Below are 70,524 nucleotides of genomic sequence, written 5' to 3' on the forward strand. Positions count from 1 at the left end.
AAAATCCCCATTTAAGTTTTGTTTTCTAAAAGAAAAACTAAAAAGGATTAACTGAAACCAAAAGAAAACTATTTTACAGCACTTATTTTGTTAATTTAAAAACCAACATGCTGTAAAATAATTACACCATACACACACACATACACACATGAAATCATCCAGAACATAACCCCCAACCTCCAAAAAAAAAAAGTCAAATCAACAAATCAAAGTTTTTATTTGCATGGCCAATTATCATCTGTACTCTTTGCAACTTTAATATCCCTTTAACATGTTCTAAGCTTTTGTTGTACAGGGAATAAAGCTGCAACACTGCAAACTTCCTTCCACAGCCACTCCCACAACACCTAAACATGAAACATGTAACAAATGACAACAGCACAAACAAATACTAAGTTCCACCATTCAACACAGTTCATGACAGTGTCTTTAGGGTTCAGTTGAAAGGGAGTAAACTTCTAAAAAGAGGGTCATTCTCCTTTCCCCCTGATTTTATAACGTTGGTGGTTTTAATCCGTATTTCTTTGCAACTTCTGTCTGGGCATGGGCAGCATCACAGAGTGAGTACAGATGAGCCATCTCCATTTCTGATTTGGCCAGGTTAATAGCTTTGTTGAACATATCAATGGCTTTCTCCATGTTTCCTCTAAAAGAACAATTTTAAATGTTTCACATCCAACAAGCATTTCACAGAATACAATGAAGTGTCTGACCACCCAGTTTCATGATTTAAAAAAAATGGTTCTGTGTAAGAAACAAAATAGTGCCTAGCACACAGGAAGCAATGAGTATCAGCTACTATTACAAATACTATGTACTTACATTATACCTTTTGTAGTATTTATTTACAGGTAAGGACAGTGAGACTAGAGAAATTAAATGACTTATTTGAAATTATAATCTTGTCTGGTTCCTAAATTCTGTGTATTTCTATACTACATAGGCTCCTTTAGAAAGCAGTGACGTAACTTCAGAGAACATTAATGGTATTCAGGGGCCTTCACTCTGTGAACTCCTCTTCTTTCCCCTCAACTTTTACCACCATACTCCCACCTGTGCACCTCCACTCCAGTTACACAGGATCCCCCAGGCCCCTGGCTCTCCTACCTACACATTATACTAAGATGATTTATGGCATCTCTGCCTGACTCTAATTAAATCCTCACTGTTCTAAGGCCCAGTTCAAATACAATATCCTTATGAAAAATATCTTCCCCTTCTGTCCCCAGTCTTCCCATAGACATATTATCATTCTGTGCAAGTCAGATGAATATATATTCATATTCTTAACTACATCCTTAATAGGCACTTCTCAATTTCCAGAACCTAGTACAAAGCCTGGTAATTAGTACCTGTTTTTGAGTAAATGGATGAATATGCTTGGTCAAAAAAAATGTAATTTACCTCTTACAGTCTAGATGTGGTTAGGCTTTACATACTTGCCAAGAACCAAGAACTGTTTTAATTTGTCTTACCCATGTATACATGAATATATGCTTGTAATCTTACAATAAATAAACTCTTAAGAAATATAACAGACCTCTGGGGTGACTGTAGTTAACCTCCTATCACAACATCTGGCTATATTAAAGACTTGTTTTTTAAAAAATAACTAAGAGGTCATGTTTGCTTATTAGGTAGACAATAGACTGGCTAAATCCTAGGATAATGAGCAATCTGATTCATTTATTTACATTCATTTACTTATTTGTAAGGTAGGATTTAGAATGGATTCCTTACAGTATAATTAATATACCAAGAAAACCCATCAAAATGTGTATCAGGGGGTCTTAACCCAGGCTCTACAAATAACTTTATAGCCTTCCTCAAAAAAGATTAAGAACCAGTATCCCATCCTATCCTAGTGCAAGAATATTCACATTAACAAACGGGCAAATAAATAATATTTACATGTAATTTTCACAAATTTCATCAGCCTATATCTATTCTGCCCACTAAAAAGAGAGGACCCAGGAGGGGCTGAATGACAGGGAGTTAAGATAATCCCTGTCGATTCCTGTAAGATCAGTTAATTTGGTATTAGTGAAATACAGGAGCTATTATCCTATCCAGACTACTAGATCATCATGTAACCCTGCTAACCAGTTTGGGCATCAGTTTCTACACTCTTTAAGTTAAAATGAAGATCATATACTCCCTACATTTATAAGGACTGGGATAAAGATCATCTGAAATAAAATTTGGAAAAACACCCAAGCAAGCTTCAGTACCTGACCTAGAGTAGATACTCAAATGGACAGCAATGCCACTATTAAGTGTATATGACACTAAATTCTATGGCATAAACAGCTGTCACCTGTTAATGGTGGTCCCCAAATGCAACGCTGGAAAGATATTTTCACAAAACAAGAAGTTATGAGCAGTAAGAGTTGCAAGAAGTCTTATCTAGCTCCCTGATTTTTAAGAAAACTTATGGGCTCAGGGATCATGTGTCAACATGTCCAGTTACTTGGCTGGTTGCTTATTTGAGGCAGGATCTAGATCTTCCCGTATTCTGGGAGGAACCCTTATGCTGCACTGCACTGTACTGCCTAAGCACACTCAGGTATTTTTTCCTCCAACAGAAATACTATAGGTGAAAAGAGGGAAGAACACATAAGAGATACTAGAGAAAGATCAAATTTTCCTTTCTAATGCATATGCTTGACTTAAAACTTTTTAAGTGTAACTTTTACAGGAAAAAATGAAAGAAGGCAAATCAAAGTTATATAGCTTTGAGGGAAGCTTCCTTCAAAAGGCATATTAAGAATTTAATGGATATTGACAATAACCTATTTGTAATGAGAAGAATGAAAAGATAACTATCTATGGAGCTGACTTAAATTTCCTTACAACAAGCTATAGAAGTTACCTTTGCACTTCAATAGTTCCCATGGTTTCATATGCAAAATCACATTTATTGTCAATTTCAATAGCCTTGCTGATGAGCTCCAAACCTCTATCCAGATCTTGCTTCCACTGAAGCTGAAGTAAACTGCAAATGCAACAAGGCAGTCAGATGTAACTATGGCATAGTATCCACAGGAATATAAGCATGCGACTCCATTTCTGCCCTCAATGAATTTACAAGGAAAAACAATCTAAAACAGTATATAATCAGCATTAATTTTTCCCCCTCAATTATATAATTGTTTTATAGTCCAAATTCCTTATTATAAAAAAAGTGTCCAAAGCTCTAGACTCTTATTACTAACTTACCTTGCAAAGCTGCTTTACTTTTTCTACAGTTTTTTTTGAAAATGATAAGTACATAAGGACTGGAAAAACTTATTTTGATATAGGTAACATCTGAAAGGATGTTCAGAACTGAAATCTTTATAGAGTGAAAACAGTATATTTACCAACTGCTGTGTAAGAATGAAACATAAAATTTTAAAAATTAACAATGAAGCATCTACAGCATTAAGAAATTTGTCAGTTAACTCACTGATACTATCAGTTCCCCCACTTCCTTTCTTAATGACCAGAAGATATCCATATTACATGCAAGATACACAGTTTCTTACAGAAACAAAGAGGTATACAAAAACATACATACCCTTTATGAACATATGTTGTGGCATTATCTGGTTCCAAATCAATACATTTATCATACATATCATCAGCTTTACCAAACTGTTGTTGATCTGTTAATGCCTATGTGAGGAGATAACTTCAGTTATATTAAGGTAACTGTCAGCCTAAGCAATTAAAAGTATATTGTTCACTAATTAAAATTTACTTAACTTATCCATTCATTACCAACTTAAATGTTACATCTTTATTTAACAAAGCACTGTTGTAAATATGAACTCTTACCTGTTCTTTCTTTTTGTCAAGTGGTTACATACAACAGCAGATGATCTCATACAATGGATACCAGAGAAAGTCCCACTTTTAGTGCCAATTCCAGTTCTACTATCAGTTTCCCACAGGTACACTCAAGTCACTTATTCATAATTTATGATAATATCATAAGGGACTTATTTTTAAAGACAGTACTCATTTGGAAGAATAAATTCAGTTATGTGGTAACTATTATGAGTCATTCCTTAAAAATGTTAATAAAAAGAGGTGCATGGGTGACTCAGTCATGAAGTGCCTGCCTTTGGCTCAGGTCATGATTCCAGTGTTGTGGGAGACAGCCCCATTTCCGGGCCCCTGGTTCAGCGGGGAGCCTGCCTCTCCCTCTTCAGCTTCCCTGTGCTTGTGTTCCCTTTCTTGCTATCTCTATCATAAATAAATAAAATCTTTAAAAAAACAAAAAGTTGCTGAAAGAAAAAAAAAAAAAGGCAGCTACTGTCAACTATTTTAGGGCAAATCCCATGGCAGAAATGAAATGCTTGCTTTTATGGATACCAGTTCACACTGAACCTAACTTTGAGACTTGGCCTGCATCTAAGCTCAAACTTGAGAGTTAAAAAAAGTTACATTATATCTAACTATTTATATATAATGTAACATATATATGTTATTTCATGAAGTAAAAATCACAAGGGTGAAAGGACAGAAATTTTACACTAGTAACATTAGTGCTGATAAGAAGATAGCTCAGTAAGCCATAGCTATTCTGAAGGCAGCATAGTGACAGGGAAAAACGCAATTAGAAAAGCTCCCAGGGCGCTTGGGTGGCTCAGTCATTAAGTGTCTGCCTTCGGCTCAGGTCATGATCCCAGGGTCCTGGGATCCAGCCCTGCATCAAGCTCCCTGCTCAGCAGGAAGCCAGCCTGCTTCTCCCTCTCACTGCCCTTGCTTGTGTTCCCTGTCAAAAAAATAAAATCTTAAAAAAAAAAAAATGCATGGAAGAAATTAAAAACAACTTTCAGAAAGGTTTGGAGGTAGGAATCTATCAGAGACGGTCATTTTTATTTTTATTTTTAATTAAAAAAATTTTTTTGAAGATTTTGTCAGAAAGAGAGAGAGAGTAGGAGTGGCAGGCAGAAGGAGAAGCAGGCTCCCCACAGAGCAAGAAGCCCAATGCAGGACTTGATCCCAGCTGAGCCACCCAGGTGTCTCATGGTCATTTTTTTTTAAATTTTTTTAAAGATTTTATTTATTTCTTTGACAGAGATCACAAGTAGGCAGAGAGGTAGGCAGAGGGGGAGGGGAAAGCAGGCTCCCCACTGAGCAGAGAGCCCGATGTGGGGCTCGATCCCAGGACCCTGAGATCATGACCTGAGCTAAAGGCAGAGGCTTAACCCACTGAGCCACCCAGGAGCCCCCCATGGTCATTTTTAAATGTCTCCTACTTCTGTTATGTTTGGGGTAGCAGAAAAACACTTCTTTGGAATAAAAAAGAATAAGGGAAGATATTACACAGCATACTGAGATATCTGGTTTATGAATATCTCAAAAGCAACTTTCAACGTAAAGACTAAGAGAAAACATTCTGAGATCATTTACCTACAGAACAAAGTCTAACTGTGGCTGTAAGAAGCTAACCATTTTCATTCAAATGGGTGACTTAAAATTAGTAAAGTTTTCAAAGACTTCAGACTACAATTAAAAAGTGAAAATAATTTAAGTGTACATTCTCCTTTCCATACCTTCAATCCTAAAGCAAGGAAAGGTTTCAGATTTGGCAAACCACAGAGGAATTAAAATGAGCTGTTCAGCCTATCTAACCATTTAAAAGGATAGTGATCTAAATAGGAAGAAAAGCCTTTCCATCACATTCTTCCTACCAACTGCACAGAGTAAATTTTCCTCAGGTAATTAACTTTTGCTAATCCAATCCAAATGAACACTTGAGGGAAATACTCAACTTAAGCTTCCCCATGTTGAGTTTAGGGCTAGGGTTCTCAAACTGTATTAATACAGGAGTCACTCCTAAGATGATTCAAGACCGTTTTGGAGCCAGGAGAATCAAAACAGGAACAAAGCCATTCATGTTCACAGAAGCTGCAACCAGGGAAGAACTGTTCTCTAATTTCCAAACTGAAATTCAGCATATAAATGCAGTTCCTTAAAAAGACTGGAAACTGGGAGCCCTGCTGCCTCATTCAGTGAAGCACACAACTCTTGAATTTGGGGTTTTGAGTTCGAGCCCCATGTTGGGTACAGAGATTACCTCAAAATGAAATCCTTAAGGGGCACCTGCATGGCTCAGATGGCTAAGCTTCACTCTTGACTTTAGCTCAGGGCTGTGAGATCAAGCCCTGAATCAGGCTCTTCAGGGCATACAGCCTGCTTGAGATGCTCTCCCTCCACCTTCTCCCTCTGCTCCTCCCCCACCTCTAAAAAATAAAATTTTGGAAGAAAAAAAAAGCCAACTGAAAAAATATGAAAAATCACATTTACCTGAGCATACAGTGCATAGCCTTCAGCACACCTTGGAAATTTCTTTATGACCTCTTCAAAACCTTTCATAGCTGCTTGGATTTGTGAAGAATTGTTTCCCGTATATGCCTGGCGATACTGTTTAAAACAATCAAAACAGGTCTGTCAAATCAAGAACTCAAAAACTTACGGAATTTAACATATTACAAAAGTCACACAAGATCACATAAATATTTCCAGAAAAGCAGGTGATTTGCTAACCTAATTTGCTGCATCTAAAAGGGTTCCAAGGAAATATCTCCGGAGCGGGGATCCATAGGCTATGAACAACTATGACTTCATTGCCATTATACAATTTCAAGATGTTCATTAATCTAGAAGAAGGCATACTAACTTGTAAGAAGTTAACTTTGCATATAAATGGGGGAGTTTTAAATCTAATATAATTTATTACACTTTACCAAAGCTACTATTAAGCTTCATCTAATAACATTTTTCATCCACAATTTAAATGTGCTTGTGACCAATTTCTTTCTTTAAAAAGTCATTTAGGATTCAGGCTACAGGGTTAACCGGAATACCTCATTTCACTAAAAATGAACTTATTTTAGTTGATTTTCAGCTTTGTGTTTCTAAATATTAACAATGTGAGATTAGAGAACAGTTATTTGGTATGATTTAAGAGTATTTCCTCAAATGCTTTTGTTTTTTTTTGTGCTAGCTTATGGTAAAAAAAAAAAAACAAAACAAAACAGGGAGAACAGTGCTGTTTAGGGGAGCATGAAATCAGGGAGAAACATCTATCAAGATGAACTCAAATAAAACATCCAGAGGAATACAGGAGCAATACCTCAATAAGCAAATACACTTCTATTTCCCAAAACACATTTTTCCCTTGTAGTCATCCTCTGGGGGAAAAAGAGATGATGGTTTTGTAGACAGTGAGATACTTTTTTTGTTAACAATGGGAAATAAAAATGATGTTTCGGAAAACACAATATAAAGTAGAACCTACCAATGCAAAACATTTCTGAGCTTGTGCCAGAGCTGACTCAGGTCTTAATCTAATACATTCATCAAAATCTGCGACTGCTTCTTCAACTTGATCAAGCAGTATTTTCAGCTAAGAAAACAAAACAAAACAAAACACACACACACAATATACACAATGCAAAATAACAGGCACACCAGTTGAGTACAGTGTCTCTTATCATGGTTTAGCATCATGCTATGCATGTAGTAGTTATTCAGTATAGAATTACTTTCTAGAAACAGTGAACTAGAAAATCCTATCATTTATTTATTTTTTTTAAAGATTTTACTTATTTATCTGACAGAGAGAGAGAGATGGTGAGGGAGAGAATACAAGCAGGGGGAGTGGGAGAGGGAGAAGCAGGCTTCCTGCCAAGCAGGAAACCCGATGTGCGGCTTGATCCCAGGACCCTGGGATCACGACCTGAGCCGAAGGCAGACGCTTTTTCTGTTATTATATGGAGAGCCTATACATTCCACCCTAATGCATTTCAAGAAACCATCCATGTTAAACAGATAATAAAGCCATGTGTTCCCCAGGTGAGGCTGAAACTGGGAATGGTTTTCATCACTACATATCCTTACTAAAAATCAAACATGCATATTATAAAACTCCATTCAGAAGAGATTTTTTGGTACTATTTGGATAGTCCAGGACAAAATCTCCTTACAGCAAGAAGCCCACAGAAATTACCCTGTTGATTCTAGCATTAACTCAAAATGTTCAATAAATTTTTCAGTGTCACTGAAAACCTAAGAGCCAGAAATACCTGAAACCAAACTTGAACTGGCAGGCCAACATCTGTAGGCTTCTCTCTCTCTCTCTTTTTTTTTAAATAAGCAAATACCAAAATTCAAAGGACAAATATTTAAGATGGGACTAAATAAATGCCAACCCAAACTATAACACTATACTTTGTTCACAGCGATCAGAAATGATACAAGGAAACTTATGATAACATTCTCAAAAATGGTATCATGTTCCTCAATCCAAAGGTCAGAACTCCTGATAAGAAAATTAATTTACCTGTCCTCGGTGGTGATAAACATCTGCATTTTGAGGATCAATGTCAGCAGCCATGTTAAAATCCTGAGTAGACAGCAAAGGCTGCTGCTGTTGCATGTACATGCTGCCTCTTTTGATAAGAGCATTTGCTCGAAGCTACATAACCAAAATGAGAAAAGGTTTGTCATTACTAGAATTTAGTCTTTTAAAAACAGTCTTTTTTGAAGTCTAATTCACACATCAAAAGCTCATCATTTAAAAGCGTACAAGTCAGTCATTTTTAATATATTCACAGAGCTGTGTAGCCATCAGCACTAATTCCAAACATTTCCATCACCCCCAAATGAAACCTCATACACATTAGCAGTCATTCCCCATTTCCTTCCTAATCTTCAGCCTCTGGAAACCAATCTACTTTCTATTTCTACAGATCTGTATGTTCTGAACATTCACATAAATGGAATTGTACATTATGTGGCCTTTCTGTGTCTAGCTTCCTTCATTTAACATAAGGTTTTCAAGGTTCATCTATGTTATAGCGTGTGTCAATATGTTATTCTTCTCTATGGCTGAATAATATTCCACTGTGAAGACAGACCACAATTTATCTGTTTATCGGCTGATGAACATCTGAGTTGCTTCCACTTTTTGGCTATTATGAATAATACTGCTATGAACATTCATGTACAAGTTTTTGTGTTGATATATATATTCATTTCTCTTGGGTATATACTTTAGAGGGGAACTGCTGGGTCATATGGTAACTCAATATATTTAAATTTCTGAGGCACTCCCAAACTGATTTCCAGAGGGACTTTACCATTTTACATTTCTACCAGCAATGTGTAAGAGTTCCAATTTCTCCATATCCTCACTAATACTTTTAACTGTCCATCTTTATGATTACAGCCATCTTGGTGGGTATAAAGTGAAACCTCATTGTAATTTTGGTTTTCATTTCCCTGTGGCAAGTGATCCTGAACATCTTTTCATATTCTTATTGACCATTTATATATTCTTCAGAGAAAGTCTGTTCAGATCTTTGACCTATTTTTAAATTGGGTTCTACTGTTGAGTTCTGTATATATCCTGGATAAAAGCACCTTATTGGATATATGATTTGTGAATATCTTCTCCCATTCTGTGGAGTGTGTTTTCTCTTTCTTCATGGTATCTTTTGAATTACAATGTTTTTAGTTTTGATGATTTTTGTATTGTTGCTATATCTAAGGAATCATTGCCTAATCCAAGGTAAGGAAGATTTCCTTCTAAGTTTTCTTCCAAGAGTTTTATAGTTTAACTCTTTCATTTAGGTCTCTCATCCATTTTGAGTTAATTTTTGTACAGGGCATATGATAGTTATCTTTACTACTTGCCATTAAAACAATTAAGTCATGGTCATGAAAGCAAAAAATACGTTTCTTCTCCAAAAAAAAATTTTGAGACAACAGTACATGTAAATTTTCTTTCAATGAAACAAATAAGAATACCCCCATAATTATAACAAAACCAGAAGATATTTGTAATCACTAGGAAATAAAATGCAAAGTCATATTACTAGGGTATCTTCAACTTGAAAACCTCATTTTGAAAGGAACTTCTAACAAATACTTAGTTGTAATGCCTTTTGTTTATAAGAGGTTAAGATAGTTTATTAAATACTTAGGCCTTGAAAACAACTTTTAAAATCCACAGAATACATGAATGATTCATTTGGAGGTAAAAAAAAGTCAGAATTTAGTGAGGAAACAAACAACAGAGATGTTAACAAACTAATAAATGAATTTAGTTAATTGGTAGCTAAGCTCTGTCTTATTAAAACACTGAGTAGAAGGCTCATATAATTCAACATATCCCCTTAAATCTTAATTATGAAAATAATTATATACACATAAAAAAGCTGTTATATACACATTATATACACATAAATTATATACACATAAAAAGCTGTTCCAACCACACAACTATAGAAATTTTTGATCTACTTCAGTATATCTCTATACCGTATTTTTAGAACCCATTTTTAAATTCATGTAACATAAAATCTTTCAGATTAAATGTGCTTTGTTAAATGCATTTTACAATCCTGTACGACCTATAGCATTAATATATCACCCTTACTCCTATCTAAATATAGTCTAATACAGTAGGCAGTGGCTATAAAAGGAAGCTGAGTTACCAGATGCCATAGAAAAAAGAAAGAAATTCCTTTTCTGGTTAAAGATAACTATCACTGATATTTATATTTCAGTTTCACTGTATCAAATCATCATTAGGTGTAGTTGCTTCCAAAATAAAAACAGCCTTTTGGAGAATGGCAACATCAATGTGAAAAATTTAGCAAAACATGCGAAAGCCGCACTTTTTAGTTAATTCTTTTCACACACACACATTTTAAGAGGTACCTTCACATTAGCTTCTTTCAAACTGATGACTTTATCTAAATCTGGTTTGGCCGCATTGGCATTGCCAATAAGCAGGTAGAAGGTAGCTCGTAGTAATAATGCTTCTGCCATGTATTTGCCTTGAGCATCTATTTCTTTTGAGCATTCACTTATTATTTTATCATAGTTTTCTTCTTCCATATACTGTTTGGCCCTTAAATATCCAGAACTGGAAAAAAAAATGAACATAGGAAATTATTTACTAAGAAAGGATCAAATGCTGAAACTTGCCACACTTAGCATTACTAGAGTTAAGCAACTGCCCACTTCCCCTTAACGTTCCAGTGTAGGACTGGAATGGGGCAGTGGGGAGAGGGATAACAGATCAGGCTCCCTGATGTGGACTGGGATTTTTCTTGATGTCTTGGGAAGTTTAAAAAAAGGGTTAACAGCAGAATCAACAGCAGAAACCTAGGGTTACTGCCTAGGCTTCAGCATTTATGTATGTTAAAAGATGAACTAATGACTGACTGATCGGCAACTTGGACAAGGATCTGGTCTTATTCACCTTCAAACATATGGCACACTGATGTCACTCAGCAGTTATTTTATGACCAACAGAAAGAAAAGAGAAATAAGAGATAATTAAGTTTAGGTCACAAGCGAAGAGACATGACCCAATCTGTGCTTGGTAAAGAACACTCTGTTGCGGAAAATGCACTGTAAAAGAGCAAGACGGGAGGCAGAGAATTATCAAGGGCTCTCATCCAGAAGCTGTGTTGTTTCACCTAAATAAACAGACCCAGAATGAACAGGTGGAAATATCAAAGAAGGAAATTTAAAGGAAGAGTCTTCTATTAAGTACGACATTTAAAAAACCACACTTTCTTTTCAAAATACATGATTATTCTTCTAACATCATTATTCTTCTAAGATGATAACTTTTACTGAGGATGCTTGTAGAAGGGATTTTTTTTTATGTGAAAAGGAAATTTATACTAACTAACCTCTATGGGGTCTTACAAATATAAGGTTCCATAAGTTAGAGTACATTTTCTCATTTCATTTGTTATACGTCCTAAGTAGAGAAAACTGGCAAGCAATTTAAACTATATCAGTCAAAATCTTATAAACTCTCTTAATTTATATTAATTAATAATTACATTCTAATATTCCCCGCATTTTAACTTCATTGTAGTTTTTCTAGCAAGGACTATTCCCTAACCTGAAGAAGAAATTACTGGCATTGCCTTAAACATTTACTTCTCAACTACAATTTTCTGAAAAGACTGTGTATCAACTAACTAAAGTTTGAATATCTGGATACAATAATGCATAGTATCTTTCCTTAAAAGGTGGCCAACAATGGTTGAAAAATTAGACAAAAATCAAAAGCAATGTTTCCTCAAACTTTCCAATATGCTATAGATGCAAAACTGTGTTTTGCTACAGAAACAATATTCCCATTTTTCTAGAACTCATGAAAAAATGCCATGTTGGTAGTAATGTTGTACCTTCTCTTAGAAAGGAGAGCCAGCTTTACCACCAAAACACAATACTGATAAATATAAATGGACAAGCAGACTATGTGACTTACATACCACATCACATGACTTGACCTCCAGTTGTAAACATAGCATCTTGTACTTTGGTTTCTATTCTCTATAGAAGCAAACACAAGAAGCCCAAAGAATGGCTAGGCAAACAGAAAACAAAAAACTCTGAAGGAAGTCACTCTTCAGGGCACTCCTAAGCTCCTCATAGTTTACAATATTCCCTGCACTAAAACATCTGGATGTTGAGCTACATGACAATTTTCAAGTTAGTGCCCTTGTTCCAATAGAGTCAACCACTTGACTCACTGGGAATCCTCTTGAGAATATCAGGTAGGAATATACAGATACAATGCTTGATATACTTACTTTTCTTTAACTTCTGAGGCCTCTCCTTCTTTGTCTTTATCTTCATCAGACTTCTCTCCTTTAAGCATGGGCTGAGAAATAATATCATCTGTGAAGGAACTGAAGTAAGATTTGATAAACTGTGGAGATGGCATCAGAGGCTCACGATTCTGAAATATAATCATGTTTAAATACATCAAAATGAGAAAACACTGACCACAGAAGCAGGTACATTTGTATAACACTGAGAATGACTGCTGTAAAAACTGGAATCTCATTCTCAGGTAACTGAAGAATATTAGGGTCCAAACCACAGGACAAGAGACAGTGGAATAGGTAAAGTTACCCGTCCCAAGCAGATTTTAAACGACACCCCTCTGGGACTCTTGGGTGGTGCAGCTGGCTAGGCATTCAACTTTTGTTTTTGGCTCAGGTTATAATCTCAGGGTCATGAGATCGAGCCCCATGTTAGGCTCTGAGCTGAGCATGGAGTCTGCTTAAGACTCTCTCTCCTTCTCCCTCTGCCCTACACACACACACACACACACACACACACACACTCACGCTCTCTCAAATAAATAAATATTAAATGACACTTCCTCTCTTGAAAGATGTAAAGTATCAAGAACCCCTAGGACTACTCACTATAAGTTAAAAAGGTGAAATGTGTAACACAGGAGGCAAATAACTGTTGAGTTAAAAATTACCTCCTTCTAGTGCACCTGGTTGGCTCAGTCAGTAGAGTGTGCAACTCTTGGTCTTGGGTTATAAGTTTGAGTCCCACAGTGGGTGCAGAGATTGCTTAAAAATGAAATCTTAAAAATAAAAATGATCTCCCTCTGGTCTGTCCTAGAAGATCAGCATCTTAATTAACCATTCAAGACCACATCTTACACAGGTGCTGTAATGTTAAGTCTATTTACCACAGGCTTTCATCTGTCCTCCAGTTGTACTGCGTCTCTATTACAGTAAATGCCATCGAAAGTCTGAATGAAATCTTTTTTTTTTTTTTTTAATTTCTCTTAAAGTCGATGGCTCACTTTAAAAAATTAACATATATTATTTGTTTCAGGGGTACAAGTCTGTGAATCATCAGTCTTATGCAATTCACAGCACTCACCATAGCACATACCCTCCCCAATGTCCATCACCCAGCCACCCTGTCCCTTCCCCGCAACCCCCTCTAGCAACCCTCAGTTTGTTTCATGAGATTAAGAGTTTCTTATGGTTTGTCTCCCTCCCCAGTCCCATCTTGTTTAATTTTTTCCTCGCTTCCCCCCAATGACCCTCTGCCCTGCCTCTCAAATTCCTCATATCAGAGATCATATGATAATTGTCTTTCTCTGACTGACTTATTTTGCTTAGCATAATACCCTCCAGTTTCATCCAGGTTGTTGCAAATGGCAAGTTTTTTTTATGGCTGCATCGTATTCCATTGTGTGTGTGTGTGTATACACACACACACACCACATCATCTTTATCCATTCATCTGTTGATGGACATCTACGCTCTTTTCATAGTTTGGCTACTGTGGACATTGCTGTTATAAATATTTGGGTGCACGTGCCCCTTTGGATCCCTACATTTTATCTTTAGGGAAATTTCATTTCTTACTTAAATTACCACTTTTTGGCATGGCAACCTGATTCATAATTATGGAAGTATTTTACTTCTCCTTTTAGTCTGATTAGGATAAAGTTTTAAAGAGGGTAGAGAATAACATGGACATAAGACTCTTATCACATATTTTGGATCTTTTAGCTTAAGAATTCAACTCAAAGATTTTTAAATTGAAATATGACATTTTAGATCATATGCATAACAAATACCATTTCTGTTATTTTGGTAGATTTAATACTTTTATATTTGAAAGAGGAAAAAAAAAAGGAATTTGGCTTTGTAAGTAAATGACCTAATCTAGGATAGATGAGATTGGGAGGGAAGAAAACAGAGGAAATCTAAGGGAAAACCCGTATTTTGGGGGAAGAGATTCAATTTCTTACTCTAGGATTATACAAGTTAATATTTTAAATCAAATGGTCACCCATCAAGTGAAAAGTATGCTTAACTTCAGTATTCACTAAAGACTGTGCATAGGAATATACACTGGCAATCATTTGCCACTTTATAAAGCAGTACCAAAGACTGAGTAAATCATTAACGTCTTTAGTTTACTATTTCCTCCCTGCCTTCCGCAGAGAATTACAAATTTAAAATGAAAACAATGTAAGCAATGGACTTAATAAGTAAATAAGTATCAAAGGAACCAGATACAAATTCTAGCTCTGCCACTTATTAGCCATGTGACCTGGTACATGTCATTTTCAGTTTTCTCATCTCCAGATGGCAATAAAAATACTTGCCTTATTTATCTTACAGGGTTGTTGTAAAAATAAAAACAATAATGTAAAAAGTATTTTGTGGGGTGCTTGGGTGGCTCAGTGGGCTGGGCCTCTCCTTTTGGCTCAGGTCGTGATCCCAGGGTTCTGGGATCAAGGCTCACGTTGGGCTCTCTGCTCAGCAGGGAGCCTGTGTCCCCCTCTCTCTGCCTGCCTCTTTGCCTGCTTGTGATCTCTCTGTTAAATAAATAAATAAATAAAATCTTAAAAAAAAAAAAAGTATTTGTGATTTTGTGTCACAAAGGTGGCATACAAACAAATTAGAAAATCTAAGTGGAGGGGCACCTGGTTGGCTCAAGTTGGAAAAGTGTGTGACTCTTGATCTTGGCGTTGTGAATCTGAGCCTTATGTTGGGTGCAGAGATTACTTAACAAATAAAAACTAAAAAAAAAAAAAAAAAATTAAGTGGAAACTGATTTGGAACCTGTGTAAATGTGGGTTATCTTATCTTATTATTTTCTTACCACCCTGAAGTCCAACCAGTACAATCACTCAACAATAGCATTATATAAATACACACAAGGAAACTAGGCTCCTTCGAGGTTGGGAGTCTATTACATGGTACTTACACAGTGTTTTGAGGAACCTGTTCTAAGAAATGATCAAGGGAAAAAAGGGTTCTAGAGGTTAAAGAGACTGAGAACAACTACACCACTACAGCTACATTTCTTCTGAAGATTCACAATATATCCTAGCACATGAAAGTCTTGCAGTGAAGAAACCTGTTTTAACTGTTTAACTCAGTGAATATTCAGGAGTGCAAAATTAAAAAAAACAAACATACAGCTTACTGAAGTCAATTTAAAAGTTTCCTTCAAGAAAAAAGGAACAACTGCCTTAATATTACTGAAGTTTAGCAGAATACCTCCAGTGATATTTAGTGATGCTTGTGGTAGTCCCATGGCACTCTACTTATAGCCCTCCATGACACTTCATTGTATCATGCCTTTCACACTCATTAATGGTCTCTCTAACTAAACTGTAATTCTGTAAGGGCAAGGACAACAGCTACCCACCCTCCTAAAATTGTTTTGTTCAATAAATGTTTCATGAATTAAGTCATCTGTTACAGACTGCCTAAAACCAGTGCCAATTTACATATTATATCTTTAAAAACCTTAATGATATAGGCAGGAATTGGCAAATTTTTCCTGTAAAAGATGAGATAATAAGTATTTTAGGCTTTGCAGGCCATACAGTCTCTGTCACAACCACTCTACTCTGCTGTTAAAGCTTAAAAGCAGCCAAAAACAATGTCTAGTGCTGTTTCCTAGTTAAAACATTACTTATACAAACAGGGGGCAGACTGGATGTGGCCCATAGGCCTTATTTGGTGACCCCTAATATAGATGAATTCTTTCAGTATCCTCCAGATACCATATTGGATATAGCCTACATTTAACATTCTTATTTTGAAAAGATAAGCCACAAAAGCCTGAGATTACAGGAAAAAAATACAATCCAGATCTAATTTCAGTTGTTACCATTACTATCACATCCAAGTTTAAGCAGTGGAAATTAAAAATGACCCTTCATAATGTATGTTCCCTCTATTGACCAACTCAGACTTACCTTGTATTTTTCTTTGGCTTTCTCTTTTCCAAGAAGTTTAAGAACTTTATCAGCTAACAGCATGCTTTGTTGATTTTGGAACCCTTCTAGTATACATACAGCAGTGACATCTAGAAATGATGGAAAAAATAAAAGTATAAAATTATTGCAAAGATGATCAGCAGCATGAAATGGGCACCATGTTACCACAGAAAGCTAAACCAAATTGATAGCCTGATGTAGCTATCAATTTCATTTCCAATAAATTGATTCTGTTCAATACTTTAGTGTTATATATTCTATAACCAAACTCAAAGCTCATAAATTCATTCCACTTCTCTGGTTATTTGCTTTCCTCACCTGTGAAATCCAAGGGACTATACTGCATGGTTTGTGATGTTTCTCACCACTCTCACATTCTACATAGTAAATAAACAAGGAATCCAGGAAGATTCTCTTCTGGCCAGTACCTAAAGGCCAAATCAATGAAATGTGGCTCTCTCATGTCTGATTCTTTTTATAGGCCTCAGAGTTATTCCTTGTGTCCAAAGCCATCTGGCCAAGAGTTCTCAATTAAATCTGCTGCAAAATAACCATTTTCATCTGGTTATGCCACAGCTCAAGATAAAGTGGTTTCAAAGTTAAAAAATCAGTGGTTCCTAAAACTCTCAACCTTTCAGAATACTCAAACACTGGCTGTTCCCACTCTTTCTGAATTCAGTTTCTCAAACTTCCAAATCCTCCAAACAAGTCAATCTTCTGTATGTTCCCCTGATAACCTGGCTAATCCCAATGCCAATGTCTTTTTCCCATCCCCTTCCTTCTATCTAAAACCCACTTAACCTCCTTCCTACCAATTATTAACTGTTAGTAACTTCAAGGGCTGGCTGAAAACTCAGAATTCTCTTTTCCAAAGCAACTGTCCTTCCACCCATCACCAAAGTACATGACACCACAAAACCTAACTTTTCTAAACATTCTTTAAACCACCCTCACTTGGTAATCCAGACTTTATAAATAAAATGGCTTTTTCCTTTTAAATAATGTTATTAAAAATAGTTTTGGCAAAATCTGATTACTGATGCTTTTAAAGTAATTTAAACTTGCAGAAATCACTTTGGTTAAGCTCCATGTCACCTACAAAAATGTACTTTAAAAGCCAGTGGCCTATATATTGTAATTGAAGTTTTGGAAGCAAATATGGCCAATTAGAGCCCGCAGAATATTTACAGCATTTACTGAGAATGGAAATTCACTTGATCCTTTGTACCAACTACATACTTTCCAATCGGGTATAAAAATCATGTTTGAAAATACCAAGAGCAAAAACCAAATGTTTTCTTTAATGATTCATCTCAAAAGTATTTCACATTTATATAGGATAATCACCGAAAATATGCAGAATCTTAGCAACACTATCACTTACTAAAACCTATTTTCTTATTTCTTATTCATGGAATTGCACTGAGGCTCATTATTTGCCCAGTTAAAAATGTATGGGATGTAAACTTCAAATCTGAATACTAATTTAATTCCATAATTGAGAACAAATACTCAAGTACCAGCAATCTCAATTTAAACTAGAAAACAAATTCTCAGTTAGGGAAGAATCTAACTTTTAAATCCAAGTGATTTCTCTACTCACAAGCAGAGTTTCATATAAATTTATCAATGACTACAAAGCCTTTAGTAATTTTCATATGTAAACACAAAAATACCCTCACCTTCTAAACATTCCTTCTTATTGTCTAGCTTCTCGTGGGCTTTTGCACGTCTAAAGAGAGCTTTCACATATTTGGGATTAAGTTCAACAGCCTTTGTACAATCCTGTGCCACCTCTTTCCATTTTTGCTGTAATTGAAAGTATTAAAAAAAGTCACACTAAAGGAAGCACTGTTCAAGAGAAATCAGTTTTGGAAACTTAACAGGCTGAGTATTAAGAGTCCTAGAACACACAAAATATTCCTAATACATAAAAGGAGCTAATATCCACAATATATTATAACAGCTCATATAAATACCTGTAATAAAGAAAAGCAATCTGGTTTTCAAAAACAGGCATAGGACCTACTTAGGCCATCTTTCTACCACCAAATCTACAAACCTACCTGCATCTCTGTGCTCATATCATCTCCTTCCCTGCTGTTAAAAGTGAGGAAGTGCCCCTCTTCATCAAAGGCCACCTCTCCACCTGTGATCCATATTGTCCCCACTCAAGGACTTCGCCCTGTTCACTGCTTCTCCTTTGCATCTATCTACATCTCTACTAAAGCATTCCCATGAGCATAAAAACACTCACTCCAGTATTTTCCATCTTTAAAAAATCCTCCTTTGATTCTGTAATTCCCTACAGCTACTACCCCACTTCTCAGCTCCTCTTTATTGCCAAACCTCCAAAGAACAGCCTCTCTACTTGATTTCTGTCTACCTCAATGGGTGCTCCTTCTCAATGTCCTTTGCTAAATTCTCCCCCTCCCCCGAGTTCTACACGTGGAACATTCACGGCCTCATCTCTACTCTCTCTCCCTAGGTGATTATATCTATTGTCCTGGCATTATATAAAATCTAAATTTAGATGGTTCTCTTTAGACCAAACCACTCTCCTTAAAATAGACATTTCTTAATTCAACTTCTACTTAGCTGTTTAACTCCTTCCCCATTCTACCATTATTAACATTCCTGCTTTTCATTATCCTTCACGTCCAATACAACAATAGCAAGTCGTTGGTCTCAGCTTTCTTTTATGTTTTACCTAGGCTACTACAACAGCATCCTTATTTGGTCTCCCTGTCCCCACTCTTGCCTCCCTATAATATATTCTTGACAGAACACTGAAAACAATTTTAGAGGATGTTCCTGCCCTACTTAATATCCTTAAGTATTTCCCTTTACACTCAGAATCAAATCCAATCTCCTTACCTTTGCATGGCTTTTTCTCATCTGCCCTCTGCTACCTCTCCAACTGGATCTCTCTATACTCCAGGATCCCTTACAATTCTTTAATCACACCAAACTCCTTCCTGCCTCAGAGCAATTACACATATGGTTTCCTCTATTTCTAACACTGTCTTCTCTACTGTTTTATGTTCCAACCCCATCTCCAGTCATTCCTCTATTAAAGATCAGGTTAATTCTTAAAAGCATTTATGAAAATGTTATTTAGTAGTTTGCTGTTTAGCAAAACTTGAGCTCCATGCATAACTGTTTGCTCTTACAAACCCAGCTCGTACCGCAGTAACCTTCTGTATAGGAAATGGTCCATAAAATTTGGTTGAACAAATAAATGTGCAGAATACAACTGCCCAATAACCACAGAAAAGGACAGTCAACTTTAGCAACATCTTAAGAACTGTAAATTAAAACAATGAGAGACAGTATTTTTCTCCTACGAGAATGGCAAATATTATCAAGACTGAGAATATAAGTTGGTGAGAATGACAGAAAACAAGTATGTTCATATATTATTGTTGGGAGTAGGTACTGATGCTATTTCTTTATATTTCCATTTCTAGAATTTTATTCTTGAATTTTATCCTCCCAAAAGTATACAAAAAATACTTATATGAGAATATTTATTCAAACACTGAATGCAATAGGTAAAATAGGAAACAATCCAAATGTTCATCAATAGGAAGATGTTCTCAGTACACAACTATACAACAGCTACTATATACAGCATTTCAGAAAGAATGACAAATCTGCATGTGCTAAGAAAAACTGCATAAGATATAGTGGCAACTGAAAGAATATGTTACAATAATACATGGTTTCCCTCAACCCCACGTATCGAGACAAAAAGTTGAAATAATAGCCTCAAATTATTGAGAAGGTTGGGGTCACCAGAAACTGTAGCTTTCTGTATCATCTAATTTTATAAAATCTGATATATATAACTTTGGGTTATATTTGTAACCAGCAAAACTAAAATCTATTCTTAAAAAAGTTATGTAATTAAAGGATATGAAAACAAAAAGCCTGTAATTTCAAAACAACTGAAATTGTTCAGAAAATTGATTAGATCTGGCTGGTATTAAATGAAACACTATGCAAATAAAGCAAGCAAAAAGAAGAAAAAAACCCCTAAGATACATACCAACTGTTCAAAGGCAGCAGCTCTGTTTTGATAAAATGTGGAAAGGTCAGCGTTCTTCTCTATAGGGCACAAGCTGATCGCCTCAGTATAGCACTGAATAGCTTGTTCATATTTTCCTGCTTTAAAATATTTGTTGCCTTTGTTCTTGGCTGCTTGGGCTCTATCAAGAGAGTTCTAAAATGAGAGGAAATAACACTTACCAATACACAGGAATAGATTCAGATCAGTGATTAAAACAGTGATAAACTGACAGAAGAAAAATGGGGAGGTAGAGTGGTTGTTTACAGTGTACACTGCTTCATGTAAGTATCTTCATGGGATAAAGTCTCAGTACTAGGATTGCTAAACCAACGGTTTATGTACTTTTTTTCATATTACAAGTTTTTATTTAGTTAACATACAGTGCAATTGGTTTTTGGAGTAGAATTCAGTGATTCAACACTTACATACAACACTCAGTGCTCATCACAAGTGCCCTCCTTAATACCCATCACGCATTTAGTCCATCACCCCACCCCGCCAAGGTTCCTCAATCAACCCTCCGTTTGTTCTCTATCGTTAAGAGTCTCTTATGGCTTGTTTCCCTCTCTTCTTTCTTTTTCCCTTCCCCATTTGTTCATCTGTGTTCTTTCTTACATCCCACAAGGTTTATGTATTTTTAATTTCAAAAAAATTGCTATAATACTTTAAATGTAAAGATCCACTTTCCTGCCATTCCCGTCAAGCAAGAGTTGGGATAGCTAATTTTTACCAGTCTAATGGATTCTCAGTAAGGGGTGATTTTACTGGTTAGGACACATTTCACAATGTCTGGAGACATTTTCAATTGTCACAACTGCAGGAGGCAGGGGTGAATAGCTGCTATTATTAGCCTGGTGGGTAGACACCAGGGATGCTGCTAAACATTCTGTGATGCACAGGACAGCCCCCCAACACAAAGAATTTTCAGATCCAAATGTTATTAGTGCCAAGTTCATTGAAAAACTATGATATAAAGTAATATTCCAATATTTTGATTTGCATTTCCTCATTATTAATGAATCTGAAATTCATGTTTATTGACCATGTTTATGACCATATTGACATGACGTTTCTTATTCTGAAAACCATTTATTCGTGTGCATTGCTATTTTTCTTTTAGGCTTATTGTCAACTGTGTAGAACAGATAATAGAAACACTTTGCCATCTTCATTACAATTCTTATCCCAAATCTTTGTACATCAGCAAATTTTTTGTACTCCCATCTTTGCCTCAGAATTTTTCTGGGGGACCCAAATCACATACTTCATTCATATACAATATGGAAGAGTTGGCAGTTAGCACTGAGGACAGCTGTGAATACCTCAGTCAACATTTGGGAAGCATTCTGGAGACAATTCCAGTTATCTAGTTTCTAGCTACTAAGTCTAAGAGCTTTGTGGCACGTCTTTCCCCAAAACTTTATTGTTTGCCAGCATCATCCAACTTTAACAAATATGTGATTATGGAAGAACCTATAGGTCTTCAACAGGTAAGAACTGACAAAAAAAAGAGCAAAAGTAGCTGCTCTTATAAATAACTTACTAGGAATTGTGCTCTTTTTCTCCTTACTCTTGCTTCATTTTTCTTTGTGGCTTTCCCCTTGTTTACCTTTTGTTCCCCCTTTTCCTTTAGTCTGAGTACAACTATAGTTACTTTTTAGTAGCATCCAAAGATTTCTTAGAAACTGCATTCATCTAAGTTCAGATATATTAATACATTTTTTAAAAGTAGGCTCCACACCCAACATGGGGCTTAAATTCATGACCCCTTAGATCAAGAGCTACATGCTCTACTGACTGAGCCAGTCAGGCACCTCCTAAGCTCAGAATATTAAACAGTTAGTTTAAGCTGGCTAGTGTCAATAAGGAACATATTTTAAAACTAGGATGTAGGAGGATGAAAAGAACCAAATAAGCCACAAATTAATTAAAAGATGAATATAAAATCTTCCATTTGTCAAAAGCCTTAATCATTCTTCAAAAACTCTGACAGTAAAAATCCTTAGCACAAAATATCCATAGTAGACAACCAGGAAAATCTCTTATGTGACTGTGGACTACAGGAGGACAACTATCACGTTGATTGCTAGAAAACTGCATTTGAAGCAACCTCAACAGTCTTCCCACTCCACTGAGAGATGCAGAAGTCAGACTGGAGTAGGGCTCAGTCATCTGGAAGGAGCAAGGATCGACTACATTCAAGAGACAAGTGACAAGAATACCTGCTGTCTTCCAAGAGACCACACTGAGTACTGCTAACATGAGAGAGAGGCTCCCAACTCAAATAGAAACTAGTATTTGAGAAAAGCAGGATAAACCAAGCAAACAAAATTTAGTATCAGAGGAATAAGAGGCTATCACAGTCATTTTAAAAAAGAGGCTGCTTTTGGGGTGCCTAGGTGGCTCAGTCAGTTATGTGTCTGACTCTTGACTTTGGCTTAGGTCATGATCTCAGGGTAGTGAGATCAAGCCCCGTGTTGGGCTCTGTGCTGGGTATGGAGCCTGCTTAAGATTTTCTTTCTCCCATGCCCTCTAAAAATTGGAAAAACAGAGGCGGCCTTTCCAGAGCACTAATTAGATATCCTAAAAATTAAAAAAGGATTATTGTAATCACCTCAATAGATGGTCTGGGACTGCATATTAGAATGGGCTTAACTGAGGAGCAAATTAACAAGTAAAAGGTAGAGCAAAGGTATCTGCCAGAATGCAGTGAAAACAGAGGACAGGGAGGTGAAAAGTTTGGAGGAAAAGTTAAATGACATGGAGTATAAATTCAGATGTTCCAACATCTATCTATCTGGAGTTTAGAAAGGGAGGCACAGAACAGTGTGTTTAAGGAAATACTAGAAAAATTCCTGGAGCTGAAATGACACATTTTCAGACACATCACAGTGAAATCTCCCAATGAAAGTCCTGAAAGTTTTTAGATTGAAAAAACAGACTATCCACAAAGGAAAAAGAACCAAACTGGTATTAGAATGTCATAAACATGAGGTACTAAAAAACACAAGAAGTAACAACTTAAAGTTCTGAAGAAAGATTATTCTCAATTTACAATCTTATACCTAGCCAAACTAGCTTTTAAGGTTGAACACAAGAACAGAAATAGAGGTGGTACAATTTCCTTACCACTAAAAATGAACCCCAAAGTGGGACAAATGACCAATACAAATAGGAAGGTGGGGATAAAAAGGCAGCTTACATATAGCAGGATCATTAAATATGTTAATAACAATAATGTGAAAAGGTTAAATCTCCTTATTAGAAAACTATGCTGCCTATTCATGACCTAAAACAAAGTGACAGGTCAAAACGAATGTAAAAAAGGTTACGAAGGCAAACACTAAGAAATAGAAGGGAGTATCAGACAAATAACTATTAAAAAGTCTTAGATGGAACACAGGACAGTTATATTGATAAAAGGCACAATCTGCCAAGAACACATCATAATTACAAATCTTTCTGTGCCTAATAAAACTTCAAAATAATGAAACTCAGTTACTTTTGATATTATGTATCAAGAAAAACATTCTTCCAATTCCTGGCAAAAAGTTTACAATGTTTCTAAGTCATTTAGAACATGGCTAATACATATCCTTAAACACTAGGGACTGTTTATATAGAAAATAATGTAGCATTTTAAAAGCATGTAAGAAGTATATTTGACTACAGTCCTACTGAAGATTTATTTAGTATTTTAAAGAAAGATTTGCAGATGAGATAAAAAACATTTTCTGGACAGAGTAATGACCTTGTTTCATTAGCAGAAATAGCAATAAACTCTTTTCTGTCTACTAGAAGTTTAAGGCTAAATACTACCATACAGAATACCAGAAAAAGCAGTCATAGCAAGGACTGACAAGTTAAGACAGAGAAATGAGTACACAAGGCTTCCTTCTTCTACTTAGGATAGACACTTCTTACTTTTATTCAGCATAGTCTAAATCAACTTAAAACCAATAAAGTGAATCTTTCACTTAGCTATTTTCCTCCACTTAGTCAAATTTTATAATAGCTCCTTTTAAAATTACTAAAAATTCTTCTACTCCAGGGTGCTTGGATGGCTCCGTCATTAGAGCATGCGACTCCTGATCTTGGGGTTCTGAGTTCAAGCCCCACAGTGGGTGTAGAGAGTACTTTAAAAAAAAAAAAAAAAAAGATTCTTTAAATCTTAAGGCCAAGATCAGACTGATTAATTTCCCTTCCTTATTATACTGTTAAAAACAAAACAAAACAAAAACCCCATCGACAACGCTCCCCAAAACAACAAAACCCCACAAAAACAGAAACAAAACCCAATCCCCACAATGATCTGGATGACACTGTGGAAAAGGATCAAATTACATAGGCAAATCACTAAGTTGCAAATTATACTCCACTGCTCCTCCACTGCCACCCCGGAAAGCAGCCAAACTACATTTTTGGAAAGATAATCTTGGTTAACATCCATATTACCCTAAGTTCACTGCCTGCCCCATTACTTTCTGTCCTACTACTTCCCTTCGTGGATAAAAATGCAGAGAAAGAATGGAATTACAACAGGGACAGTACAGAAAAACTAATTATTTCAGCCTGCTGATAAAATTTAGGACAAAAAGCTGGTTAACATAATGTCAACCTTCTCCTATGTCAGGAACTAGACCCTATTTTCATAAGCTCTGAGGTGAAAACCAGGCAGAAATGAAAATATATGCACCAGACAAAAAGTTTATATTAGGAAACACACAACTAACAATTCTTTTTGAGGTATTTTAATTATATCCTACAGGAATCCTTTGTACTACTTTTCAGTCACTTCCCACCCTCTGCCACCAGTCTACATTCTCGAGTTACAATAGTTAACTTTCAGAATTAAAGACTGAAGTGAAGAAATAAGCCCAAAGACAATTAATTTTGAAAGCATATTTTTATAAATGAGAAATGAAGATATGCAGATCTAAAACATAATGGGAATATCCAGAAATGCTAGTATCTTTCATATGGTCCATTTGCATATGTAAAAGCTACTAGGGAGATTTAAAAGACGATAAAGCCATTTACCTTATTGGAAATCACTTTTGCTTTGGATAGTCTTTTTATTTTTTTTTTTTTTTTTTTATTTTTTTTTTTTTTATTTTTTTTTTTTTATTTTTTTTTTAAATATTTTATTTATTTATTTGACAGACAGAGATCACAAGTAGGCAGAGAGGCAGGCAGAGAGAGAGGGAGAAGCAGGCTCCCCACTGAGCAGAGAGCCCGATGCGGGACTCGATCCCAGGACCCTGGGATCATGACCTGAGCCGAAAGCAGAGGCTTTAACCCACTGAGCCACCCAGGTTCCCCCTTTTTATTTTTTTTAAGGACAGTATTCTTTTTTTTTTTTTTTAAGATTTTATTTATTTATTTGTCAGAGAGAGAGCGAGAGAGCGAGTGAGTGTGAACTGGCGGACAGAGTGGCAGAGGGAGAAGCAGGCTCCCTGCGGAGCAAGGAGCCCGATGTGGGACTAGATCCCAGGACGCTGGGATCATGACCTGAGCCGAAGGCAGCCGCTTAACCAACTGAGCCACCCAGGCGTCCCTGGATAGTCTTTTTAAGGCGCTAACATTCCATAATATTTACTCTAAAACTCTGTGAAAATGTACCTCTCTGCATTTATTACAAATTATTTTCTAATTGATCTGAAAGAAATTTATTTATTTACTTGTCAAAGAGAGTATAAGGAGGGGGAGCAATGGGGAGAGGGAGAAGCAGATTTCCTGCTGAGCAAGGAGCCCTATGCAGGACTCGATCCCAGACCCTGGGATCATGACCTGAGCCGAAGACAGGTGCTTCACCGACTGAGCCACACAGGTGCCCTGAAAATTCTTTTAACAAGTAAATTGTATCATGTCATTCCTTGCTCAAAACCCTCCAATAACTTTCCGCTACTATTACCTACATAAGGACTCTTAAACCTTACTTCAGCCATATACTCAATTTCCATAAATGGGCATAAATTCAAACTCTGTGAATACTGGTAAGAATACAGATGGATTATGAAAAAGATATTTACATCTGCCCAGTATGTCACATAAAGTATAATTTCCAATAGGCTACTAGAAAACTTTGTTTTTTTCCATCCACACTTTGAGTAAGTTTCATCTCTTCGTATTAACTGCCCAGCAGAGTCAACTCTGTGACTTGATGTGATTCTGCTAAATGAATTCAACAAAAATTTGGCACCAAATCTTATAAGGAATCCTGAAGTCAATGCATTAAGCCAAAATTACTTTTGAAGAATCTTTAACAAAGTACTCCACTGGGGATGCCAGGTAGGTGCTATTACTTTCCTCATTTTACATATAAAGCAACTGAAGGCTGGAAAGACTAATTTGCCTAAGGGAGGATTCAAATTCAAGCAATCTGACTCCAGGTCGCCTAAACTTTACTTCTGTACTACATGGATCATCATCCATGTTTTATCAAGAATATCATTAGAATCACACCCAGATTTGCCTTCTGGAACTAAATCAAAGAAAACAGATTCAGATATCCTATCTTGCTCAGTACTGACTCTAGGGCAAAAGGTCTTTATATGAAAAGACAAAGAGAATCATCACCACAATTAGACCTTTTTCTTTAATCCAAGCTATTATAACTGAATTCATTTTAGTTAAAAGCACATTTGATGTAACTCCACTGTACAACAACCAACAGGATAGTCTTTATTCTGAAGAAATACCAGGGGCAGTGTAAGAAACAAACAAGGAGACTGGCAGCTTCTCTACAGAATTACTACTGATTAAAAAAACTGAAATCCCCCCCCCAAAACAAACAAACAAACAAAAACAAAAAAACCCCCCTGAAATCCCATCAGGGGGATTCACATCAGGAAAATGTACATTAGGTGATTAGTGTACTGTGTAATAACCAGAAAATTATTAGGACCAAAGAGCAATTGCATATATATGTATAAACACATACATCTAAACTATGTGGGTAAAACACAAGAATTAAAAACAAATAACTCAGGTAATAAATCTAAAAGGAAACAATGAGAAAAGTAGTATGTATGTCTCCTCTCTTCTACAAACACTGCTAGAACTTGTCAAATGAGAGGCAAAACCTAGGAATCTGCCTCACACCTTTTGTAGAGACATATCTGTTCTGGAAAACAATTAACATTTAAGACAAAAGTGACAGATATTTAATAACAGTAAATGTAGTGGAATACAAAGTTAGAAAAAAAAATCAAGGTTTGACAGTCAGTGAAGGTTACTTTACACACACAAGAAATTCAGGAGACCTGAAAGAGTCCTTTAAAACAAGTCCTGCAATGGTAACATTGACTACATTACAGAAAGCTTTCAATGATATACATTTGGCAATAAGAACTCACTATAAATTTTTAGCAAGTATTTATAAAATATTATTCTGATGATCACATATAGTCACTGTGAAAGGAAATGAACTGGAATCTGTGTATAAGAAAATAAAATGGGTATCCTCATAATTACACACTTATATCCAGTTAAAATATACTTTTGACACTTTAGTTTGATAGTGTTTCTTTTCAATGGTTTCATTTCCTTAAATTTACCAAATTCCAAAAGCATATTTTAAAATTTGAGTTTCAGCTTAAAAGAAATAGCAATCAACGGTTGAAAACTTACAGCATGAGCAACGGTCTTTTAAAATACTCTAACAACCAACTGTTACTTTTATATGAATAAAAGCTAGGAGAACAAGAAAATACCTGAAATAATAATAAAGTTCTTTCCCATATTATATTTTAAAAATCTACAACCAACCCCACCTACTAAATCACAGTACAGAGCACTTTACCTAAGAACCCACTTGTAAGAACACAGCTTCTGCAGGATTATGGCTGTAGTTGATCCAAAATCAAGTGATTTATAAAAAGAATGCCTAGGGGCACCTGGGTGCCTGAGTGGGTTAAGCCTCTGCCTTCGGCTCAGGTCATGATCTCAGGGTCCTGGGATGAGTTCTGATTCGGGCTCTCTGCTCGGCAGGGAGCCTGCTTCCTCCTCTCTTTCTCTCTCCCTGCCTCTCTGCCTACTTGTGATCGCTCTCTGTCAAATACATTAAAAAAAAAAAAAAAAAAAAAAAAAGAATGCCTAAATAAGGTTTAAGACTGTTATACCAACTTCTAGGATTGACCGGTAGAATAAAAGTGAAAAGCTGGAGTTCTGAAAAAAATACTCAACTTGTGGAATTACACACACACCTGCAAACAATGAAGCTTCACTGGTAGATTTACTCAACCTCTGCTTTCTACCAAGCATTGTATTAGGTTCTGAGAAGACAACAGTGAGACAGAGCCAGTCTTAGCCTTCACATATTCCACAGAATATGGATCCTAGGATCCTAGAATATGGTCCTAGGATTAAGCCCCTTATCAGGTTCCCTGGGCAGCAAGAAGCCTGCTTCTCCCCCTCCCACTCCCCCTGCTTGCATTCCCTCTCTCACTGTGTCTCTCTCTGTCAAATAAATATATAAAATCTTTAAAAAAAAAAAAAAAGAGATAAAGTTGAAGAGGTAAGCAGGATCAAGATTATGGAGGGTCCTAAATGATGATGGGTTTGAACTTTATGTTATGGGGAATAACAGAATACCACTTAATGATTTTAAGCATGGGCTGTCAAATTCTGGCAGTGACAAAAAGGATTTAGAAGACAATAAGAAGAGCAGTTATTTAGTTGAGAAACAATGGCAGTGGAAATGTAGTAGTCAGACTTAAGACTTTTCTAGATCTTTTCCTGGACTGGATGTGGAAAACATGCAAGGAGCAGAAAGTTAAGATGATATCCAAGTCTCTGGCTTGGGAAACTAGTTAGATGAGGAACACTGATAAGAGGTACTCTGAGGAAAAACAGGGGAGTCTGGATGTGAAATATCTGTGAAGTAATGAAGTGAAAATTCCCCTTAACTTTGGGTCTCTTGAGAGGTCTAGGCTATAGACAAGAAATTAGGAAGCTATCAGTATATGAGATAAATAAAACTCCCATACAGCAAGCAAGCATCTAGTGAGGGTGCGGAAGGTTAAGAATGCTTATGATAGAACATGAAGATCAAGAAAAGGAAGAGGCAGAGAAAAGAGCCTGGAAAGGATACCGAGAACAAACAGCAAGGGAGGTAGCATGAATCTTTTTTTTTTTTTTTAATTTATTTGACAGAGAGAGGGATCACAAGTAGGCAGGGCAGCACACAGAGAGAGAGCGAGGGGGAAGCAGGCTCCCTGCTTAGCAGAGATCCCGATGCGGGGCTCGATCCCAGGAGTCTAGGATCATGACCTGAGCTGAAGGCAGAGGCTTAACCCACTGAGCCACCCAGGCGCCTCCATGAAATTTTTTAAAAAGCAAAGATAACCAGAATATACCATGTCAGAAGCCACAGGAAAAGTTATGAAAATTAAGAGAAGACAATGTGAAGTATCACCAAGGATCAAGTGACATAAAGACTGAAAGGTGTTCATTGTACTTAGTTATATAGGAATGTCATTGGTCATCCTGATTTTTAAAAAAATAACTAGAAGCCTGTTTAAGGGGAGAGAATTACTTTACTTCAAAAAAATGACTAAAAACAGAGGTTACTCAGTCTGTGACCCCCTAATTAAAATGTTTAAGTACATTTCTCCCTTCCCACTCTAGAGTGCTTAGATTAGTGGTTCCTAACCATTTCATGTGGGATAACTCCTGTGTAACATTAAAAAAACTTGAATACCAGAATAACTATGTATTTTATCATCAGATTAAAAAACAACCAGATTAAAAAAAAAAGATAAAAAAGTTACTATACTCAATGATGTTTTAAAGAAATGCACATTTCAAAAAAATCCCAAGTTTGAAAAAAGACATGCCTAAGACATCTACGTCTGTCTGTGTAGCCAGAATATCATTATTTGGTGTGTATGTCACAAAGTTTCATGTATAAAAATTATTTTTATGTTTATTGATTATAGCACTAAACGCTTTTCTGTGTTTCTCATTCATTCACTATTCTTCTGTGATTAAAATTAAACAAATGGAATAGGAAATGATCAGAGAATTTCAAATGTATGAAAATGACACACACAAGTGCGAATTCAAAGAATCTCCCGATTAACACTCTCATTAGCAGCACTCAGAGGCAACGATTTTTAGGGCTGGCAAAGACACGAGACTTAAAATATTGTAATCCTCTTATAGTATGTGGATGACCCTAGACCAGAGAGATAAAATAACTTCCCCAAGGTAACTATGCTAGAGTCCACAACAAAGTGCACATCTCCTAGTTCTCAGAGTCCATGGCTCTTCCAGCATACCATACTGCATCTTTTCTACATTAAAAAAGAAAAAAAAAAAAGGCAATGTTTTACTCTCCCACTACAAAGACTATCTGGCCCTCTCACAGCCTAGCAAAGCCTAACATATAGTGGGCATTAAACTATGGTAGTTCACTCCCACATCAAAACTTCCTTTAAAGCTTATTTGACTACTTAGTAAAATCATGTCTTTAAACTGAATAACATGGAAATGACTTGCAAATGTATTTGGGAGCTATTTGACCAAAGGTTTCTCTGAACTCTGATTTACTCTGAACTATCACTGTACAATCCGAGAGGCAAATAAAATCTTCCACCCCACCCCATGCCAGTATTGTTAAATGCAGCCAGGCTTATTCCCCACAGCTGTCAGATACCAAAAGGATTTAACAGTCGGTAACAAAACCATGCAAAGCAGTTCGCCAAATACTCTGATGCTTGGCCTAACATCAAAGAATCTTTATCACGCATGTCAGGCTTGATCATGTAAATTTTCAGGTAAAATTAAAAAATGAACTTAACATGCTTCTACCAAAAAAGTTTAAGAATTCGCTCCCACAGATTAAAAAAAAAAAAAAAAAGCTACTCAACACCATTTCACTCTGCCAACCAATAGTCACTGTATTTACCTATCCCCTACCCTGAGAGACTTCATAAAACAGGGGTGGCTCATTATTAAAAGGTTATTACGGATCAAGTTCTAGGCTTTGGAAACCACAATTCCTATCAACCACAATGTATTAATCGTAAATGGAATCTGGCTTCCTTCACAAAATACAATCTTCACATTTGCAAATGTCCCCCGTACCCAAAACGCCAGTGATAAATGCTGTGTCACTGAGAAAAAAGACAAGTATTTTTTTGAAACCAAAAGGATACCATCAAAGAAGAACACTAACTTGTGCCCTCGGGCTATCCCAATCCCTACAAAGGAAGCCAGAAATGTGCTTCCCTAAACCCACGTGCTGCCAGGCAGCTTTCGTCTGATGGGAAGCCCCCTGACCCGCACAACTAGTCAAGGAAAGCCTGCACCCGCTGGGTTCCACCTCCACAGCCCAAGGCTGTTTCTCTCACCATTTCCAGGTGAGCACCGGGGCCCTCGGGATGTCCGCTGCCCGGGGCCGGACTGGCCCTGCCCTCTGGGGTCTTCCGTTCGCTGTTACGCTTTAAACCGCCGGCATCGCCTCGGCCCCCAGCCTCCCGGCGTCGCCTCTGCCGGCTCCACAGGTACATGGCACCTGCGCCCAGCAGCAGGGGCGCCCCGACTGCTAGCGCCAGCTGCCATCGCGGTAGGCCCCCAGTGCCAGGGCCCGCAGTCGCGCCGCCGCCGCCCACCCCACTCCCGGAGCTAGGCGCAGCCGCCGCGACCACCGCCGCCTCCACAGGCTTAGAGGCGGCCATGACGAATGTCCTCCGCCGCCGCCTCCCTGCTGGTCGCGGGCGCCTCAGTCACCAGGTAGCGTACGAAGGAACACCAGAGGGAGGGAAGGAAAGCCGTGGGCTAGCGAGCACGCTAGACAGCGAGAGCGGACGACAGAAAAGGGCCAGAGGTCACCGGAAGCCTAGGGCATGCCGGGCCAGACCCAGCCGTCCCTTTCCTCCCTTCTCAACCGTAGACGGGGTGGTGGGGGGGCGGAGTGAAGAGAAGAGGGGGAAATTACTTCCGGGTCAGGGGGAAACAGGGCGGGAGGGGGCGTCGTTAGTGGCCTTTTCTCTTTCCTTTTGCTGCGCTCCTGTTTGTGAGACTAGCTTCTAGGATCTTGGGCTTCCGGTGGTAGCCACTGTTGTTCCCTCCGCCTTCAGAGGGACCTCTTATCTGGGGAAAAGGAGGAGGGACGCACATACGGTGGATGTACGGTGCGCAGGCGAGCAGTGCAGGATATGCAGCGATCCCAAGAACGGGCGGGAGTAGTGGAAGAGTTGTGAATGTTACTGGTTGGCAGGAATGGTGGGCGGGGCGTATCCCGATAGCCCAGTTTATTGGTGGAACTTGGGCTTCGTTTCCCCATTACCGCCACGTAGGCGCTTCTTAGTTCTTTGGGGCCGGTAGTTTGGTTATGAAGTCCTGGAAACCAACGGATTAAAAGGACTGTTAAAGGTGTGTGAAGGAAGAACTCAGCTAGAGCTAGTCTGTTGTATCATCGATTTCCTTATTTCTACCGTGGCCGGATTGTAGTATGGAGGAATTTGAAATTGCTGGGGGCAACGGCAGATGGTAGAAATGAGACAGGGTGGAAACGGGCAAATCTAAATTGGCTTCCGCCAAAACGGCTTGAACAGAGTCCCCGCGGTTCACCGTCTGCACCAGTTACGAAAGCGATGACGTCTGTGTGTTGTTAATGAAGTTCTTGAACTGAGTGGGTAGAAATGCGAAGACCCAGAGTTCTCACCTGCTTGCAGCTTTCCTGTACATATTTGTGCCTTGTGCTGGATTTCTCCTGACATCCCAGCCCACGTCTCGATCCCTGGAACACCCGCGCCCTCCGTAGTGCTCTGATCCGCCCACCGCCTTGCGAGTTTTGCATTAGCTGTCTTCAGCTTTCTTGCTTCATTCCCATAACGAAATTTCAATTCATAGCTCTCATATATCGAGTAGCTTTGGCAAGTCCTTTCCCCATGCTCTGCACCAGACGTCTTAAAATACAAGAATTTCCCTTGCAAGGAATTGTTCGGATTTCATAGTATTTTCAGTAAGAAAAGACTAGTATTAATAGAGAATGAATCCAGAGCTATGGCTCCACATATCAAGTATACTGGTCTGCAGCCCCTTATATTAAAAATTTACAAAGGTTCATTTTGCTTTTGGGCGCAACAGGATTTTCAGCATCACAGTAGAACTACATAATGATTGAAAGATAGTTTATTTAAAATAGTTTATTTTAAATATTTTATTAAAATAGTTTATTAAAAATAAAAATAAACATTTATTTATTTAAAATAGACGGATTAAATTCGAAGGTTTCGGTATCGTTGCTTTTCTTCTGCTTCATGTAGGTTCCTGTTAGTAAACTGCTTTCAGGTAATAGGGTTCCTCAGCAACAGACTCAAAAGGTGAGCTAAAAATAATAGCAACGGAACTGAGTTGATCAAATAGGGATTGTTGCAGGCAATCGTCTTTTCTTCCTTCCTGATTCCCAGCCCTCAGGGGAAAGTCTTCTGGCCCTTAATGCAATTCTCCCGCTGTTTTAGAATAGAGTTAGGATATTTCTTTACCGCAGTTTCCATTTTTCTGCAGCCTCAGGGGATTGTAGAATGCTAGTAAGTACTATTGGTAGGAACTAAGTCATTTGAAGTTTTAAAAAAACTTATCAGAATAGATAACGTTGTTATGGTTGCAATCCAAAAGTTATGAAGGGTTTACTGTGAAAAGTCACTGTATCCCTAGCTACCCAGTTTCCTTCTCCAAAGGTGATCAGTGTTAGAATTTCTTGAAACACTTTAATTAATATTTATCTAAAAGGCTGCTTTTATTGGTTTTGAGATTGGCATCAGTAAATGAATTTGTTCTTGTTACTTTTGTGATTTGTTGAACATAACATTTTCATTCCCTAGCCTGTTCATCTCTTTTCTCCCATTTTTTCCACCATTTCCTTATTGATTGTAGTGTAGAACCAAGTAAGAATGTCATTAGTTCTATGACCTTGCTGACCTTAGGCATAAATTTCTGCGCTGTGAAATAGTGAAAACATTCCTCTCACACCTATATGTGAAAGATTTAATTAGATAACATTTCATTTCTTTTTAGTATATTGTTTGTTACAAAATAGCATACATTCATTGCTTAGTTTTCTGTTTTTCTTAATTTTAAAGGAGAGAAGTAAAATTGTCTCTAGGAAAATTGAAGTTTTGTATATGTGAGCATAGACATTTTGTTTTTCCTGCTAGATTAACAGAATTCAATAGATTTCTTCACCTCTTCTGTGGTCTATCTTGGGAGTCAGTTGAAATGAGGTAGAACATCTAATTGACTGGGATGCAAGAGACCTGAGTTCTTATTCTAGATTTTAATACTAACAAGCCATGTGTGTGACTGTGGGCACCAATGTGACCAGCAGATTAGATGATTTCTAAGTCTCCTCCTAGCTTTGAAATTGTATGATTCTAGCCCCTCAATTGTCATTGCTACATGAAAGACTTTCTTATTGGTAGAGTTGGTAGATAGATGCTTGATTGGTGCTCAAGGCTTCCAGTGAGTCCATAGACATACTAAGCACATACATACACAGTTCGATTCTCTTTCAATTTTTCCTTAGGTTTCCATTCTCTGTTTTTCTTCACTGCAAAATACTGAGAAGAATTGTTTATGCGTGTTATCTATACTTATCATCCATTTCACCCAAAATCTCTTATAATCTGGTTTCTAATTTTGTTACTAGTCTGAAACTACTTTAAAGGTCACTTAATTCGGGGCGCCTGGGTGGCTCAGTGGGTTAAAGCCTCTGCTTTCGGCTCAGGTCATGATCCCAGGGTCCTGGGATCGAGCCCCGCATTAGGCTCTCTGCTCAGCAGAGAACCTGCTTCCTCCTCTCTCTCTGCCTGCCTCTCTGCCTACTTGTGATCTCTGTCTGTCAAATAAATAAAAAATCTTAAAAAAAAAAAAGTCACTAATTCATTGTTTGTTTTTGACTTTCATTCGATTTTACTGAAGCATTTGGTATCATTGGTCTTTCCCTTCTTGAAACATGGTTTTCCCTGGTTTTCAGGAGACTAAATTCTCCTGGTTCTTCTACTCATTGACCAATTTCCAGATAAATGCTGTCCAATAGAACTTTCTGTGATGTTGGAAGTGTTTTTTTTTTTTTTAATCTGTGACATCCAATATGATTTGTATCTGTTGATGTCCAATAGCCATGTGTAGCTATTGAATACTTGGAGATATAGCTAGTGTGACTAAATATTTTGTTTTCATTAAGTCATTCTATTAAAGACTTAAATAGCTTTGTGTGACTAATGATTAGCATATTGGACAGCACAGCTCCAGATTTTCCTCAAGTATAGTAATCTGAAAGAATTTGTGTTCTTTGTCTGCAATCTCTCCATTCATAACCAAAGTATGTCTCATTGCTTCAGGTACCATTTCTCTGAAGATCATCAATATCTAAGTATTTCTTTTTTAAAAAAAATTAATTTATTTATTTTAATAAACATATAATGTATTTTTATCCCCAGGGGTACAGGTCTGTGAATTGCCAGGTTTACACCTTTCACAGCACTTATCATAGCCCATACCCTCCCCAATGTCCATATCCCCACCACCCTCTCCCGTCCCCCGTCCCCCCAGCAACCCTCAGTCTGTTTTTTGAGATTGAGTCTTTTATGGTTTGTTTCCCTCCCGATCCCATCTTTCATTTTTTCTTTTCCTACCTCCCCCCAACCCCCCCACATTGCATCTCCGCTTCCTCATATCAAAGAGATCATATGATAGTTGTCTTTCTCCAATTGACTTATTTCGCTAAGCATAATACCCTCTAGTTCCATCCACGTCATCGCAAATGGCAAGGTTTCATTTCTTTTGATGGCTGCACAGTCTTCCATTGTGTATATATACCACCTCTTCTTTATCCATTCATCTGTTGATGGACATCTAGGTTCTTTCCATAGTTTGGCTATTGTGGACATTGCTGCTATAAACATTCAGGTGCACGTGCCCCTTCGGAGCACCACGTTTGTATCTTTAGGATATATACCCAGTAGTGCAATCACTGGGTCATAGGGTAGCTCTATTTTCAGTTTTTTGAGTAACCTCCACACTGTTTTCCAGAGTGGTTGCACCAGCTTGCATTCCCACCAGCAGTGTAGGAGGGTTCCCCTCTCTCCGCATCTTCGGCAGCATCTGTCATTTCTTGACTTGTTAATTTTAGCCATTCTGACTGGTGTGAGGTGGTATCTCATTGTGGTTTTGATTTCTATTTCCCTGATGCCAAGTGATGTGGAGCATTTTTTCATGTATCTGTTGGCCATCTGGATGTCTTCTTTGCAGAAATGTCTGTTCATGTCCTCTGCCCATTTCTTGATTGGATTATTTGTTCTCTGGGTGTTGAGTTTGATAAGCTCTTTATAGATTTTGGATACTAGCCCTTTATCTGATATGTCATTTGCAAATATCTTCTCCCATTCTGTCAGTTGTCTTTTGATTTTGTTCACTGTTTCCTTTGCTGTGCAAAAGCTTTTGATCTTGATGAAATCCCAATAGTTCATTTTTGCCCTTGCTTCTGTTGCCTTTGGCGATGTTCCTAGGAAGAAGTTGCTGCGGTTGAGGTCAAAGAGGTTGCTGCCTGCATTCTCCTCAAGGATTTTGATGGATTCCTTTCTCACATTGAGGTCCTTCATCCATTTTGAGTCTATTTTCATGTGTGGTGTAAGGAAATAGTCCAATTTCATTTTTCTGCATGTGGCTGTCCAATTTTCCCAGCACCATTTGTTGAAGAGGCTATCTTTTTTCCATTGCACAGTCCTTCCTGCTTTGTCGAAGATTAGTTGACCATAGAGTTGAGGGTCTATTTCTGGGCTCTCTATTCTGTTCCATTGGTCTATATGTCTGTTTTTATGCCAGTACCATACTGTCTTGATGATGACAGCTTTGTAATCGAGCTTGAAGTCTGGAATTGTGATGCCACTGACTTTGGCTTTCTTTTTCAATATTCCTTTCGCTATTCAAGGTCTTTTCTGGTTCCATATAAATTTTAGGATTACTTGTTCTATTTCTTTGAAAAAAATAGATGGGATTTTGATAGGGATTGCATTAAATGCGTAGATTGCTTTAGGTAGAATAGACATTTTCACAATATTTGTTCTTCCAATCCATGAGCATGGAACATTTTTCCATTTCTTTGTGTCTTCCTCAATTTCTTTCATGAGTACTTTATAGTTTTCTGAGTACAGATTCTTTGCCTCTTTGGTTAGATTTATTCCTAGGTATCTTATGGTTTTGGGTGCAATTGTAAATGGGACTGACTCCTCAATTTCTCTTTCTTCTGTCTTGTTGTTAGTGTAAAGAAATGCAACTGATTTCTGTGCATTGACTTTATATCCTGACACCTTACTGAATTCCTGTACAAGTTCTAGCAGTTTTGGAGTGGAGCCTTTTGGGTTTTCCACATATAGTATCATATCATCTGCAAAGAGTGATAGTTTGACTTCTTCTTTGCCGATTTGGATGCCTTTAATTTCTTTTTGTTGTCTGATTGCTGAGGCTAGGACTTCTAGTACTATGTTGAACAGCAGTGGTGATAATGGACATTCTTGCCGTGTTCCTGACCTTAGCGGAAAAGCTTTCAGTTTTTCTCCATTGAGAATGATATTTGCGGTGGGTTTTTCTTAGATGGCTTTGATAATATTGAGGTATGTGCCCTCTATCCCTACACTTTGAAGAGTTTTAATCAGGAAGGGATGCTGCACTTTGTCAAATGCTTTTTCAGCATCTATTGAGAGTATCATATGGTTCTTATTCTTTCTTTTATCAATGTATTGTATCACATTGATGGATTTGCGGATGTTGAACCAACCTTGCAACCCTGGAATAAATCCCACTTGGTCGTGGTGAATAATCCTTTTAATGTACTGTTGGATCCTATTGGCCAGTATTTTGGTGAGAATTTTCGCATCTGTGTTCATCAAGGATATTGGTCTGTAATTCTCTTTTTTGATGGGATCCTTGTCTGTTTTGGGATCAAGGTGATGCTGGCCTCATAAAATGAGTTTGGAAGTTTTCCTTCCATTTCTATTTTTTGGAACAGTTTCAGGAGAATAGGAATTAATTCTTCTTTAAACATTTGGTAGAATTCCCCTGGGAAGCCGTCTGGCCCTGGACTTTTGTTTGTTTAGAGATTTTTGATGACTGTGTCAATCTCCTTACTGGTTATGGGTCTGTTCAGGTTATCTATTTCTTCCTGGTTCAGTTGTGGTAGTTTATATGTCTTTAGAAATGTATCCGTTTCTTCCAGATTGTTGAATTTGTTGGCATAGAGTTGCTCATAGTACGTTCTTATAATTGTTTGTATTTCTTTGGTGTTGGTTGTGATTGCTCCTCTTTCATTCATGATTTTATTTATTTGCGTCCTTTCTTTTTCTTTTTGATAAGTCTGGCCAGGGGTTTGTCAATCTTATTAATTCTTTCAAAGAACCAGCTCCTAGTTTCGTTGATTTGTTCTATTGTTTTTTTAGTTTCTATTTCATTGATTTCTGCTCTGATCTTTATGATTTCCCTTCCCTTCTCCTGGGTTTAGGCTTTCTTTGTTGTTCTTTCTCCAGCTCCTTTAGGTGTAGGGTTAGGTTGTGTATTTGAGACCTTTCTTGTTTCTTGAGAAAGGCTTGTACTGCTATATATTTTCCTCTCAGGACTGCCTTTGTTGTGTCCCACAGAGTTTGAACCATTGTGTTTTCATTGTCATTTGTTTCCATGAATTTTTTCAATTCTTCTTTAATTTCCTGGTTGACCCATTCATTTTTTAGAAGGATGCTGTTTAGTCTCCATGTATTTGGGTTCTTTCCAAATTTCCTCTTGTGATTGAGTTCTAGCTTCAGAGCATTGTGGTCTGAAAATATGCAGGGAATGACCCCAGTCATTTGATACTGGTTGAGACCTGATTTATGACCCGGGATGTGGTCTATTCTGGAGAATGTTCCATGTGCACTAGAGAAGAATGTATATTCTGTTGCTTTGGGATGGAATGTTCTGAATATATCTGTGATGTCCATCTGGTCCAGTGTGTCATTTAAGGCCTTTATTTCCTTGTTGATCTTTTGCTTAGATGATCTGTCCATTTCAGTGAGGGGAGTGTTAAAGTCCCCTGCTATTATTGTATTACTGTCGATGTATTTCTTTGATTTTGTTATTAATTGGTTTATATAGTTGGCTGCTCCCATGTTAGGGGCATAGATATTTCAGATTGTTAGGTCTTCTTGTTGGACAGACCCTTTGAGTATGATATAGTGTCCTTTGTCATCTCTTATTATAGTCTTTGGCTTAAAATCTAATTGATCTGATATAAGGATTGCCACCCCGGCTTTCTTCTGATGTCCATTAGCATGGTACATTGTTTTCCACCCCCTCACTTTAAATCTGGAGGTGTCTTTGGGTCAAAAATGAGTTTCTTGTAGGCAGCATATTGATGGGTTTTGTTTTTTTTTATCCATTCTGATACCCTGTGTCTTTTGATTGGGACATTTAGCCCATTAACATTCAGGGTAACTTTGAGAGATATGAATTTATTGCTATTGTATTGCCTGTAAGGTGACTGTTACTGTATATTGTCTCTGTTTCTTTCTGGTCTACTACTTTTAGGGTCTCTCTTTGCTTAGAGGACTCCTTTCAATATTTCCTGTAGAGCTGGTTTGGTGTTTGCAAATTCCTTCAGCTTTTGTTTGTCCTGGAAGCTCTTTATCTCTCCTTCTATTTTCAATGATAGCTTAGCTGGATATAGTATTCTTGGCTGCATGTTTTTTCTTGTTTAGTGCTCTGAATTTATCATGCCAGTTCTTTCTGGCCTGCCAGGTCTCTGTGGATAGGTCCGCTGCCAATCTAATGTTTTTACCCTTGTATGTTACAGACTTCTTTTCCCGGGCTGCTTTCAGGATTTTCTCTTTGTCGCTCAGACTTGTAAATTTTACTATCAGGTGACGAGGTGTGGACCTATTTTTATTAATTTTGAGGGGCATTCTTAGCCTCTCCTGGATTTTGATGTTTGTTCCCTTTGCCATATGAGGGAAATTCTTTCCAATAATTGTCTCCAATATACCTTTTGCTCCCCTCTCTCTTTCTTCTTCTTCTGGAATCCCAATTATTCTAATGTTGTGTCGTCTTATGGTGTCGCTTATCTCTCGAATTCTCTCCTCGTGGTCCAGTATTTGTTTGTCTCTCTTTTGCTCATCTTCTTTATTCTCTGTCATTTGTTCTTCTATGTCACTAATTCTTTCTTCTGCCTCATTTATCCTAGCAGTGAGAGCTTCCATTTTTGATTGCACCTCATTAATAGCTTTTTTTTATTTCAACTCGGTTAAATTTTAGTTCTTTTATTTTTCCAGAAAGGGCTTTTATCTCTCCGGAGAGGGTTTCTCTAATATCTTCTACGCCTTTTTTGAGCCCGGCTAGAACCTTGAGAATTGTCTTCTGAACTCTAGATCTGTCATATTACCAATGTCCGTATTGATTAGGTCCCCAGCCTTCGGTACTGCCTCTTGTTCTTTTTTTTGTGGTGAGTTTTTCCGCCTTGTCATTTTGTCCAGATAAGATTTGCTTTCTCCTCCTCTAGAACTCTGATGTTCTTGGTGAGTGAAGTTGGTCTTGGCTGGGTTTCTGGTTGATCTTCTGGGGGAGGGGCCTGTTGTAGTGATTCTCAAGTGTCTTTGCTGCAGGCGGAATTGCACGGCCCTTGCCAGGGGCCGGGCTAAGTAATCCGCTCAGGTTTGCTTTCGGGAGCTTTTGTTCCCTGAGCACTTTCCGTAGAGTTCTGGAGGATGGGAATGAAGATGGCGGCCTCCCAATCTCCGGCCCGGAGGAGCCGAGAGCTTGGGGTCCCGCTCCTCAGTGCACCCTCAGTGAAAAGCGCCCAACCGCCTCTGCCTCCCTGACCTCCGGTCGCACCTGGAGTAAAGCAGTCAATTGCTGGCACTTGGAGAAAAGCGCCCATTCGCTTCCGTCTCCGTGGCCTCCGGCCATACTCCGAGCCCACCCAGCCTGTGACCGACACAAGGTAACCCCGGGCTGAGAGCTCACTCTTCGGCTTTGTCGCTGTAGTCGGCTTCCCCGCTCTAATACTTGTGAGCTCTGCGGCACTCAGACACCCCCAGTCCTTCTGTGACCCCGCGGGACCTGGGGTTATGCTTACCACGCATGGGCTTCCCCCCAGTTTAGCCTCTGGAGCGATGTGCCTCCGTGGAGCAGACTTTTAAAAGACCCGATTTTATGCTCCGTTGCTCCGCTGATTGCCGGGAGCTGGCCCCTCCCCCCGCGGTCTGTCTTCCCGTCGCTTTGGATTCACTTCTCTGCAGGTCCTACCTTTCAGAAAGTCATCGATTTTCAGTTTCTAGAATTGTTGCTCTTCTTCTCTTCGATTTCCCATTGGATTTGTAGGTGTTTGCAATGGTTAGATAAGCTATTTGGCTGATCTCCTGCTACCCGATGTCGTCTCAGCCTGCTACTTCTCCGCCATCTTGACTCCTCCAATATCTAAGTATTTCTTAGTATGACATATCTGTTCACCTCCTAGCCCTATAATTTCCTACTATTTTCTGAGCAGCTTTGCCTGGATGCCTCATTTTAAAGAATATAACTCATCATCTTCCCTCCTCAGTCTTTCCCTTTGTAAATCCCCTTTTTCTCACAATGCCATTGTTACCTTACTAGTTATCTATATTTGAAAGATTACACTTTTTGGACCTTTCTCTTTTACAACTCTACTTACCTAGCACAAGTGAATGTACCAATATATACATATGTAAACACAAAATCTTCTGTGAAATCTTACTGATTCTCTTGTAATATATATATTTTTTCCTTTTCATGCCCCTGCCACCTCCCAGTTCAAATATATGAAAACATTTAGAAGTGTGTCCGACATATAATAGATGCTGAATAAATAGTTGTTTCTTCTCTTTTTTCTTTTCTCTATTTTCTTTATCTTTTTTGAATGCTGTATCAGCTTCCCAGCTTCCAATCCCTTTCTCCTATGTGTCATTCTGCACTTAGATACTAGATTACTCTTCCCAATGCATAATCCAGTTTCATTCTTGAGCTCAAAAACTGTTAGATCCTCTCCACTTCCTATGAGGTTAAATGTCTGGCCATCCCCTCCTCCTATACACTTCTTCTATTTCCTTGGTCCACATTCATAGCACTTAGCAGTGTTTAAAATTATTTTGGGGACCCGTTACAGGATATAAACTCTATGTAGACAGAAACTTTGTCTCATACTCCCAGAGCCCAGAATATAGTCCTTGTAATAGTTAATTTCATGTGTTGACTAGGCCACATGTGCCCAGACATTTGGTCAAAAATTGTTCTGGGTGTGTCTGTGAGGCTGTTTTTTCGATGAGATTAACATTTGAATCAATAGACTGAGTAAAGCCCAAATCAGTTGAAGGCTTGAAAAGAATAAAAAGGCCCACTTTCCCTCAGTAAGAGTGATGTTCCACAGCTTGACTACCTTGAGGTGGATCACTGGTTTTTTCATGCCTTTGGAATTGTACTAAAGCATTGGCTCTTGGGTCTTGCTTGAGCTTGCCAGCTTTCAGACTGGAATTTGCACCATCAGCTCTCTCAGTTCTCTCTCAACTGCAGATCTTGGGACTTCTCAACCTCCATAATTGCATTAGTCCATTCCTTTATAGTAAATCTTATAAATATGTATGTCTAGTAGTTTCTGGTTTTGCTTCTCTGGAGTATGCTAAGTAATACAGATTTTAGTACTAGGAGTGGGGTGCTGCTATTAGAAGATACCTAAAAATGTGGAAGTGGCTTTGGGCTTGTGATAGTTAGGGGCTGAAAGAGTTTTGAGTTGTGTGCTAGAAAAAGATGAGATTTCCATGAAGGAACTGTTGGTAGACATAAGGACATTAAAGGAAATTCTGTTGAGGGCTCAGAAAGAAAAAATGAGAGATGGAGACAAAGCTTTCATTTTCTTACATAAATATATAATCATAAACAGAATGTTGGTAAAAATATGGATATTAAAGGCTATTTCAGTGAAGTCTCAGAGGAAATGAGGAACAGGCTATTGGAAACTGGAGGAAAGTGATTTTTCTTATAAAGTGCCAAAGAACTTGGCTGCATTTTGTCCTAATATCTTGTAGATGGTAGAACTTATGAGTGATGAAATTGGATATTTAAGAGATTTCTAAGCGAAGTATTGAAGATGTGGTTTAGATTCTTCCCATTGCTTATAGTAAAATGGAAGAGGAGGCAGGTCAGTTGAAGATGGAACTGTTAGGTGAAAAGGAATGAAAACTTGGAGATTGGAAAATTCTTAGCCTGTCCATATTGTAAAAAACAAGAAAGCTTGTTCTCAAGAGAACGCTAGTGGTATAGCTGAACAAAGATTTGATAGATCTTGATGGAACACATGGGCTTCATCAGCTGTCTCAGCAGAGGCCAGAAATAGAGATAGGATGATACCAGAAGAAGAAACACTGCCAGCTGGGACTAAAGAGAACAACAACAACAACAACAACAAATCTAATGGAACTGATTGTATTACATTTTGAACTTGTTTGGGACCCCTTACCCCTTCTTTCATATTTTTCCCTTTTGGAATGGAAATGTCTATAATTAAGTCTGTCACATCATTGTATTTTAGAAGCAAATAACGTGTTTGATTTCATAGGTTTACAGCTGGACAGGAATTTTGCTTCAGGATAAATCATATCTCAAGTCTCACCCATACTTGATTTGGATGATATTGAAATGAGACTTTGGATTTTAGATTTTAGAGTAGGTACTGGAATGAGTTAAGACTTTGGGGGCTGCTGGGATGAAATGAACTTGTTTTACGTGTAAGGGCATGAATTTGGGGAGACTGGGGTGTCACTCACTGTACCAAAATCTGTATTAGCCTCTTAGGGCTGCTATAGCCTAATACCACAGACTGTGTGGCTTGAACAATGAAAATTTATTTCTCACAGTTCTGGAAGCTGGGAAGTCCAAGATCAAAGTTCTAGTCAATGTGGTTTCTAGTGAGAGCTCTATTCCTGGCTTGCAGATGGCTGCCTTCTCCTTGTGTCCTCACATGATTTCTCTCTCTTTGTGTCTTTGTCTCTACCTCTCTTTTTGTGGTAACTAGGGGAGGGAGAGAGAGAGAGAGAGAGAGCGCGAGAGCGTGCTCGTGCACACAAGCTCTTTAGTACCTCTTAGAAAGGCACTAATCCCATGGGACTAGGGTCCCACCCTCATGATCTAATTTAACCCTAATTATCTCCCAAAGGCTCTGTCTCCAGACACCATCACATTAGGAGCTAGGAATTCAACCTAAGAATTTGGTGTTTTGGGGGGAGACACAAACATTCAGTCCAAAGCATATAGTAAGCACGCAATAGATACTCTTTTTAAGTAATTGATATTGAAGGGTATCAAAGATGGAAAAAATGACATTTAGGATGAGATAGATAGAATCCTCATTTACTTAAAGCAAAACTGAGTGTCCACTATATTATGAGCTTTCCTTTAAACTCCCCAAATACTTTTCTGGAACTTTCTTAAAACATAGCCCTTTTTACCTTGGTTTACAGAATTATACTTGTCCTAACAGTTCCATCTATTAGACCATAAGCATCCCAAATCAGAAGCTATGTCCAATACTTATCCTTTTACCTTTTATGGTGCCTAACATAGTGTCTCTAGTAAGGCTATATGTCAGAGCAAAAGACTATGTTTTTTCTTTCTGCATTGGGCCTATACAACAGTATAAATATTTTCCTCACAACTCCCACATTGCCATAATCATTTGTTATCATGTGCCACCCATACTCAGTTCTGAGTCCTTGGGCGGTGAGAATCATGTTCTAGTCATCTTTGTGCTCCCATATCTATTGCAAGGCTGGGCACACAATAATTGTTTATTAATTTATTTATCCATGCAACATAATACCTGAAATGTGGTCAATGCTGAGTAAAGAGTTGATGAAGTGTTTATTGACCAATTCCCTGACTGCTGCTTCATTTCCATTCCTGTTGCCAATATTGAATGATCCGGTGCCACCATTGCTGTCCAACACCTACATCAGCTAAGAAACCAACTCGAGTGCTGCCTCTACTGCCACCACCAGGAATGGTCTGCTTCCATTACCACCACCATCCTTTCTACTGGTTTCCAGTCCCAAGCATGCTGTAGTCAGTTACCCCCTGCACCACTGCAGCTTCTTCCACTGGGATCTGATTGGTTTGTCCTTCACACCCCACTTATGATATATAGTCTGTGCTTCCTCTGAGGCCTCATGCTGTTAATTTTCTTCCAGTTTTTCTTCTGGTGGTTTCTGCCTTGTTCAACTTCCTTCAAAGCATTAGTTGAGTGGGTGGCGCTTCTTTGTTTCTCAGGGGAAATGTCACTGGATGATTCAATCAAGTGGCTGTTCTTTTTGCTGTCAGAAGGAGCCTCTGCATTTATCTTCAGGGAACAATCTACAGTCAGCCTAGCTCCCTCTCCTCAGCTGTGACTGATGGCGCATACGTATACTTTAGGCACTCATTTTCCACCTTTCTGCCCACTCACAGATTTGTAAGATCTATCTCATCAATCCTCATCAACTTAGCTCATCACCACCCACAAGAGTTTGTGTCATTTGCAAATGTAGAAATGTTGCCTTGCTTATACTTCTAAAGATATTACATATAGATTACATGCATTGTGCCCCACACAAGGATGCTGGAGCAAGTGGGGGCTGAGATCTAACCTGTACTTTACTCCTCACAGTCTGGTATCAGGCTATGTCTGCCTGGAGAAAGGTGTTCCATCATCTGAATTGCATGAAGATACTGGTCCATCACTACATGATGGGCCTGCAGTGGAATAGCCACCAATAAAGGGTGCCAGTGACTAATTCATTCCTATTGGACTAGGAGTGTTGGTTATGCAGACTTGATCTTAGCATTGGTCTAGCACTGAACCTGAAGTCCTCTAGGCTATTGTCCCCTATCTTTACCTTTTGTTGTTTTTCCAAATCAGTGAAAACTAGCCTCAAATCCAACAATGAGGAGGAGACTTAATTTTGTTAAGTTATGAAAAAAAGTAAAACCATAAGAAATAGTTTCTGTGCCTAGGTTCCTGTTATTTATTGCTGCTTAGCAAACAATCCCAATGGCAGTGGCTTAAAGCAACTTGGCTTAAAACAGCTATTTTATTATGTCTTAAAGTTTTATTGTTCAGGAATTTTCCCAGTCTTGATTGACTCCTGTCTTGGTGTCAACAGTTTATTCTTCTGGCAAATGGACTGGTCTGGAGAGTTCAGGACAGCTTCACTCAGTGTCTCACACCTTGGTGCAAAGGGCTTGAAGACTAGACTGATTTGAGACTATATAGGGAGGCAACTTCTTGCAGCCTTTCCAGCATGGCAATCAGGGCAGTCAGACCCATGTGACAGCCAAGGTTTCCTACAGTGTCCCAGGAGCCCTAAGCAGAAGCTGCATAACTTTCTAAAACATCTCTCTGTCACCTTCTATGGTCCAGGTATGTTACTAAGGCCAGCACAGATTCATGGGGAGGCGAATTAGACTCCAACTCTCAATGGGAGAAGTAGCAAAAAAGTTGCAATTCTTTTTACTCTACCACCATCTTCCGCTAAGATTTAACCAGTGTCACAGTCTTGTCCTATTTGCCTGTGACACGGTTAGAAAAATATTTTTATTATAGAACTTTGATAAAGATAATCTGGAAATCTAAATAAATAATCATACCTAATAGTGAAATGTTAGTACTTTTCCCTTTGAAGCCAAGAACCAGTCAGGGATTCCGGGTTCTGTTACATAGTACTGAAGGTGTTAGCCAAAATAATAAGACAAAAAAGGAAATAAAGGGAGATTGGAAAGAAAGAAGTAACTTTTCATTATTTATAGATAATATGGTTGTCTCCATAGAAAATTTTAAAAAAGCATAATATACTAGAACTAATAATTTAGCAATGTTGCTGGATAAAAGATTAATGCTATTCTCAAATTGGTCCCTTATGTTTTCCAGAGTATTGGCTATTTTGTGGTTCTTCTGTTCTCAGGTCTGGCAGTTGCTTTGTTGTTTTCTTTTCCTCCTTCATGAACAACTATCCCAGGTCTTAGCTGTTGGAAGTTTGTCCCCACACTGTCCACTTGGGAGTGAAGTACATCTTGTCACCAGTATTTGCTCTAGAGTTGTCCATGTATATTTTCCTCTACAATTGCTCTATTGTTTTTTTTTTGATGTATAATACTCCATATTTTTTTTTTAATTTTCAGCATAACGGTATTCATTGTTTTTTCACCACACCCAGTGCTCCATGCAATCCGTGCCCTCCCTAATACCCACCACCTGGTTCCCCCAACCTCCCACCCCCCGCCCCTTCAAAACCCTCAGGTTGTTTTTCGGAGTCTGTAGTCTCTCATGGTTCACCTCCCCTTCCAATTTCCCTCAACTCCCTTCTTCTCTCCATCTCCCCTTGTCCTCTATATTATTTGTTATGCTCCACAAATAAGTGAAACCATATGATACTTGACTCTCTCTGCTTGACTTATTTCACTCAGCATAATCTCTTCAGTCCTGTCCATGTTGCTACAAAAGTTGGGTATTCGTCCTTTCTGATGGAGGCATAATACTCCATAGTGTATATGGACCACATCTTCCTTATCCATTCATCCGTTGAAGGGCATCTTGGTTCTTTCCACAGTTTGGCGACCGTGGCCATTGCTGCTATAAACATTGGGGTACAGATGGCCCTTCTTTTCACTACATCTGTATCTTTGGGGTAAATACCCAGTAGTGCAATTGCAGGGTCATAGGGAAGCTCTATTTTTAATTTCCTGAGGAATCTCCACACTGTTCTCCAAAGTGGCTGCACCAGTTTGCATTCCCACCAACAGTGTAAGAGGGTTCCCCTTTCTCCACATCCTCTCCAACACACGTTGTTTCCTGTCTTGCTGATTTTGGCCATTCTAACTGGTGTAAGGTGGAGAGAGGCTCTATTGTTTTTTTTTTTTTTTTAAAGATTTTATTTATTTATTTGTCAGAGAGAGAGAGGGAGAGAGAGAAAGCACAAGCACAGGCAGAGGCAGAGGGAGAAGCAGGCTCCCTGCTAAGCAAGGAGCCCGATGTGGGACTCGATCCCAGGACGCTGGGATCATGACCTGAGCCGAAGGCAGCTGCTTAACCAACTGAGCCACCCAGGCGTCCCTCTATTGGTTTTTATGTGGGGATTCAGAGAGGTTGAAAAGATATGCTATCCTCATTATCTTCCCAGAATACCTCTAGGTCAACAGCACTTTGATCTTGTATCTACTCATTTAGAGAAGTTTCTTTTTCTTGGTACTAGACATTTTTATTTTTACCTTTATTATGAAATAATTATAGTTTCACAGGAAGTTGCAAATAAATGCACAAGGGGGTCTCATACCTTTCACACCACTTTTCACATATTGACAATTATAGGACAATATTAAAACCAGGAAATTGAAATTGATACAATCCACAGAATTTATTCAGCTTTCATCAGCTATGCACGTACTTGTTGTATGTGGGAGTTACAGTTCTGCACAGTTTTAACATGTGTCATGTAACTACCACTGCAATACAAATGTAGAACTATTCCATCATCCCAACTTCCTCATGCTGAACTTTTATAGCCAAAACCCCCAGTTCCCAATCCTTAACCCTTGGCAATCACTAATCTGTTCTTCATCTCTGTGACTGTGTTATTTCACGTATGCTATATAAATAAAATTATATAGTATGTATTCTTTTGAGACTAAACTTTTTCACTCAGCATAATTCTCTTAAAAGTAATCTAAATTGTTGTGTATATCAAATCTGCACATTCATATGTAGGTTTTTGCATGAACATAGGTTTTAATTTCTCTAAGATAAATACCCAAGAGTGCCATTGCTGGATCATATAGTAGTTGCATTTTTAGTTTTAAAATGAACTGATAAACTATTTTCCAAAGTGGCTGTACCATTTTTAAGTCCCATCAGCACCATAATAAGAAGGATTTAACTTCTCTGCTTCTTCTCCAACATTTGGTGTTGACACTATTTTAAAATTTTTTATTCTTTCTGGTAGGTATTTATAGTGATATCTGCTTTTGGTTTTAATTTTCATTGACCTGAGGGGAAATGATGTTGACACCTTTCCATGTGCTTATTTGATACCTGTTTTTTTCAATGTAACGTCTTAAATGTCTTTTGCTCATTTCCTAATTGGGTTCTTTGTTCTTTTAGTGTCAAATTTTGAAAGCTATTTATATGTTCTAGAAACTAGTTGGATATATTGGCAAATGCAAATATTTTCTCCTAGTCTTCACCTTGTCTTTTCATTTTCTTCACAGGGTCATTTAAAAGGCAAAAGATTTTTAAATGATGAGATCTAGTTAATCCATTTTTCCCTTTATGAATTACACATTTAGTGTGAAATCTAAGAACTCTTTGCTTTGTTCCTTTAAAAAATTTTTTTAAAAAGATTTTATTTTTAAGTAATCTCCCTTCTATACCCAGTATGGGGCTTGAACTCACAACCCTGGGGTCAAGAATCACAGTCTTCACCAAATGAGCCAGCTGGGCACCCCTTTGCCTAGTTCTTGATCTCAAAATTTTCTCCATTTTCCCCTAAAAGTTTTACAGCTTCATAATTTATGTTTAAGTTTGTGATCCACTGTGAGTTAATTTTTGGTGTTGGGTATGAGACATAGGTCAAGATTCATTTTTTTTTACTTTTTTTTTTTTTTTTAACATGGTGAACACAGATGCACACACCCTGCTGGATGGCTGCTGAAAGATTCTTTTTTTAAAACTGTGAATGTCTAATTGTTCCAGCACCATTTGTTGAATAGGTTTTTCCTTACTCAACTTTCCTTACTTGCATTGCTTTTGCACTTTTTCAAAATTTAGTTTAGATATCTGTGTCTGTATCTTTTCCTGGATTCTCTATTCTGGTCCATTGCTCTATGTGTATCTCTATCAACACTACACTGTCTCTATTATTGTAGCTATACAGTAAGCCTTAACATTGTATAGCGTGGTTCTCCCAATTTACTCCTCATTTTCAGAATTGTTTTTAACTATTTCATGTCTTTGAATTTCTATCAGTTTTAGAATAAGCTTTTCCATGTCTGCAAACACCTGGTTAGGAATTTGTATTAAACCTAGAGTTCAGTATGGGGAGAATTGACATCTTTGCTTCATGACTTATTCATGAATAAGCCTTTCCATTTCTTTAGTCTTCTTTGATTTCTTTCATCAGCTTTTTGTCATTTTCAGAATACAGATTCTGTACATGTTTTCTTAGATTTGTATCTAAGTATTTCACTTTCTTTAGGGGGCAATTATAAATGGTATTGTGATTTAAATTTTGATTTCCACATATTCATTTTTAGTATGTAGAAATGCAATTAAGTTTTCTTTGTATTAAACCTGTGTCTCGGGACATTACTGAAACTCACTTATAGGTTCTCAGAGTGGTTTTGGAAATCCCTTGGGGTTTTATCTAGAGACAATCATTATCTGCAAATAGAGACAATTTTATTTCTTTCTTTAAAATTCGTTTGCCTTCCCTCATGCCCCTTCCATTTTCTTCCCTTATTGCACTGGCTAGAACTTCTAGCACTGTGTTGAATCAGAGTGGTAAGAGTGGGCATTCTTGCCTTTTTCCTGATCTCACGGGGAAAGCTTTCAGCCTTTCACCATAAGGTATGACATACAGGAGTCATTTTAAAATAACATCTTTTCATGATTACAAAAGTGCTACATGATCACTTACAGAATGTAGAGAAAAATAGAAAGAACAAAAAAAATTGTCTGAAATCCCATGATTCATAGTTGATATTTGAGATCATACTAGTATAAACTGTATCTATTAGGGTTCTCCAGAGAAATAAAACCAATAGGGTGTGCGTGTGTGTGTGTGTGTGTGTGTTTGTGTTGGTGTGTGTCATGTAGAAAGAGAGAAGGGGAGATTTATTTTAGGAATTGATTCACGTGATTATGGAGGCTGATAAGTCCAAAATCTACAGGGTGAGTCAGGAAGCTGGAGACCCAGGGGAAGCAATATTGCACTTGAAGTCCAAAGGCAGTCTGTTAGTAGAATTCTCTTGCTTGGGGTAGGTCAATCTTATTTTCTATTCAAGCTATTTAGTTAAATGAGGCCCACCCACATTATAGAGGGCAAACTGCTTTACTCAAAATCCACCAACTGAAATATAAATCTCATCCAGAAATCTTGCATTTGTGACAACATGGGTGGACCTAGAGGGTATTATGCTGAGTGAAATAAGTCAGACTGAGAAAGACAAATACCACGTGATTTCACTTATATGTGGAATCTACCAAATAAATGAATAAGCAAACAAAAAGCAGAATCAGACTTATAGGAAAAGATGCCAAACTGATGGTTGCCAAAGGGATGAGCCAAATGGATGAGGGGGAGTGGGAGATATAGGCTTCCAATTATGAAATGAACAAGTCCTGGGAATAAGAAGTATAATATAGGGAATACAGTCAATGATATTGTAAGAACATCGTATGGTGACAGATGGTAGCCATACTTGTGAGCATAGCATAACATATAGAGATGTTAAATCATTATGTTGTACACCTGAAACTAATGTACCATTATGGGTCAACTATACTCAAATGAAAAAAATTTTTAAAATTTGATTTGCCACAAATAAATAAATAACAATTTATACTTAAAAAAATTGTAAATCTCATCCACAAATGCTCTCATGGAAATCCAGAATAATGTTTGACTAAATAGTGAGGCACCATGGCCCAGTCAACTTGACAAATAAAATTAACTATCACAGTGTATTATATTTTGATTTTGTCACCAAAGATTTTATTTTGACAAGTTCCCTGTATCATTAAATCCCTTGATTTTTTTTATGATTGCATAGGATTCTGTTGTATGAAGATGCCATAATTTATTAGCATGGTCTCCAATTGTGCTTTTAAGATGTTTCCACATTTCTGCTATTTTATTTTATTAAAATATTTTATTTATTTATTTATTTGGGAGAGAGTGTGTGTACGTGGGGAGGAGGGGCAGAGAGAGAGGGAGAGGGACAAGCAGACTCCAGACTCTGTGCTGAGCATAGAGCAGATGGGGGCCTTGATCCCACAATCCCAAGATCATGACCTGAGTCAAAACCAAGAGTGGAACACCTAACTGAGCCACCCAGGCACCCCACATTTTTGCTATTTTTAATAATATTATGATGAACAAATTTCCTCTGCATACTTCTGATTATATACTTACAATACGAAGAAGAGGAATTTCTGGGCCAAGGAACATGAATATTTAAAACAAATCTTCTTAATACATCTCGCTGTATTTCTTTCCAGAAAGACCACATTCATACTAAGAGTATAGGGCATTTGATCCTCAGAACGGATCATTCTGGAGCTTTGTTAAAGTTTTTATTTATAACAGTCTGAAGATTACCCATTGTTTATTTTTATTTTTTTTAAGGATTTATTTATTTGAGAGAGAGAAGGGGAGGAAGGAGGGGAGGGACAGAGGGAGAGGGAGAGAGAGAATCTTAAGCAGACTCCCTGCTGAGTGCCGAGCTGCACCTGGGTGGGGGACACATGGGGCGCAGGGGTGGTTAATCTCACAACCCTGAGATCATGAGCTGAGCTGAAATCAAGAGTCTGATGCCCAACCGACTAAGTCACCCGGGCACCCCTGCTCATTGTTTATTGACTCAAACTTAAATCTTTCCAATTTCTTTTTCTAAATGTCGTAAGTATTTTGTCACAGTTTCCTTTAAATGTTTGGTGATCCACTCTGTTATAGTATATGGCAAAATTTTGCTCCTCTTAGAAGTGAGACTCACGGGATTCTTTAATTCCCTCAATTCTTTTCTGGGGCACTTCTTATGGGGAGGCTTATAGACTCGGACTAAAAAAAAAGTGCTGAGACATTACTCTTAGATTCTGTGAAATTGTAGTTAGTAACTGGGAGGAAGCCTTTTCTGAAGTATAACACATTGATGAGCTAAACTGGTAAAGTTTTTTGTTTTTTGTTTTTTTTTCCCAGAGTGGTAAATTTTAACAAATAGTGTGTTCAATCTGTTTTAGAATAATAGCTGCCCAGGGATCAAGGAGACCTTGAAGAGGCCATATAAGGCATAACACTGCTGGAGGCAAAGCTGCATGGATTCCATCTCTGGCAGATGAGAATCAATACTGTGCTTCAAGGTCTCTTGTGGAAGAGATGATATATTGTCTTAGAAAATCCTATTCCAACATCTGACGACTTTGACTATTGTCAAGCCTAGCATTCGCCCAAATCCTGCAGAACTTGATGATGCTTACTGCCAAAGTAACTACATATTATATAACCAATAGGCAGACCTTTGAAAACACAACCCCCCAGATATTTTTTACATCAACAGTGGTTTCATAATACAAACGGTATAGGTTTTTAGAATAAGAAGTGGTGATGAGGTATGCTCAAGTAATACATACTTTCAGACACTTAGTTAAACACCAAGCAACAGAGTGGCAAACTTCACAGTGTAACTTGATAACAGTCATGGAAATGGATGACTGGGTTTTAACATATTACCTGTAAAAGAACATTCTGACAATCAGGACATTAAATTAACAGCTCACAGTTTCAAGTATTCAAGCACTGCTTTTTGGCAGGTAAAAACTGTGTAAAAACCACTGATGTATTTTGACTGTATATAAATATATAAAGATGCCCCGGCTTAGTTTTTCTGTACATAGCATTTCTTTTCTGGAATGAGAGTGGCTTAGGCAAGCTTGAAAATAGTGTGGGAAAAAATTTTCCCTTTAACAAGCAAGAAAAAAAAAATGAACTAAAAAAATAAATTACTGTAACAATAGGGGCTATGGAGAATGAACTAAGTAAAAGGAACGCATTGAAATAACTAACGGGAGTTAAAGAAATGAAAGAGACCATGAAATAAAGAGAAAATCATTTTCCCTCCAGGATTACAGTCTCCTGAAGCAGAGAATGTGAAAGAGGACATTGAAAAGCCACTTCATTTATACACAGCTGAAGGATTATTTTCACCGATTACCTGAGCGTCCGTGATGTCTGACTGCTTTATGAGAACATGTGCTCCACAAGCTTCCTACCCTCTAAGAGAAGGTAATTCCTTTCACATTGAACATGATAAGAAAATACACAGGCAAGCTCTCTGGAAAACTACAGCTGTCTCAAGCCACTTGACACTTTTGAGTACACACCATGGGCTTGGCAAGGTAGAGCATTGGAGCAGGGTCAAAAGGGCAGCTCCCTTTGGTCCTCTGCCCCTGGCGGCATCTCTTCAGGGCAGGTGTCCAGGGCAGGGCAGGCTCATGATGACTGGGGTGGGGCGGATTGGCCTCCTCTTGCGCGAGGGCTCCGGAAACAGACCTAGAAGAGCAGTTCTCTAGCTACCGAAAATCTGGCAGCTACTGCTGTTGCCTTGCTGCTCCAGGTTTGCTATAAGAACTCGAGTCCAGGCAAATCAGGGAGCCGTCCTTTCTCATACATTTAAGGAGATGGGCTTAACTAAGAGAAAAATGGAGGTGGATTTATTTTATATACTGCAGACCAAATTATTTTTCTTTTAGGGGTAACTTCATATGTTGTTGCTTTGGGAAAATTTTTGGCCCAGATTTGAAGAGTTCCTTTTCCTTCCTGTCTTGGGGGTCCCAAAGACCAGCCCTAGGTTTAGTGACATATAGGACTCACAGGGCTCGGTATGTGGTTATACTGATAGCTGACGTTTATTACATTGAAAGGACCCAAAGAAAAGTCAGCAAAGTGAAAACTGTCTCGAGCTTCCAAGAGTTCTTTCCCAGTGGAGTCACATAGAACAAGCTTAATTGTTCCAGTGATGAGAAGTGTTACTTACCAGGGAAACTTACTGGGGACTCAGAGCTCAAGGCTTTTACTGGAAGTTGGTCATGCAAACACATACTGCCTAGCCTGTACAAAAAAATTCCAGACTTCCAGAAAAAAATGCAGTTGTTCAGAATAAACCATTGGTTGTATAAGCAGTTTAAGCCACTCATCAATTAGGGTAAGTTTTATATTACTGTAGGAACTGTTTACCAGTCAAGATCCCATATGCCAGCCAAGGATCAAGCAAGGCTTTTCTAAGGATGTGTAGTCTCAGGCTACTTTGTTAACTCCTTCCTACAAAGTCCACGCCATTTGGCCCATGCTTTTTTAGAGCAAAATTATTACCAATAGGACCCCCTGTGGCAGGGAGAAAGCATCTTGCTAGTATGCCCTCCAGGGTCCTGGATTTAGCCAATTACAACAAATCCCATCGACAATAAAGGTCAATCTTAGAAAGCCTGGTGGCTTTCTCCTAAAGTTTTTGCCTTCACCTTTTTACCTGTCCTGAACCATCCATTCAAACACAGTAGGACTCTGCCTGGTAAGTTGAAGCTGACCTGCATGCCTTCCAGGACTGGGCTGATCCATGAACATTAAGGTATATATTCAAGAAGAATAATCCCAGAGAGTACCCTTGGAAACAAAAAATTTGCAACTGGCAGGTCACCCAATGAAGACATACATTAGTAGGTATTAGAGGTAAAGAGGGCCCCTAGTTTGGCTTCCCACTGTGAGTCCTTCTGCCCTAGGGTTCTCTGTCCAGTCAAAATAATGCAGTTGAGTCCTTAGTTTTAGAAGGACTTCCAGAAGGCAGTTTCACCAATTTTGCTTGTCTTTGACATCAGTTCATTTGCCTCATGAATGTGGACAACATCTAGAGCTGTTCTTCATGGGAACATAAGAGCTGGGCCCACCGTTGCTGTCTCACAGTCAATGCTGTCAGGTGTGATCACAGGCTGAGTAGCGGTTTGAATTCAAGACCTCACAGCATCCTGGGAAGGCAACAGTGGCATTCAGGAACAGTTCTGAAAAACAGAGAAGTTATGAGAATGAGATCATTAACATTCTCTTTCCCTGCATCTCCCAGGTGCTGGGCTTCCCCGCCCCCCATGTTATTAAAAAATCAGTGTGTCTCATTTAATAGTCATTACTTAACGTTTTTTTCCCCAGTCATTTTTATTCTCATCTATAATCCAAAAGAGTTGGGTATAAAGAGGGTGTCAAGAATTTAGTTAAGTTACTGCATGGTATTGCTGCATTGACCTCATTTTGTTTGGCCAAGCAGTGTCCTGAAACTGACACTAGTCCCCTCACCTAAACACATGCCCTAGATAGTAGTCCACAGAGTCACAAGCCCATGTAAGTTCCTGCTGGCACTTCCCCAACATCCTTCATGATCAACCACTTGCCCTGCCCCCACTGCCTTCTCTCCACGTGGCTCCTTAGATAAGACTCCAGTGTGGCGTATCAAACCCTGCCCTTTTGGTTTCAATTGGCCAACCTAACCTTAGCCCCAGGAACTCCAAAGCACTCCACCTGCAGACTCTAATAAAAACGTGCCGCAATGTCTACCTCTCTCTGTCTGCACTCTGCTTTGACCTCCGCACATGGCCCCTCAAGGTGTGCCAGGCACTTTCTCCAGGACTTGTAAGTAATAAACTTCTCTATTTTAATTCCTCTTATGTCTGTTGTTGAGCCACAGTTCACTCTCTGACATCCTGTGGTCCACTTAATAAGTGATGATTTAAGGAATTTGTAACAGAGAGACAGAAGAATTTACATAGAAAAACACTGTTAATATAACTTAACCAGAAAGACAGCATGGTCAGGAACTGGTTAGGACAAAATCTTGAATTTTCAAAAGTTTTCAGAACATGTTTACATAGCCCGCACCCTTTTCATCCTGATCATTTGTTCAGTAGGCAGCCTGAAAAAGAATAATCTCTTTTTGGGAATAGCTGTTTTTAATAATCAAACTGCCTAACTTAGGAGGAAGGTGAGTAAAGTTGAATCAGGCCATCAGTCTCTTGTTACAAATTTCACATACTCTTGAAAGTCAGACATAAGTCAACAGCAGTGAGACATTCCTGAGCAGGGGTTGAGAGTCCTTTCTGTCAGGAATGGGCAGAGAGGTCCTACTTTCCATGCTGTGTTCTCTTCCAACTTGCAGCTTTCATCAGGAATCACAGCTTAGGTTCCCTTTGGTCATTCATCTCAAATGCAATTAGTCCCTACATTAGAAATATACAGCCACCAGCAGCTTGGTTTCAGATGGTCCCCTCAGGGAATGCGCCTTTTCTTATGGGCATCTGCAGGTGACCCATGTGGTCCAGAGAGCACCCATGAAGTTTTTATAGCCCATGGCCCCATGGAGGGGTGTCTTAAGTCTGCAGTAGTCCCAGCATCTCAGATCTGTTCATTAAGCCTATGTCTGTTTTCTAAGATTGAACTAATCTGTTACAGATGTTATTAGGTTTCAGGCTACCATCAGGTCCAGGCAATTAGGATCTCTGGATTCAGGATTCCAAAAGCTAGTGACTTTTCTTCCTTGGCAGCAGCAAAGATGAGAGACTACAGGGGCAGACAGTGGAATTCCAAGTTCTTCTAAGCCCCTTTTATCTTGTCAGTCTTAGAGTCCAAATTGACCTACTCAAAAATATGCACAATTAGTCTAGACAATCATCAGTATCTAAGAGTCAGACATCTGATTTTACAGAAACTTATCAAACTAAAAACTGCTTTTTAAAACTCTAAAAGTGCATTTTCCCGTGCATATTACTTCTCCTTTTATGTTGTCTGCCTTTTCTCATAGGCCCCCATAAGCAAAAATCACGGGAACAATAATCACTTATGAAGATTTCAATACTCAGATTTTCAAGGATTTTAAATTTTTAATCCATCCAAGCAAGAAATCCTGTTCTACTCACACCTATTATTGGGCAGCTTTCCATGTTAGAATAATCCCTTTAGCATTTTGAAATTACAAGAATATAATTTATACTGTTTTTAAAAATCACATACCCAGAATCAATAGGCACAAAGTAAAAAGCCATTTTAGAAAGTCTCTCTCTCTCTCTCTCTCTCTTTTTTTTTTTTTTCAAGTTAACTCAAACCTTAGCAGTAAATTCAACACTTTCAGGATTAATGTTACAACTACTGAGAGATCCCAGCTGGAATGCAACAGACTGCTGTACCAGTGGATAGAGTGTTATTTTTCTGCTCTTCTTTTTTTCTGATTTGTCTAAAGTTTGTGCCAGCCTTGGAATTGACTTAATCTTATTTCCTCTCACTTGGAGGAGTGAGCAGTACAAACATACTACATTTTGGGAAATGTTTTTTGGGAGCATTTGAACCCTTTCTCCTCCCACCTAAAGGGGAGAACAAACCTAAAGACATCAGCCAGGCTATAATTTTTAATTCCTTCACCTTAGCTACCTTGGCCAAAAGTGGCCTATGGATCCAATTCTTCTAGGGTTGGAGCTATCATTTTCAAGTTCCATAGGTAACCTTCACCTTCCAGAAAAGACATCATCTCAGCTGCTGTTTCATACCACATGACTAGATAACCATTGGTATGTGAAGGTTCATAATTGCATCCCCTTCATACTTTCTTTCTCTGACCACTGTTTTAGACATATTTCAATGAGTCAGGGTTGTTTTTAATAAATCACACTTCTGACACCAACTGTCACCCCTAGTTTAAGGATTTGCTAGAAGAATCCACAGCATATAGTTATACTTATGGATAAGATTTATTACACTGAAAGGATACAGAGCAGAATCCAAAAGGGGAAAGGGATATTGGCTTAAGTCTGAAGAAAGCCAGGGAGAAGCTTCCAAAAAGTTCCTTTTGTTGTTTCTTTTGTTTTGTTTTGTTTGTCCCATTGAAGTCTTACAGGTTGTGCTTAATTCCTCCAGTATTGAGTTTTGGCAACACATGTGAAATGGTGTCTACATGCTCATTAGAGACTTCACGCCCTCAGTTTTTACTGGGTGCTGTTTACGTGGTACCCTGCTATGGACTGAATGTTGTGATTCTACAAAATTCATACGTTGAAGCCTAATCCCCAATATGATGGTTTGGAGGTGGGGCCTTTGGGTGGTAAGTAGATAAGAAGGTGGAGCCTTCATGAATGGGATTAGTGCCTGTGATGGTTAATTTTACATGTCAATTTTATTGGGAGCCCAGATTAAACACTATTTCTAGATGTGTCTTTGGAGGCACTTCCTGATGAAATTAACACTTGAAATGATGGCCTCAATAAAGTAGATTGTCCTCTCCAGTGTGATGGGCTTCATCCAATCAGTCGAAGGTCTGAATTGAACAAAAGACAGAAGGAGGAATTTGCCCTGCCTCACTACTTATGCTGGGATATCTCATCTCAACTTCTTCTGCCCTTGGACTGGGATTTACACCATTGGCTTCCCTAGTTATCAGGCCTTTGGACTTGGACTGAATTACACCACTGGTTTTTTTTGGTCTCTAGCTTGCAGATGGCATATCGTGAAGTTTATCAGTCTCTATAATTACATGAGCCAATTCTGTATTTATATATGCACATTTTCCTATATTTAAATAGCTTCTGTCTATAAAGCCTTAAAAGAAGGATTCAGAACTCCAAGAGATAAATGTCACTCAAAGAGGTTTTAAAATAAGTCGTATTTTCTTCAAAATACTTCTAAGCAATAATTAGGTATGACCTGTTCTGGTTTTTCCATCCCCTGATCATAAATTTATTTATTTTTGTTTCTGAAATTGGAAGAAAAGAAATTTCTGTCTTAAGAGGAATAGAAAAGAAGAGGTTTATCTATTGTTAAGTTTTGTGGACATACCTGGTCCTGCTTCCCCAAGAGGAGTTACCTTTCTTTTTTTAATAACAGACCTCCAACAGTGGTGACATATGGTTATAGTTATAACTTTTCCTTTCTCATGTGGGTCATTGAGAAGCAGACTTTCTGCATTCTGTAATAAAAATATTACAAAGTAACAAGCCCTCATGTCTCACTATTTAAACAAGAAATAAAAATGTTGCAAGCTATTTTATGCTTTGGTTACTTTCCTTAGTAACTTAGAAATTGTGGTACCATGCTCTACAAACACTGGTCACAATTATTAAGCCCACCTTTTTGTAGCTCAAGGAAGAATTTTTATATAGAAAATGGTCAGGAATACCTCCATCTAAGAATGCAAGCTTTATCAAAGGTTTCTTGGAATACTGCTGGAATGGTGGGAAGAGTCTGACTTCATTATTCTACTCCTTGCTTCAGATTTGGCTGTGCTACTTAGTAGTGATTTCACATCAGGCAAGTGGCCATCTATTGGAATCTCAATGTCCTTATCTATAAATTGTGATACAAATCTCCACAGATTTGTTATAATGTCACAGTGTTGTTATAATGAAAATAGCATAGGTAAAATATTTGACTTCATACCTGGCAGAAAGGAAGGGCTTAATAAATTTATTAGTCCGGTTATCTCAAAAAAATGCCCTCTAGAAAATAAGGACTATAATGGTAATAGAAGCTTTATTTATAATACTCCACCTGGAAACAACCCAAATGACAGCCCCAAATGACCATCAGTAGTAGACTGAATTTTTTAAAATGTGGGATAGTCAGTCATACTGTGTAGTACTATAAAGTATGAACTACCGTTTGCACAAAAATAGGGATAAATCTCACTGATGAAATGTTGAATGACATAAAATACTGCATTCTGTATAATTCCATTGAAAGAAAGTTCGAAAACAGGCAACATTAATCTATAGTGATAGTGGCCAGAAGTCATAACCTTTTGGAGAGAGAGGATGGATTGGAAGAAGAATAAAGGGAGCCAGCTAGGGTGCCGAAAATGTTTTATGTCTTCACCTGCATGGTGGTAGTTATATACTGGTACATGTATGTAAAAATTCATCAGACTATATGCTTAAGGTTTGTATATTACAGATGTACTGTTTATTACAGATATAAATAATACATCAACAAAAGAAACTGTTCCCTTAAACCCAGGAGCTGGATTTTTGTTTCAAAATCAATGTCATTTATTAGGGGAGTATCTGGCAATAGATACAACATACCAATAGCTGGCCATCTTGCAGGCTGTAGTCAGTCTGTCCCTTGTTAGTGGCCCCATTTCAGAGCTATCCTGGAGCAGACAGGCACATTATAAGGGTCATGCTCCATCATCATGGACAGCTGGAGATGCTACCACATGCCATCGGCAGCAAAGCACAGGGAAAACCAGGCAGTGGACTGTGCTTCCCACCCTCAGGCTTGGAGGCACAAGCCCCAGCCATGGAAGGATTAAAAAGCCTCAATTTAAAAAGACAGGGGGAGGGGAGGGAATGTGGGCTGCACAATTTATAAATAGACATTCCCGAGGCTGCCTGATGGTGAAGTGGTTGTTTAGTAAATCTTTCTCCCTTAAGGATCCCATTAGCGGAGAGCATTTGAAAATAACAGTTTCATTTTGGCTTTTGGGGGAGATCCTGGGTTTCATCAAGTCAGCCCTGTCAGAGGATATTGCTCTTTCTCAAATTTAGGGACAGGCCTTCGACAACTTAAATCACCTACACATGGAGCACAAAGATGATGACGACGATGATGTGTCTTTTGCCAAATGGATGAGCAGCTTCTGGGGTCACAGCTGGATAGAAGAGAACGAGAGAGGACTCCGGGACCATCATGGACCACAAGATGCCACTCACAGGAAAACCTCCCTGCCCTGCCCAGTGAGTTATGATCAGAGAACCAGGGGAGAGCCGGACTAGGGGAGGGGGATTTCTATTAGACAATTTTTGAAGAGGCCTTTGGTGTAAAATCTTAGGTTCAAAATCAATACTTCTAAACCTTTTAATACCCACAAGAGTCCCTTTTATTGTTTTATCTTGTCCTCCCGGGGACCTGATTTTCATTTAGTAGGCAAAGATTTCTTCATTTTTAGTAGCTTAAGATCTCTTTAACTACTATTCAGAATTCCTGATAAACCTGAGACAAACCTCCTGAGGGTTAATAGGATTCGAGTCAAAGGAAAGACACTTGATGTTATAAATTAGTCTGTTTAGCATCAGGTGTGGATCAATGTGTGATTTCCAGTACTCTCTTTGGAATACTGAAAATAGCTCTGTGATTTGATGACCTCTAAAGAATTGGGGATTCCACATCCCACAAAAGAATTGGGGATTCCACCTTTGATAAATTTGATACACTTTTTCTTCTGGTTCCCCTTTGGTTTCCCGAGGGGAGAGGAAACCAAAATTTTTCTGTCCTCAGTACTACTTTTCCATAGGGAGACAGAGTACCCAGTGTCTAGGGAGCAAGATGCAAGCAGGAGGAAGATTCTAATGGCAGAACGGGAGGGGCTGGCCAGGTGAGGACTCAGCAGCAGGGACAGGCCCTGGTTCTCTCTGCTTCACAGTCATTTACTATAATAGAATAGTAAATAGAAAAGCAAGAATACAGGGATGCCTGGGCGGCTCAGTCGGTTAAACATCTGGCTTCAGCTCAGGTCATGGTCTCAGGATCCTGAGTCCCGCATCGGGCTCCTTGCTCTGTGGGGAGCCTGCTTCTCCCTCTGCTTCTCCCCCTGCTTGCGTTCCCTCTCTCTCTCTCTCTCTCTCTCTGACAAATAAATAAATAAATAAAACCTTTAAAAAAAAGAAAAGTGAGAATGTAGCTTTTCTTTTCCACAAGTCCCTTAGGATTCTAGCTATAGAGAATGTCTCCCCAACCTTCTGCTTCCGTCAACCCCAGAACCAGTATGTTTTGGGACAGTGTTATTTTATTTCAGTTTTAGCCTCAGAGTTCCTAGAAGCATAATGCTTGTGAGGGATATTATGGTGGGTATGGCAATCTCTTTTAGTTCCAGTGACCAGCAAATTTGAGGAATGAGACCTCTTTAAGACACAAATATTTTAAGATAGATTTCTTTTTTTTTTAGATTTTATTTATTTAAAAAATTTTTTAAAAATCTCTTTTCAGTGTTCCAGAATTCATTGTTTATGCACCACACCCAGTGCTCCATGCAATACATGCCTTCCATAGATTTTATTTATTTATTTGACAAAGAGAGAGACAGTGAGAGAGGGAACACAGGCAAGGGAAGCAGGAGAAGGAGAAGCAGGCTTCCTGCTAAGCAGGGAGCTCGATGTGGGGCTCAATCCCAGGATCCTGGGATCTTGACTTGAGCCAAAGGCAGATGCTTAATGACTGAGCCACTCAGGCACCCCTTGAAAATAGATTTCTTACCAAATGCATACTGAGGGACAAAGGGCAAGTTTCAACAGGTCTTTGAGCTTCAGGTTCCTTATGTAAAAAAGAAGAGGGGGACTGGATGATGTCCGGGAACTCTTCTAACTCTAACTGTCCATGATTCTGTTGTAAATAAACAGCTATTTATCATGCTCTCATTTTAATCTCTTATGTTCCACTTCAAATGAGATATTCACAATGTGTGAACCAGGAGTACAGTTAGTTTCCAGTTTCCAGATAGTGAGAACCAGGGAGAAACAAAGAGAAAAATTGTGATTTGCTATTTATCTCAACAGTCCTTTGGAACTGTTGAAAATATGAAAACAAAACATGAGACAGAAACAAATGACTAATAAAATACAGTTTTGTTGAATACATCTTAACATCTATTATACCTGTAAAACTGAGATAATCCATCCTTTTTAGGGAATCCAGTTTTAGGTTGCAGTGTTGTTTGCCTTAAACTATTGGGACCAGCAGAATTTGTTATGTAATACATTTCTAAACAGTGTCCATATATCTCTTCCTGCTCATACTGGCTTTGGGCATTTGCCTGAATTAACCTGTTTAGATCCTCTAAGTCAACAGTGAATTCCACAGTTATCAGACTACCTGCAGAAAGTATGTGTTTATTCAAGGAGATGAAGCATGGAATAAAAATGAGCAACTGACTGAACAGAGTAGAGACTGTGCGAGTGCAGAACACAGAGCAGGAGACCTAGTGCAATGTGGGCAGAGTCCTGGGAGATAGTCATTGGTCTGAATGTCCAGCTCCAGTCACAAAACGTCATATATTCATGACAAGAGCCTGTGTTGGATACTTTTCTAAGTCTAGAATTTGCTCAGATTTTTCTTACTTTAGAGATCAGAGAACAATTAGGTTTTCATTGTGTGTATGTTTTGCTTTAAGCTCAATCAATGACTTAAAAAGAAAAGCTTACTTTTAGCCTTGTCTCTTTTCTCCTCTCCCCACTGCTTCCATCTGAGGCTCTTCCCTCTCACAACCTATTAAGAACCTCTATCCATCCATATTATATGCATAGGAAGAGAAGAGCTTTCCCTTCCTTTTCCATTTGAATGTGGTTTCTAATATGGCTTTTAGCCTCGTGATGATTCCTGCAAAGTGATGGAGCTTTGATTCATTGACTATATTTATTGACCACCTACTATGTGACAGGCATCACTTACGCAAGGCATGTAGAGGGTACAAGAAGACATACATGATCTCCTTGCTTGTGGAACTTCCAGTCTAGTGGAAAATACAAATCTGGCAGAAAGAACAAGTCAGGCAAGGGGTAGAACTTGGTCCTTCTCAGAGAACACTACTTTTTGGCAAGACTCATTATAATAATCTGTGACCGCTGATTTAAAGTAAATTAAAAAAAATCTAACTTCATGATTAATGTATTTTCTTGTTTTTCAGATTAAGTTTTTTTTTTTTCATTTCAATAGAAGACAATGCCTTAATCCCTGATGTGAAACTGGTGATAGTAGTTTTTTTTTTAAAGATTTTATTTATTCATTTGAGAGAGAATGAGAGAGAGAGAGAGAGAGCACAAGCAGGGGGGGGCAGCAGAGGGAGAGAGAGAAGCAGACTCCCAGCTGAGCAGGGAGCCCACCCCACCCCCAATGTGGGGCTCGATCCCAGGATGCTGGGATCATGACCTGAGCCAAAGGCAGACAGTTAATCGACTGAGCCACTCAGGCACCCCAAAACTAGTGGTAGTTTCAGGCAACAGTGACAACTCTGTGGAAGGACTTTTAGCATAATGTTCTATGGATTTGCTTTCTGTCTTCTACTAGTTGTAGAGGAATCGCTGGGAAGGCAGCCAAATAGGGTGGCTAAGAAGGGTGAAGGGAGGGCTCCAGATGCAGCCTTCCAGGGTCTACCACTAGCAGCATAACTGATTGAGTTACTTACCTCCCTCTGCCTCAGATTCCCCATTTGTAAAGGGGATTGATGGTAATAGCAGATACTGCATAAGGGTGTAGTAAAGATTCAATGAGTAATTTATCTAATGTCATTAGGACATTGCCTGGTACCTAATAAGCACCTATGATTCTTACTGTCACGTGTTTGAGGCATTGAAAGTTAGAATTTTTTTTTTCCAGATGACACTTCAGTTAATTACTGCAAAAAGTCTTTCATTTGGGGTCTGACGATTTTAGATACCTCATGTAAGTGCAATCATTCAGTATTTGTCCTTCTGTGTCTGTCTCAATTTTTGAAAGCACCCTTTTTTTCCTGATAAAAAAGTACCTCCATTTAGATAAAAAAGTACTAAAAGAACAATTCCACAGGACAAAGAAAACCTTTCAAAACATTTGGGTATGTTTTATGATTGGCCATCTTTTGATACTACCCTACTTCAAGCCCTACCCATCCCTCCCTCCCCGCAGATGCTCACGCTCAAAAGGCTTCATTTCCTTCCACTCCAGCAAGCTCTTCTGTGGCAGGGCCTCAGAACATATGGGGCTCGTCCCGAGGCAGAAAAGTGTTCCCTGTTCCCGGATTAACCCTGCTCATCCTTCAGATTGTATCTTCATCATCACACCTTCACAAAAGTCTCCCCTCATCCTTCTAGTCACTCCAACATCCACCCGAACGTACTTAATTTTACCTTGTTATAGCCTCTCTGTGTATCTGGAACTTTTCCTTTATAGCATTTGGCCAAAGCGGTAGATATATGCCCTATTTGTTTAATGTTTGTCTTCCAACATAATCTCCAAGAGGGGGATGCTGTGCCTGTTTGTCTCCCCAATTTGTCCAAAGCACCAAGGACCATGTCTTACCTATAATAAATGGAATAATATAAACAAATTTACCTACTATCTTTTAGTAGCTTTACAAATCTTTAACCGTATTTTTTATTATTGTTTGAGGGAAAGTTTCTAGGTATGTGTGTTACTTTGCTTGGGCTGCCATAACAAAACACCACAGACTGGGTGACTTCAACAGCAGAAATTTATTTTCTCACACTTCTGGAGGTTAGAAGTCTGAGGTTTGTTTTCTTTGAGGCCTCTCTCCTTGACTTACAGATGGTCACCTTTTTGCTGGTCCTCACATGGTCTTCCTCTGTAGGAGCATATTCCTGTTTTCTCTCTGTGTATGCAAAGTTCTTTCACTTATAAGGGCACTAGTCAGACCAGTGGGACCCACCATAATGGTCTCATTTTAAGTTAATTGTTAGAGGCCCTATCTCCAAATACAGTCATAATCTGACATTATCACATAAAACTTCAACATATGAATTTGGGGCAGGGGGACACAATTCAGTAAATAATAACGTGAAAAGGACGGATCCAAGGAGGGGAATATTTTGAGTCCTCTGACACATATCACCAACAGCTTTCTAGGAGGGAAGTGTGTATTTGTAGTCCTACCAGCAAGGAAGACAGTGTATATCTCCCTGCACTCTTGCCAGTGCCATTAAATAACATATTTTTTTTTGCTAAACTGAAAGATAAAATTGTATATTATTTCATTTTCCATAATTTTTGACTACTAGTAAGCATGAACAATTTTTACCAGCTGTTATTTCTTTTTCTTTTATTCTTATACTTTTATTCATCATATATATATACACATATATATACATATATATGTGTATATATATAAAGATTTTATTTTTTTTTTATTTATTTTTTTTTTTAAAGATTTTATTTTTAAATAATCTCTCTACACCTGACATGCGGCTCAGACTCACACCTCCAAGATCAAGAGTCACATGCTCTTCTGACTGAGCCAGCCAGGTGCCCCTCATCTAGTATATATTTAATGAACTCATGTTATGAATAGGGCAAAGTGCTGCATACTGGGGTTCTAGCAGAGAATGAAACATAGCCCTTGATGTGATGGGGCATTCAGTCTAATGGAGGAGAGACATGTAACAAAATTACCCAAAATATTGATCATGGTTGTCCTAAGTATAATAAAGGAGAAGTACAAGACCCCAGCGGGCCATTGAACCGGGACCCAAACCACCCAGGGTGGTAGGGAAAGGTTTCTGTGAAAGTGCAGAATGACTAAAATATGATTAACCATTTCATGAGGTAAAGGGGTAGGGTGGTGAGTGGTCATGAGCAGAGAGGACCCCCTGTGAAGGTGCCTGTTTTGGGAGGAGCAAGTGAGCTGGAGGAAATGACTAACCAGCTAGGCCATCCCTGAAAGGGTGGGTGGGGCAAGAAGAGGTACAAAAGAAAACGTGATCAGATGTGACTTGGTTTGTGTTCTAACTACCCTGGCTGCTGTGGGAATGACAAAACAAATGGGTAAGAGTGGAGGTAGGGTATCCACTATGGGGAGGCTGCTTCTATCATATGGGTGAAAGATTACCTGGGTGGCTTGGATTACAGTAGTTAAGAGTGATGCTTGGAAAGAGTGGATAGTTTTTGTTTTTGTTTTTTAATTTTTATTTATTTATTTATTTGACAGACAGATCACAAGTAGGCAGAGAGGCAGGCAGAGAGAGAGAGAGAGAGAGAGAGGAGGAAGCAGGCTCCCTGCTGAGCAGAGAGCCCGATGCGGGGCTCGATCCCAGGACCCTGAGATCATGACCTGAGCTGAAGGCAGAGGCTTTAACCCACTGAGCCACCCAGGCGCCCCAAGAGTGGATAGTTTTTGAGAGATGTTTGAGAGATGAAATCTACTGACTCGACAAGAGATTGTGAAGAGTGGCTCCTGAGTTACAGGTCTGAGTGAGTGAATGGTCTGCCATCTTCTAAGTTAGGGGACACACTGGGAGAAGTTTTGGGGAGGAGAGGTATGAGTTCAGATTTGCACAAGTCAGATTGAGTGCCAGTGGGATACTATGGGAGAACTTGAGGGGAAAGAAACTTAGAGGAGATGTCTGGGCTAACAATATATAAATTAGGAAATCAGATGATAGCTAGAAATTAAAGCCTGAAGATGAGATATTTAGGGAGGTGGTGTCATGTGAGAAAGGAAAGGAAGGGAAGGAAGACTAGTTTAGAACCTGGAGGAACTCCAGCATTTATGAGCTGTTAGCTGGAGAAGTGAGCAAAAATGTCTAAAACACAGTGGCAGAAAGATCATCCTTGAGGGTGCAGTGGTAGAAGACAAGGAAAGATTGTTTCCGGGAGGGCCATATGGGCTACTGGATTGAATGCTACGGAATGATTCAAAACCAAAAGTGGGCAGAATTTGGCAACATTATTGAGATCAATATCCTGACCAAAACCAGTCTTGCACGCAAAAGTTATATTGCAGTGGGTTGGGAAGTGAGAGAAATTGAGACAATGTTTCAAGATTGGTTTCTCTGAGGGGTCTATCCTTTGATTATTTTCCAGTTGTGATTTTAACATTGATGTGATTGTATTATATGATCTCTCTGTTTGCCTGTATGCATGCGAGTTATACTTATTTATTTTCAGGAGATCTTTTAAACATTACTAACATGTAGCAAATATTTTTTAAAAGTTTTTAAATCTACCATTGATTTTGTTTATATTATTTATGATATACATTGGCTTTATTTTTATGTGGTTAGATTGATTTTTTTCCTTATGACTTTTCCCATTGTTCTTTTGCTTAAAAATTCATTCTTCATGTAGAAATCACATAAATACTCACCTTTGCATTATTTCTTAAACATTTATGTCTTCATTGTAGTTTTTTTTTATAATTTTGGAATTTATTTTACATATCAATTTAAGGCTTAGAATGCTTCATTATTCCACCTTAATGGTAGAGGATGAACAAAGCTAGTCTTGGGATGTTCTGGTTAATGTTTTAACTCTACTTCATTGTAGGAGGAAGGTCCTACTGATCAAAAAGATAAAATTTCAGTTCAACATGAGATTTGCTTAGTTGGTTATTTATGGATATTTTGTCCCTGTGTTAATATTATACTGTCTCTTTATACTGCAAAATTTGTATTCTGCATTCCCAGTTTCCTGTGCTTCCCAGAATCACATCGTCTGACAGCCATCCCAGAAGACATTCTCATGAGGACCAGGGATTTCAATGCCATACCCACATGCTGGATTACAGAAAATGCTCAGCAGATGAGTCATTCAAGGAGGCACTGGAATCAAAAGGAAGATCTCATTCCAAAATTCAAGCATTTTCAGAGTCCTTTGAACAGAAATTGTGCTTTAGAACCAAACGCTCTGTCTCTTTGGTATGTAATGGAGTTATTGAAAATTTAACCACTTTAGAAAAGGAAATCAGAAGGGTTCATCCTCCCCAAGTTTGAGGAGGATAAATCTAACTTCTTCATTTATAGTCTAGTGATGAAGTCTTTGAAAAATGGTTGTTTTAGATAGCTCAGATGTATATAAATTTTCTTTATTATTTTTATTGGAGATAGCTGGTGTAGGAAGAACTACCAGAGGACCATAGGTGGAATGTTTTTGTTACTGAGGTCCTCCGGTTCTTTGAGACTATTTTTGTCAGTCTTATAAATAATTGTGACTTGTTCTTCTTTCACTATTTGAAGAAGGAAAAAACTATCCCAATTGTTGCTGTCTTTTCATATCTAATCCAGGAGTAAATAGTGTATGATGGTGGTCTGTTCCCCTGTACTTCTTTTTTTTTTTTTTTTAAGATTTTAGATTTTATTTATTTATTTGAGAGAAAGAGAGATCAAGAGAGAGAGAGAGAGAGAAAAAGAGAGAAAGAGAGAGAGAGAGAACAAGCCGGGGGAGGGTCAGAGGGCGAGGGAGGAACAGATTCCCTGCTGAGCGGGGAGCCTGATGTGGGACTTGATCCCAGGACCCAGAGATCATGACCTGAGCTGCAGGTAGATGCTTAACTGACCGAGCCCCCCAGGCACACT

General features: G+C 38.4%; 2 protein-coding genes across 2 annotated transcripts in view; one reads left to right on the plus strand and one right to left on the minus strand.

Annotated features, from left to right (window-relative positions):
• Positions 1-200: 200 nt before the first annotated feature.
• TOMM70 (translocase of outer mitochondrial membrane 70) lies at positions 201-32,707 on the minus strand. Its single transcript, XM_080808659.1, has 12 exons — positions 32,024-32,707; positions 20,646-20,819; positions 18,277-18,403; positions 16,574-16,683; positions 12,624-12,772; positions 10,723-10,930; positions 8,339-8,473; positions 7,295-7,402; positions 6,301-6,417; positions 3,560-3,657; positions 2,873-2,995; positions 201-646 (listed from the first exon to the last, which is right to left on the minus strand). The coding sequence occupies exons 1-12, from the start codon at positions 32,348-32,350 to the stop codon at positions 493-495; spliced, it is 1,830 nt and encodes a 609-aa protein (XP_080664785.1). The 5' UTR covers positions 32,351-32,707; the 3' UTR covers positions 201-492.
• A 29,333-nt stretch (positions 32,708-62,040) lies between these two features.
• LNP1 (leukemia NUP98 fusion partner 1) overlaps positions 62,041-70,524 on the plus strand; it is a gene marked incomplete at its 3' end in the record, with an annotated part of 12,171 nt that continues 3,687 nt past the window's right edge. Inside the window, exons 1-2 of the mRNA XM_080798041.1 lie at positions 62,041-62,205; positions 69,637-69,867. Of these exons, the coding sequence (XP_080654167.1) occupies positions 62,050-62,205; positions 69,637-69,867 (387 nt within the window). The 5' untranslated portion in view covers positions 62,041-62,049. The remainder of the gene's footprint in view (positions 62,206-69,636; positions 69,868-70,524) is intronic.

This window comes from Martes martes (genome assembly GCF_963455335.1).
Source record: "Martes martes genome assembly, chromosome: 1".
Lineage (NCBI taxonomy): Eukaryota > Metazoa > Chordata > Mammalia > Carnivora > Mustelidae > Martes > Martes martes.

What these genes read in the sequence shown, in the direction of transcription:
- TOMM70 (XM_080808659.1), bottom strand. Translation starts at nt 32,350, where the DNA reads ATGGCCGCCTCTAAGCCTGTGGAGGCGGCGGTGGTCGCGGCGGCTGCG. An exon ending in TGAAAGAAGCTAATGTGAAG is followed by an intron (nt 8,474 to 10,722) that starts GTACCTCTTAAA and finishes TTGGTTATGTAG; the next exon opens with CTTCGAGCAAATGCTCTTAT. An exon ending in ACAACATATGTTCATAAAGG is followed by an intron (nt 2,996 to 3,559) that starts GTATGTATGTTT and finishes TTGCATTTGCAG; the next exon opens with TTTACTTCAGCTTCAGTGGA.